General features: G+C 44.0%; 1 protein-coding gene across 1 annotated transcript; it reads left to right on the top strand.

Moving 5' to 3' along the window:
- Positions 1-21,679: 21,679 nt before the first annotated feature.
- On the top strand, positions 21,680-60,502 carry DUSP10 (dual specificity phosphatase 10). The gene is made up of 4 exons (XM_047705156.1): positions 21,680-21,803; positions 24,029-24,882; positions 56,216-56,587; positions 59,928-60,502. Exons 2-4 carry the CDS (start codon positions 24,072-24,074, stop codon positions 60,191-60,193), a joined length of 1,449 nt encoding a protein of 482 aa, XP_047561112.1. The 5' UTR covers positions 21,680-21,803; positions 24,029-24,071; the 3' UTR covers positions 60,194-60,502.
- Positions 60,503-72,089: the final 11,587 nt, after the last annotated feature.

Here is a 72,089-nt window from a genome sequence, read left to right as displayed (position 1 = left end):
AAAAGTGTCATTTCATCATGTATTGTCAAATGTATGTATCATTCCTCTCCTCATTCTGTTCTCTTTGAAAGAAAATCACTATTTGTGGCCCCCACTTAAGAAGAAGTAGGGAATTATGAGGCACCTGGGTGGCTCAGTCAATTAAACATCTGACTCTTAATCTCAGCTCAGGTCTTGATTTCAGGGTCATGAGTTAAAGCCCCACACTGGGCTCCACGCTGGGTGTGGACTTATTTTAAAAAAGCGGGGGGGGGGGGGCGCCTGGGTGGCTCAGTGGGTTAAAGCCTCTGCCTTTGCCTCAGGTCATGACCTCAGGGTTCTGGGATAGAGCCCTGCATCTTTGTTCAGCAGGGAGCCTGCTTCCCCATCTCTTTCTCTCTCTGCCTACCTCTCTGTCTACTTGTGATCTCTGTCTGTCAAATAACTAAATAAAATCTTTAAAAAAATAAATAAGATAAAAAATAAATAAATAAATAAATAAATAAATAAATAAATAAATAGAGAGAGAGAAGAAGCAGGGAGTTACCCTCCACCTTGAGGGCAGAGCATCTACATAAATTATTTTGAAATCTTTAGCATGAAAAATGTATCTCTTCTCTCTCACTGATGTATTTATTCAATCATCTATTCATATCATTATAAATATGTGGTATTTATTTCAGACTTTGGATTATAATCCAATACTATTTTATTTATTTTGTTGCTGAAATTGTTTCCACTTGAACCATCAGAAGCTCTTTCAATTGGCTCCTGTGCCTCTTTGAAATACCCCTGTCATTATGATTATAATTATAATTAAATATTTTGTTACTTTCTGACACTACAGGATGCTCCAGGATCTTCTTTTATACTTCCTCCCCCAGTCCTAGAAGGAGCTCTGGCTCCTTCGTTTGGAGAATGGTATCAGAAACCAAGAGGTAAGCATCAGGCATGTTCATTGCTACTATCCTACAGGTGCTCTAGGCTCTCAGCTGACAAAACAAGGAAACGGATGTACACACTAGCCTATATATATATATGGATATTTCTGCATGTAATCATCTGTGTCTGTATTAAGTCAAACATCGGTTTATACTGAAGACATGCACACTAGCTTATATATATATATATGTATATATATATATATATATATACACATATGTATGAATATTTCTGTATTTAACCATCTATATCTATATTAAGCAGAACATAGGCTTGTACTGATGTCTCCAATGCTAGACTGTTGTCTCATGGATCATCATTCTAGCCTCTTCTCCGTGCTCATCTTTGACCTCCCACATCGACAGTGAGGAAGATGGCACCCACTGTCTACCATTTTTTCCTTACCTAACCAATTCCAGGTAGACATGTACAGCAGTGTAAGAATTGTTAACCCTTTCCCCTATGGGACACAACTTTGTCAACTAGAGTCTAGTGCCGATGTGGGGCTTGATTTGGTCATGATTCCCACAGACTCCAGTAATTTCCAAAGTTACTTAGGTCAGCACCTTTTTGCTCTGTCCCTTTCAGAACGTTTGTTTCACATATTTTTTTAATGCAGTTAGTTTATTTCGTCATGTCCTGCATTCCATCCTAAGATCTCCTGACCTCCTAAATGTTTTTTTAAAAGTGTGTGTGCATTGAAGTTCACTCTGTGCTGTAAAATGCATAATGTCATGGGTCCCTGATTCCGGGAACTTTGTTTTTTCCTCATGGTGGTTCAGAGACATTTCTTTCAGATGTGTTACTCATTCTCAGCAACATCAAATACGTTTTTAGGATCATTATCAAAATTGGGAAAATTCTACTGAAGTTTCATAAATGAGCTGTAAGATTTGGAAGAACTTTCCACAGACTTCCATCTGGTGCCATGCATTTCAAGCCTGGCTTCTTCACACCCACATATTTGTGATGCCATAGCCCTGCCTATTGTGTCACAACAGCAAGAGAGCTCACATACCGGGCAGTGGAAGTATTCCTGGAGATCAGTCTTGCTTTGGAACAGCTAGTAGTGTCTTAACTACGTGGAAGTATTTGCAACCACAGAAAACACCTTTGTGGTTTTAAATAATTGTAGCTTTGATATATCACTTTTGCAAATTAAAAAAAAAAAAATACGAGACCATATGGACATAATCCTACGACCCCATAGGAAATGAGGGATCCCAAAGATTTATTGGCTTCGTGGCAAATCTACTTCTGAGTCAGACAGACCAGTCAGTCATTCAACAAATACTGACCGGGTACCTGATATGTAAAGAGCTGTGTGTTCAATAGTAAATGAGACAGCGTTCTGCCCTCATGCCCTCACATCCTCACAAAAACCCCATGCCGGTAGCAAGATACAGTACAGATTGTCAACAAGTAAACAAGTAACTTCAAAATCTTATTTGCCATGAAGACCATGAACAGGGTGCTCTGACATGGAACAAGAGGAGTACCCAGTTTAGAGAATCTTCTAGTGAGGTGATGTTTCAGTTCAGATGTGAAGGAAGCAAGGCAGTCAGAGATGTAAAGGGCTGGAGAAGAGACTTCAGGAGGAGAAATGGCAAGATGAAATATGTTAAGGCTGGAAAGAGGTCAGGCTCCTCTGGGAACTAACAGGGCTGGAATTTAATGATAGAAGACAAAGGGATATAATTGAGACTGTGCAGTGAGATGGGACAGAACTTGCAGCACCTTGCCACAGACCAAGAAGGAATGTTTTCTTCAAAAGGCAGAGACAGGGGTGCCTGGGTGGCTCAGTGGTTTAAAGCCTCTGCCTTTGGCTCAGGTCATGATCCCAGGGTCCTGGGATCGAGCCCTGCTCTGCTCAGGAGGGAGCCTGCTTCCTCCTCTCTCTCTACCTCCCTCTCTGCCTACTTGTGATCTCCGTCTGTTGAATTAAAAAAAAAAATCTTAAAAAAAAAAAAGGCAGAGACAGCACTGACGTTGTTTTAACAAGGGGGTGATTGATTGAGATTTTATTTATTTATTTATTTTGTATTTTTAGAGATGGGGAGAGAGAGAATCTTAAGCAGGCTCCACGCCCGCACAAAGACTGAAGCGGGGCTTGATCCCATGACCCAGAGATAACGACACTTAGTTGACTCAGGCACCCAGGCACCCTGAGACTCTCTTCTTTCCAAGAAGCATTCAGGAAGGGGGAAATCTGGGGAGAGGAGGAAAGAAAGGACTCAGGGAGATCGGTTATCTGGGTTGAGGGCTGGTTTCACCATTCGCAGACCCTGGGTAAGTTTCAACCTCTCTGAGACTCGGTGTCCCAACCTGTGAAATGGAAACACATGGTTCTAGTGCCTCTGAGGATTATTATGACGAGTGAATGAAGCCACGTGAGGACAGCATTTATGTGACGCCACGGCTGGCATGTGTAAATGCTCAAAAATTGTCAGCTATTATTACCCTTGGTATCATTACCGTTGGGGGCAAAGCACAGCATAGTGCGCGGAGAGAGGGAGTTGACAGCACAAGGACTGAGAGATAAGGGGCCAGAGCCAAAGCTCCGTTGAAGGAATGCAGCCTCCGTGGGGCAAGGGCTGGAGGTGGAGGGCTGGACCCACATTCTGAGCAGCGCTGGTGATCCTGGCATGTGCCCTGGAGACAGTACCTCAAGCTCGCGATCGGAATGATGCAGAGAACTGGGTTTATAGCAGCAGGGCAGATGGCCCAGGGGCTGAGTGGGGGGTGTGGCAAGAAACTGGGTCTCTCGGCCTGCCCTCTGTCTGCTCAGGGAGTCCCCTGATAAGATGCACTCCACGTGGGACACCAAAGAGTGACCAGAACTTGGAGACTTGAGAGAGCCAGTTTCAGCCTTCACTCTTGTCCCGTTTTCTCTTGCCAAGCCAGGCACACCATCAAGATGACAAATGAACTGGAGGCTAACACCCAAAATGAACTGAAGTTGAGGAAAATAAACATTTAACTTTTATTTATTTCTATTGCTGTTGTGTTCACAGCAAGGGTAGCAAGGGAAGAAAGGAACCACTTGAACCTCTTCAATAATCATTCCCAAGTCAGGGGTTTGCAGCCCCATCTTAGGCAGAAGATGGTAAGAGACCCTGGGAAGCTTAACCTGCTGTCAGGTGTCCCTTCTGGGAGGGACGATGCCAGACACTGAGATACACCAAGGAGCAAGGCGGTAGAATAGTTAGCGTCACAGAGTTTCCAGCCCAGTGGTGACAAATTCTAAAATTACAAAACATGAGAAAGGCTGTATGTTCTCATAGTCTGAGGCACATAGCCCTGTTTGGGCGATGAGGAGGGCTGGTCAGGAAAATTGCTTAAGACATACAGACTTCCCCAAAGTTCACTTTCCTGAGAAGCTTAGAGGACACTCTCCTTGTCTGCTCTAAACGGTCACGCTCTACCCCTCCAAACCTGGCCAAACTCTCTGTACTCCCTTGGCCTCCATCTTGTCCATTTCAACTCCATCCCAAACCTATCCCTAGAGCTGGTTTCCTTCTCGTATAGAGTATCTGACCCTCCTTAAACTTTTCCAATTTGCATCACCATCTTCTGGAAATAACAATTTATTTTGTTCCCTCTCGAACAATTGAAAAATGTATTGAGCATTTATAATATACACCAGGCATTGAACAATGTTTCACATTTACTTTTCACTTCTACCTTATGAGATATGTTCTGGTATTTTCCTGCTTTGACCAATAAGAAAACTGAGTTGTCAGGAAATTGTAACTTGCCCCAGTTTACACAGGAAGTAGAAGTTGCCAGACTTGATGTGGAGTCGGTTGATTCCCAAGGCCACGTTCTTAACTATTATGCCAAACTGTCTCCACAAGTGATTGTGATATGCCCTGAAACTCTGGATGACCTTCCCATGGGGAGAAGGTTTTTTTTACTTTACAGAGGCCACAAGACACCAAGCTGTGCCCTCCCATAGTGGGCAGCTCTGTTCCCCCCCACCGAAGGGGTGCCTTGACTCCTTAGTGGTGGGTGGGGACATTCTCTCCGAGATGAGAGATGGGCCTTTTCAGGGTGACTTATAGCAGAAAGAAGAACAACACTCAAAGAAGACCTAGAAGATGGTCCCAGGAGCCAGGACCCATGCCTTGGACCCACTGAGCTGTGGGCTGCTTGCTCAAGACAGGAGATGAGAAGCAAAGCCAGCTTGTCTGAGGAGCTGGGAGAGTAGGGCTTTGGTGGTATATTTGCCTCCTCCCAGCAGGAGGAACATCTGTGGAGGGGGGATATCATGGGGAGGTGAGCCAGGACTAGAAATCCCCTTTCTGAAAATTAATTTCTTTATTCAGTCATCAGACCCATGTGGTGACCCTCCTGTGTTCCAGGCTGAGTCTAAGTCCTGGGCATCGGGAACTGGACAAAACAGACAAATGTCCCTGCCCTGGAGAGGTTTCGTTTGGGGGCCTCTGGTGGCAAAGTGAATGAATCAGTGACCAAAATGTGCCTGATCACGCTGGTGATAATGGGACCCCACCCCTGAAGAACAGCACGGTCATCGTTGTCGAACCAATGGCTCGGGCGGCAAATATTCACTGTAAGAAGCTGCTTTGCTTCAGAGCCAAAGTTCATTCTGGAGACCCTTCAAAGAGGCAGCAGAGAGAGATCCCCGAGTATGGACAAAATAGGGTCTAAATAATCAAAAGTGTACTTATGCCCAACTTTTCCGAGATTCACCTCAAAGAGAGAGCAGGATGTTCCAGGGAGCAGGTGCGAATAAGGTGGCCTAATTTCTGTGACTCGTGCTCTAATACCTAGTGGAGTTGCTGGTTCCATGAGTCGTTTGATAGTAAGGCTATTCCAAACACTGCAATTAATGAACATCCAGTCAAGACAACCAGAAATGATGTTATTTAATATTAATTTTGTACTTCACCTCTTTGGCGACCTTGAATAAGTTATCTCACTTTTGTAAATTCCACGTTCCTTTTCTGAAAAAAAAAAAAAAAGGAGGGGGTGTGCTAAATAATTCCTAAGTTTCCTTCCCACCCTTACAGAGTATTTCTGTAACGTTTCATGAAAGAAGTCATTCCAGGGAAGGGGTATGAGTGGAATGCTGCTCAAATGCGTGCCAGATGCAGAAGGCAAGCAGCACATCGGCCAGAGGGTCCTCTCTTAGAGCCTGGATCTGCAGATCCTCCTGTATTGGGAGCCCTGGACAAGCCATCGTGTAGACTGTAGGCATCACTCACTCAGGAGGTGTTTTGTTTTTCCTCTCCTTGGTTGATTGCCATGCTATTCTGACCATTTCTATCAATGCCTGAGGGGTTCTCAAAGCAGCTGCACACATCTGGGCCCTTGGAGAAGGAGATACTCTGCGTGAGCGAGGTCCCAGAACACCAAAGCTTATTTCTGCAGGGGTCAACGCCCTTCTCCAGCATCTAACCTCTTTCCCTCTGGGCTGGGAAGAGGAACACCTGCTACGGTTCTGTGTGGAGCTGCTGAATCTCGTGCACGGGGCTGGGGCTGGTCCCCAGATAAATGGGCACATTTTTTATTTTTTTTAATCTTTAAGACTCTTGTGTTTTTGTTTACTTGCCTGCTTATTCGGTTTTGTTCTTTCCTCCACGATCCACTCTCTCATCCCCCTCGCTTTTTGGTTCTGTTTTGCATCTGTTTGTTTTTATTTAACATGTAACTGCTTAGTTGAGGTCCCTGAAGGCCGACTGTGCTTCCTGAATGTGTGACCTGAGGTTTGTGACAGCGTGTTTCTCAGAATGAGGCTTTTTCTTTATTTATTTCATAAGACTTTATTGATTTGAGAGAGAGAGAGAGAGACTGCACACAGAGGGAGAGGGAGAAGCAGACTCCCCGCTGAGCAGGAAGCCTGGCACGGGACTTGATCCCAGGACCCCAAGACCATGACCAGAGCTGAAGGCAGACGTTTAACCCACTGAGCCATTCACGTGCCCCAGAATGAGGCTTTTTAAACTTTCTATCAGGATGCTTTACAAAGCTGATCTTCTTGTGATTATTGAATATAAAAATCTGTATTTAGAAATCAAGAGATAATTCATGAAATAAACAATTGTCTGCTTTCATGAATCTGTTTCAAGTACGGAGGCCATGGGTGCTGGGGGTAAGAATAGGAGGGAAAATGCAGATGTCGTCGAGCCAGAAGGAGCTGTTGCTGTGAAATGTGAAAGGCCGCCTCCTTCCTAGGACTTTACGCTTTCTTATCTGCAAAAGGAGAATAGGAGCATGCACCTCTGAGCTGTTGTGAAGTTCAAAATGTGATAAAGTGTCTGAAATCACGTTGTAAAGGACAACACGTAATAAAATCGTAACCGTTATTAGGAGACAGCCTTTCACTGTAAGTTACCCATGGGCATATCTCATCCTGTAAACTGTAAGCTATTTTAGGACAGAAAGTTTGCCTTATATCCAAGGGTGACATTCAAAATATTTAACAACTGGTAGGGCATCAGCCAACTAGATACTGACCAAAAAGAGCCAGGATGCCTAGGCTAATGTTTGGACCAGCCCTTCTCGCGTGCAGGGCAATCCCACAAAGGGTCTGGTATGGTGCCTTGACATAAGGGATGCTCAGTGAATGGATTTAATGTATTATTTGCTTTGTGAAACCTCTGTCTCCGTATCCACATGACTTCTTAGGCGCGTGTGATCTATCCCTGCCCTACTTGACTCACCAACAGAATTTTTTTTTTTTTCCAAGTTCAGTCCCAGGTACTAATCCCTGAACACCTGAAGCCTCTTTTCTTTTACCTGAGTTACAGATTCATTAACCCAGACTTTTTAGAAATGTTATTATTAGAACTTTAATCACCCATGTCCTCCTTTTAAGGTCTTTCTAAAATTACTTTCTGGCAATAATAATTATGTCAATCAGGGGCCAGCCAAATATAGCTGTGGCCCTTGAGCCAAATCAAGACGGGAGTTTCCAGCTATAATCTATTATTTGGTTCCAAATGGTTGTGCTAGTTTCCCCCACCCCTTTTCTGTCCTACCTATCTTTCTTTTGGCATCAAGTGATAACACCACGCGTAGCAAGGGGAGTCCTAAAGGCCAGGGTAGACTGTCAGACCGGGGTCTTTCTTTCCATCTATTGCTGTGTTGGAATCTGGGGCCAGATTCTGCAAGTCTTATGTTACAGGAATATGAAGGAAAGTACGAGATTTTAAGTAACAGGGCCTAAGTGAAGGGCGGAAGCCAAAATGGTAGTGGTGGTGGTGGGGGTTGGGAGGATAGTGGCATTTGTGTTGGAGGAGAGTGAAACCAGGAAGCCTAGAAATGAAAAGTTGCTGACAACATGCACAGGGGTAGGAGTTTCAATGTGACAGATGGTCTTGGCTGAAGCTGCTTTTGATAGGATGTAGGAGACCTTCTGTTGACGTAACCAGATTTAGTGAGAGAAGCCACAGTCAGTGAAGATTTTCAGGAATGGCCTGAGTCCAGCCCCACCTCTATTGTAGGAGTTCTGTGACTGCATCTACAGGCTTCGTTAGTTCAGTCTGGGCTCTGAGACCACCTTGAACGTAGTCGGGCAGCAGTTCATGACCCCATGTCCGTCACCTCTGCTCAGGACGTGGTCAGCTAAGTTGTCCCTTTCTGTCTTGACATCATGCATCAAGAGAGAACGAGGATAGAAAGAAGGGTGGACTTGAGAGCTACATGTGTGTGTGTGGGGGGGGTATCCGCAGGGCTGATGAATGACTGGTTAAGGTTGGAGAGAGGAGTGTGAGATAAAATACCCTCCCTGATATTTCGGGCTTGGAGACCTGGTCGGAAGGTGACACTAACTCACTGAGGAAGACAGCGGAGGAGCTGGAGCAAGGGAGCTAAGGCACTGAATTCAGTCTTGTAAGAGGTGTCAGTGGGGTTATTCGGGCTGAATTGTCAGTAGGAGACTGTACAGACCAGTGTTACCCAAAAGTACCTTCTCTGTGCACTGTGATGAGAAAAGGAGCCCAACCAGAAGGTAAATTAATGCTCTGCTCCTTTCAGACAGAGGAAAACATTCAGTTGAACCAAACAGTGTATTTAGCAATGTTGTTTATTGACATTCAGGCACAAAACTCTTTCTCTGAATTTAGACCAGCAACAAACTGTGTGGTCCGGCACTGGTCACAGACCAGACTTCCAGAAGCCTGGGTCTGACTGTAAATTCGGGAGAGTCTGAGCTGGAAGTCCAGGCAGAACATCAGCGTATGCTGCCTTCTTCACTCTCCCAGTGTGTCCTCCCCTCCTCTCACCATACTGAATGTTTATCATATTCCCTTCTCATCTCAGAAACCAAGGCGCCCCCTTACTTTCTAAGGCTGCCGATCGCCCCCGTTTTGCCGACCCATTCACCCATCCTCCTTTCTGGGCTTCGGGGTCACAGCTGCTCTCTTTCTCTCTTGTATCGTCTATACCTCATTTCAACCAGCAGCTCAGGTCAGCTTCTACTGTGCTCACCTCTCCTGTTCTAAAACAAAACAGAAAGCCCCACCCCCACCCCCCATGCTGGTGCTTTGTCCATGGAACTCCTGGCTCCCTCCTTTTCTTAATCACCAAACCTCCTGAAACTGGAATCCTTGACATAGTGTCCACTTCCCCCCCTTCCCTCCCTGCCTCTCTGCAACCTGTTTCCCACTGTCTTCTTTCTTCCAAGTGCCCCTTCTCTTCTCCAGCTGCCCTTCCGCAAACTCTTCTCTGTCCACAGGCGCCTAGCAGATAGGACCAGTGTCTTCTTTTCCAGAGGGATTACCAAAAGTGTGTTCCTGGGTAAACTGCATCAACTCTGGCTTCTAGCATCTGCTGCAAATGAGGAGGTTTGTGCTAGGGCTCTCGCAAGGAGTCTGTTCCGGTGTAGTTTGATTCCAGAAATGTTTATTGAATGTTTCTTATGTTCCAAGAATTGATTGAGGACATGTCAAGAAGTTTGAGTTGAGTTCCCCTACCAGCTGCAATGGGACAGCAGCCTAACCAGTTACCGCAAATGCTTTGTGCGACGAGGCAGTGTGCTAGCCGGGGCTCTCCAGAGACACAGAACCGATGGGACATATTTAGATATATTGAAGAGGAGATTTATTATAGGAATTGGCTCACAGCGTTAAGGAGGCTGAGCAGCTGGGGACCCAGGAAAGCTCGTGATATAATATAATTCAGTCCAAGTTCAAAAGCCCAAAAACCCACCTCGTGGTGGGGTGGGGGTGTGGGGGGTGGTCATTGGTGTAAGTCCTGGAGACTGAGGCCAGAGAACCAGAAGCTCTGACATCCACGAGGTGGGGAAGAGAGAACTTAGCTCTTTTTGACCTTTTGATTCCATTTGGATCCTCAATGGACTGGATGATGGGTATTATCCTGAAGTCATGGACTATCTTCTTTTCTATCTGCTGGTTCCAATGTTAATTTTTTCCGGAAACATCAGTACAAACCACACCCAGAAATAATGTTTATCAGCTATCTGGGTGCCCCACGTCTCAGTCAAGTTGATACATAAACTTACCCACTACAGGGCAGCATATAAATAAGCCAACAAATAAATATGACCCGGGCTGCTCATTTTTATTTAACCAGAGCAGGCAGCTGGTCACTGAGCACCTACTCTGTGTCGGGCGCGATGCTAGCGGCACAGATGTCATCGCTGTTTCTAATCCTCACAAACCCCTGGAAGCGGGTGCTTTTATCCCCATTCCAAAAACCAAACCGAGGCTCAGAAGGGATAAGGAAAGTTCACAATGAAAACAAGAGACGCTGGCATTGTATTTTGTGGTCTATTTATTCATATACTTTCTGGCTTAATGCCTGTTTTCTCGTCTAAACTTTAAGCTCTGCAGGACAGAGAAGGTGTTACTTTTGTTCACCACGAATCCCTAGCACCTAAAAGGCCCAGAGTCGCTTATTGGATTAACTAATTAATAAGGTGATCAAATTAAACTCCAGGGTCTCTTGATTTTAAAGCCTGTGCTCTTTTTGCTAAGAGATTTGGTTCCTTATAAAGTGCCTGTGTATGTCACAGACTTTGGGGGGGGAACATGAGAGCCCCAATAGTGATTTTTCGAGGGTGTTTCTGTGTCATCTGGGGCTAGGTCTTGCCAGAGAGTACACACCCTGATTGATAGGACCTAAGATAGTCAAGCAGTCAGATGAGCCATCTTCAAAAGGGGTGGGGAGAGGGATGCCAGGACACGTACCACAACATCAGATCTGAGAGCCACGAGATGGATCAAGAGACGGATTTGGGGGAGCCTCGGTGGCTCAGTCGGTTGAATGTCCAACTCTTGATTTTGGCTCAAGTTGTGTACTTGGGGCCCTGCGATCAGACTCCACACTGAGGTTGGACACTGCTTGGGATTCTCTCTCTCCCTCGGGAACCCGCACCCCCACCCCGGACAAACACTCTCTCAAAAAATAAAAAGAGATGAATTCAGTGCCTGTTGAAAAGGAACCAAAAGAGTAGGGAATTCACTGCCTTACAAAAATGTCTAGGGCCAGCTCTGTTGATCTGGAACAGAACTCTCCAACAGACATTTAATACAAGCCACAAATGAAAACAATCTATGTAACTGAAAAATTTCTAGTAATTTTATTTAAAAAAAAGTCACTGCAAGTGAAGAAAGTGAAGGTAATTATATTTTATTGAACCTCATATTCTTTTAAAGATTTTTATTTATTTATTTGAGAGAGAGAGCACACGCTAGAGCAAGAGAGAGCATGACCTGGGGGAGAGGCAGAGGGAGAGGGAGAAGCAGACTCCCCGCTGAGCAGAAATCCCTATGTGGGGCTCTATCCCAGGATCCTGCGATCATGACCCAAGTCCAAGGCACACGCTTAACCAGCTGAGCCACCCAGGTGTCCCTAAGCCCATATTTCTGAAATGTTATTTCAACATGTAATCAAGATGAAATTATTAATGAGATATTTTGTTCTTCTGACTGACTCTTTAAAACCTGGTATGTATTTTACACTTATAGTGTTAATGTAGACTAACCCCAAACCAAATGCTCAAAGAGCCATACATGGCTGGTGGCTACTGAATTGGATGGTCTGGGTCCAGATGTGTGATCTGTAGACCAGCTCCTTCAAAACCATGGGGAAGTGCATTAGGAAATGTGGAATCTTGGATCCCACCCCTGACCTACTGAATCAGAGCCAGCATTTTTATAAGAAACCCTGTTGATCTGTGTGAACCTAGAGGTGGAGAAGCTCTGGTCTAGAGAACAGGCTTCCGGTCTGCTAGAAACTGGGGAGGATGAAGCAGAGCTATAGATTTGCAGTCAAGCTCCTCACACATTCCTGAGAAAGAACCAGGGAATCTGTGCAGCTGCAGAAACAGAGGACACTTTCGTCTCCGATGTGGTCTTGTGAACTGTGACCTCCTCATTTTGAGAAGTACACGCAAGGCTCCTATGCTGAGATCTTTTAATGATCCAACTGCATGTCGATTACCTTGGAAAAGCAAAAGTAAACAAGAATTAAGTAACTGCAACATTAGTTCTGTGTTTCAAAATGTCTCTCAATAGGTGATAGAAAATTGGGAAACAATTTATACTTACTATGGAAACTCCCGACAAGCTCCAGTTTCAAGATGTTTAGGAAAATATTAAATATGCATTTGGGGGAAAACAAACATGTTCATATCTTTCTTCCTTCAGGCTAAATGAACACAAATAAGGATCTCAGGGACATAACTTATTTTTATCTTTCCAATCTCTCGATTGCTTTAGAATCCAAAGCCAGAAGCCTCACTGGGATTTTCTGAGCTTTTCTAATAAATTGTAGGGGGTGGGGCAGGGTAGGGTTGGACGTTTGTTTTCCTTCTGTATCAGTTATCCTACCTTAGATTAAATTTTTTTTTTTAAAGTTTTCCTATCTTAGATTTATTGAGTGTATCCTTATCACCCTTTCACTAGCTTTAAACTCTTGGACATTAAGACACTCAGATGAAGAGTCACTCAGTTGAGTGTGTCTTTAGTAATTCAGGACAGGAAAGGAGATGTGTCAACATGTGATACTGTGTGCATCTCCCAGGCTTTCCTCTGCTTTGTCCATAAAAGGAAAGAAAGGTGTATATTGGTCAGGGTTGTCCAGAGAAACAGAATCAAAGGGTGTATGTATACATACATAGAGAGATTTATTATAAGGAATTGACTCATTTGATTGAGAAGGCTGGCAAGTCCAAAATCTGCAAGATGGGCTGGCAGACTAGAGACCTAGGAAGAGCCCCTGTTTCAGTTTAAGTGCAAAGGCCAGCTGCTGGCAGGATTCTCTCTTCCCTGGGGGAGATCCATCTTTGTTTTCTTGATGCTTACAACTGATTAGATGAGGTCCACCCACCCACATTATGGAGAATAATCTGCTTCACTCACAGTCCATCAGTTTAAGTGTCAGTCTTATCCAAAAGACAATCCTCACAGAAATATCCAGAATAATGTTTGACCAGCTATCTTGGCACCGTAGCGCAGTTGAGTTGACACATGAAATTAATCATCACGGGTGAAGATCACAGTAGCTTAAACACACAGAGGGAAAAGCTCTGCACCTTCAGAGGAGAGAGGCACAATCTGCTCCTCATACTGTGGGATCAGAGAAACTTGCCCTGGGTTCCAATACAGTGGCTCTGGGCATGCACTTGAACATACCACAATGTTCCCTGGTTCAGCTTTCCCAGAGGGCGGGGACTAGATGCTTTCATCCTCGAGGCCCAATAGCTAGGCACAAGAGCAGACCATTGCTGCCTGAGTCAGAGCTGCCTCCCAGAGTCTAGATGCATCAAGACCAATAGCCCTATGGCTTCCTTCCCATACCAGGTGCAGGGGCCCAGTATCTGCTGGGGACCGCCAGGCTCAGCGTCCGGGCCACCACGAGTTTCGGCAGCCAAGCATTCAAAGCCGCTTGCTGTGGCCAGATTCTGTTCCCATCTGCCTTGCTTATGAAAACAAAAATGTCTGGAATCAGCAACATTTCCTCTACTTGTCCACTCTTTGCTCACTCTCTGCCCAAGTATACACTTTCCAACTCTGCAGTCAAAAGTACAAGCAAAAAAATTATAAACAGAACAAAAATTCCCAGCTATTTCTGTCTCCCTTTTGCCTTCTCTCCTTCCTTCTTTTGGTCCTTTCTTCTTCCTTCCCCAACTAATTTTGATGATTGGAAGGCAGAAAGTGGGGAAGCAAAAGTTTGAGCTTCTGGAAAGTAGTCCCAAGTACTAGATGGGCTGGAAGGAGCCATTGGTGGGATATGCTGGATGATCTTGATAAGCAAAATATCTAAGTGTCCAACTTCTTATCCACATTCTGGAGAATTCATGTACTACACATACACAAGGATTGGGATGATGCATGGAAAAGGGACTCCAAATCCGCTGTGAAGAATATAGAGAAAACACTTCATTGGATTGGTTGTTGTTATGAATCCAATTTAAATTTAGTGTAGTAATTTACCCAATAGTATCTGTTTTGCTAGTTCCTAGGAATTGGAATTGCAAAAGGCAGCATTGGAGGTGGCTAAGAATTCTCTGTGAATTATACATCTTAATGTGTCCCCCATGCACACCTGTCCCAGGATCCATGCTTTGGCAGATGAATGATGCTCAGCTCCAGCTCTGTGTGGCCACCTTCTGATCCGATCTATTTATCTTCTTTGAATTCTGAATTTCTTGTGAACTGGAAGTTTATGGCATCAATAACATTTTCTTCTTCTCTCAGATTCCTACTTGAACTACAATCTAGTCAACTTCAACAGGGATTTTACTCTTGTGAATAACTTGCATTGACAGGACCTGACCTGACCTGCATTCATTTGAGCATCTATGACGTGCCTGTGTGTTCCCGTGGGCTCAGTACTCAGCCCACAGTGGACACTTCAATTCACCCAGAAATGGACTCCTCCGCCACATTTGTACATTCTTAGTGCTTGCAAGCCGAGAATGTAATTCTAAAGTGGTTGCTTTATCCACTGCATAAATCGGGGGCAACAATGAACACCCTATGCTGCGTGCCTAGGGGATGTGGGCCACCTTCACCGAACACTGGAAACAGGACTTCTCGGGTCATTGCTCCCTGTCTAGTCCAGAACTGGAACAGCATGTTTTTAAGAGCCCATTACCCACTCCCAGTAGGATGAAGAACTTACAGGCTTCCAGGCACGGGTCTGGGTGAAATGCCTCTTTCTGAAAAAAGCTATTCATCAGCATTAGTCACATGCTGGAAAATAAACACTGGCCGAGTTGCCTGGCTGGGAGAGGAGCACATGGAAACAGATGTCTCTGAACGCTCCATAAGGGAAGATGTTGAAAGAGAAAAGGAGCATGCCTGCCTTTTGCTAAAACTCAGCGAACAAGAAGAGCGAAATTTTCCTGAGCACGGAAGACTATCACAGTGCAGAGTGCTGACAGATGCAAACTTGAGTAGGATACGGATCATGATGAGATGGATGGTAATGAGAAAGCTGTTGATATTTGTGTAGAAGCCAGGAGAAACAGAAATTGAGGTTAAGTTATGCAGGGGGAGAATCTGGTGGGCAAACAGAGGCACAAGCAATGGGGCTCCGTGGAGACGGATCTTTGGTTGATATCTGCATAAGTAATTTATAAGAAGGCTGGACTTAGGGACATCGGAGGTGCCTTAACTTCTTCCTATGGCGGAAGGCCCAGATCAGTAGCTTCAAAGGCATCAGACGAGCCAGGTGTGCATCTAGGGAAAAACAGTGCAAGGGTATGCGTGAGAAAAATGCTCCGTTCATTCATCCGCTCGTTTCTTCATTCTCTGGGAACTTCCTGAGCTCACGCTCCACTCCGTGTCAGCTCTGGTGCCTGTCTCGGGGATGGGACGGTGAACTAGTCCAGGTCTGGGTAACAGAGCTGTCCTAGACTTTCCCTTGCTGCCTGTAGCAGCGACCGAAAGCACTGACCGAGTTTAGAGCGCTATTCAGGAAGATTCTGGAAACAAAGTGGAGGTTTTGATGCCGTCCAGAATGTGGAGGATCCAGCAGTGAGAAAGACCATGCGAGGACAGAAGGGACTCCAAGCGGTTCAGGAGAAAGCAGAGGGAAAAACAGTGCATTCTCACAAAGAGGCAATTAAAAAAATACGCTGGCAGTCGGGAGATGGAGGGGGATATGAGAGAAGTTTATAAAATCACATAGAGAGTGAATTAAATCACACGTAATGGTTAAAAGCAGATGTTCTGGCGCTGGATCGTCTGGGTTCCAGTGCTGCCTCTGCTGCTTTGTAGCTGTGTGACCCGGGGCAGATTCTTCGCCCGTCTGTATTTCTGTGTCCTCATCTTTCAATGAGGGCTAATAAAAGTAGTACCTACTTATAGCCCCGATGTGAATGTGAAGCTTTAAGAGAGTTAATGCTTGCCAGTCACGTGCAGCAGCGCTGGAGCACTGGGCACAGAGTGGAATGAGACTCCATACCCATTATTATTATTTTTCCAAATGCCAGATCTTTAAAGCCAGTTCAATCCCTGTTTAATTTGTAAAGATCAGTAAGGCACAGTATGACACACTGGGCCATGTGAAGGAGCTCGTTCTATCTGGGAGCTATACAGCCGTAAGCCACTAAAAGATGCTCAGGATCTTAGAGTAATTCCTTTGCATTAGACCTGACCCAGGTGGGAGGGGCTTTGGAATTGCTTAGAGGGTGTGTTTACCTCTGCTTGTCTAGGCATCCCAGGAGGTCCCTTCATAGTACTCAGTCACAGCCTCCTGGGGTTGAGCGGCTGTGGGTCTGACGGCATTTTCTAATGAGAAAATGATTGCTCAGCCTGGCAGAGGGGAGAATGTGAAGTCTTTGATGTAGCAACACATAATAATAATAGGCCATCCATCCCAGAGCAATGCATTGCTGGAAACCAACCGCCAGTGAGTTCTTTGTTTGGTATTTTCATAAAGAAAAGAAGTTTGTGTCAATGATCCACACATGCGGGCTTGGCCAGAATTCTTTTTTGACAAACAGCAGGAGGCATTTCTGAGGTCACAAATGGAAGGATGAGTGGAAGGAGAGGAATAGCTAAGTGCTTGGAGAGGGACCAGTTTGCCTTAGTTGAAACAGGGAGTTTATTAATTCCCCAAGAGGTCAGTCACTTCCTCTACTGTAGAGGCCATGCTGGACCTTCAGATGAAGTTGAGGTCAAGTCCTAAGGTCAAGGATGGCTTCGGTCAAGTCATCTCCATTCCCTGGGCCTCCAGTTGCCTTACAGGTAAAATGATGGGCCAGGATTAAAACAAAACACCACACCACACCAAAATACCAAGCAGAGTCCTTTCTTCGGTGAACTCTTACTTCAGAGTCTCAGGAATAGAAGAATACATCTCAAGTGTGGGTTGGGGATTGGTAGCATGGTCTCAGAGCTCCTCCAGCTCACCCCCCGAGCTCTGACTTTACCCAACCCCTGGCTTTGGTGTCTCCACTCCCTGTGGCTCATCCTAGCACAGCTTGAAAACCACAGGCCTAGGTAAGCTCTAAGTCCATTTCGACTCTAACATTCTGTGGTTCTGGTGCATTTGGCACCAAAGTGACCTCAAATCAAAGGCAGGATTATAGGCTCTAGAACAGCACTGCACATAAAAAGGTGTAAAGTGTTTAAGTCTTTCCCAATTTCCTAATAGTCATATTCTAAGAAGTAAAAAGAAACAGGTAAAATTAATTTCATTAACATATTTTATTGAGGGGCACCTGAGGGGCTCAGTCAGTTAAATGTCTGTCTTCTGTTTAGGTCATGATCTTAGGGTCCTCAGCAGGGAGTCTGCTCTTCCTTCTGCCCTTCTCCACACCTTGCCCCTGGTCATGTTCTCTCTCTTGCTCTCAAATAAAAAAATAAAATCTTTAAAAAAATGTTTTATATTAACCTGATATAGCCAAACAGTTCAACATGTAGTTGACATAAAAATAATTGAGATATTTTACATTTTTTTTTACATGGAGTTTTCAAAATCCCACATGGATGTTAAACTCACAACACATTTAAGTTCATATTTGCCACATTGCAAGTGTCCAGTAGTCACTTGTGGCAAATGGCTACCGTTCTGGAAAATGCAGATCCAGAACCTTCCATGGCTCAGAGCCTTTTCCAGAGTCACAGGTGCAACTTACTCATGACTTTAGCGAGAAAGATCTGCAGGCGTCCTTGTGTCCAAACTCACGGAGAATGAGACCAGCAGAGAGCCCGCCTTCTGTTTCCATCACCCCACAAACACAGTATCTTTCAGTGGATTCTTCTCACCAGCCTTTCTCTGGCCCTGCAACATGTTTCAGGATGTTTCCCAAGGTTGGCCTCAATGACCTCAGCTCCTTGGACACCTTGTCTTTCTATCCCTCAGCTCTTTCCCCACTTCTTGGTAATTTACTAACACCTTTACCCTGTGCTGTATTATTTCCAAGTTTTCTTTAAGTTTTTCTCTGCCTTAATTTTAGTACCTCCAGGAATCCACCTTGACCTTGAGGATTATTTTGAAAACCCAGCTCTCACATCCACCCCTACCTTCTGCCATCATCAAACACACACTTATTCATTTGAGAGAACATCAAGGAAGTCATTTAATTAATACATTCTTTTTTCAAATTATCCATATTATATCTATATGTTGGCTTAAGTTATCTTCATCTTTTGGCTTTAACACATAGTGCTTTCCACCAAAACAGTATTTTCCTCATGTTGTTTGTTGGAACAAATATGTGGTTCAGCATAATCATATTAGAACACTCAAATGCAGTGAAGATGCTTTGCTGTTTCTTTGGGACTAAAATTGAACATTAAGGCTTTGCTGGCAATTTGTATACAGATCAGGTTCATAGCCATTGGCTGGCTGGTATTACAAATTTAAATCTAAGGGCAATACTTCAGATAGTGTTTTCACATTTATGACTGAAAACAAAATAAAAAACAAAATCACCTCTTTTTGTGCAAAAGAAGCTCAAAAGTATAATGACTGTGAAAATAGCCATCTGTAATCTGTTTTCTACCATTCTATAATTTGAACATAAGCTATACCTTTAGAGATGCTTAATTAAAATATAATTACATGTTTGCATATGTTAATGATCTGGTAATTCTTCCATGTTTCAAGTTTGATAAATGGTGAGGGATTTTGCCATTTTTCCTAATTTTTCAGCTTGGATGGCTTCGACTCTTAGTCAACTAAATTATAATAATCCACTAGTTTGAAACTATAATAAAATAATTATCTCATTAAATGAGTTAAATTTGTTTTTGAAGTGACATTCCCCTTCTGGGTCTCTGGGAAAAGCTGTTTAAACTCTTCTACAATTGTATAAATCCCTACTTCGTTGGGCTTAGATAGTGAGGCATTAGCAATGAATTCATAATCTACAGATCACAAGTGCTTTTAAACAGAGGCACGGAGTCTCTGGAATCAAAGACAATGCTTTTTTTTTACTGAATGCCTTTTATTGGCAGAGTCATCAGAGTGTCCCCTCCCGTGCAAACCCTCTCCCCCAGCACTCCCACCAGGACTTTTCCCTTTTCCCTCTGGGCTGGGATGTTACCATTTTGCAGATAAATAAATGAACACAGTGAGTCTGGATGAACACACACTACAGAGGAGAGTCAGAATCAGGACTTATACCCAGAACTTTCTGACCCTAATTTAATGAACATTTTTTTTTAATAATTGTCTATGGTTAGGGAAAGGCAAGCGATTACAGCTCCAAATGGATCCAGGTAGACCCTCTGGGAACTTCCTTTCTGATTTCTATGAAATTACCCAGAACCAATTCCTTGGCCAGGACCTGCTGATCCCCAAGGTGTAAGGACCAAAAGGTGTGCTCTAAGTACTCATTAGTTATCATTAAGGGGGTGAACGTTTATGTGTTTTGGTGTATGAATGCAAAAAGGGCTACACAAAACCCTTTTCTTTTAAAGATGATTGTATGCATTTACTGCACGTGGAAACATGGGTGTGAAAGCTGAACTGCGTATACGTATACACATACATAAAAATTATACAGATATTCCCCCCCCCCCCCATCTCCCAAGGAATCTAAGAGGATTCATTTCTCTTTAGCAGTTCCTTGAGTGTGTAGTGGGCCATCCTTTGGCAACTTCTGATTTCAGATCTGCACTTAAATGAATTGTATGAATATGTCGCTGCCACTTACTTAATAGGCCTGGAGCCTTAAGTATGTCTCCAAACACCTTCAATCTAGTAAGAGAGAAAACTCATAGCCAAATATTCTAGTGCTCCTAATGTAATGTATTCCATTGTCATTATTAAACTCCTTCGCTTCTGTCTCTCTGAGACAGGAAAGGGAAAAGGAAAAGCTCTATTTCTTTACGGTTCTCTGATGCTGGCTTTCCGCAGTTCATCTTGTCATCTCCACTCCTTTGCGTACCCCATCACGACTTTCCTGGCAGTTTCCCTGATATTTTTGGGCCCAAGCTCAAGCCAGCCTGCCTTGCCCCCCACTCTTTGCCTCTGGATGGGTGCCTCTGCTGGCCACCCCGCGGGCGGCAAAAAAAAAAAAAAAAAAAAAAAAAAAAAAAAAAAAAAGTTTGGAAAACCCAGGGGTCGGCGTCGCCTCCTCGACGCTCCGCGGGCTACACTGGATCTGGCTATTTACACTCAGCTCCAGCTCCTTTTCCGCCCGCGGCGGTGTTCTAGAAACGCCGGGCTGGCTGTCCTCGGCTCGCCTGGGGCCTTTCGGGGTGGCGGGGCGGCTGGCTAGGGCGCGGGGAAAGCGGGCGGAAAGCGGGGTGTGGCGAGCGCATGGCGAGCACCGCGGCGCCGGGCCTAGTGGGCTCGCTCCCCGAGGATTCTGGAGCCGCCCCTGAGCAGCCCTCCACAGCGCCGCCTCGGTGCTCCCGGCCGAGCCCCGGGAAGCGGGCGGGGGACAGCGGGGGACAGCGGGGCCGTGACTGGGGCGCAGATGCAAGCGAGCCGGAGGGCGCCGCGCCACGGCCGCGTCGGGTAGCAGTAGGACAGCCGGAGGGGCAGCGACATCTGCGGGCGGGCGGCCGACGGTTCCCCGAGGCGCGGAGCCGAGCGGGGCGGCCCGAAAACACGGGGTGCAGCTTGGCTGGACGGGCCTCGCTTTCCGGGTCCCGCCGGCCGACTCCCCAGCTGCGCCCGGGTCCCGGTCCCCAGCGCGTGGCGGGTGCTCGCGGGCCGGTGCAGAAGCGACGCCCCTGGCTGCGCGCTCACGTCGGTCCTACTGCAGGAGGCTCGGCGACGTCTGAATCTCGGGTTAGGGTTTGTCAAAATACCTCGAGCGACTCGGAGAACCCGGTTTCCCCACTGGGGACGGCGATCGTTCTTGTTTCTTGCCTTTAGAAAGTTACTTCGACACTTTGATCTTCCGTCCCAAGTAAGAAGGAAAAAGAAAGCGCGATCTGCCCCCGGGCTAGGGGGACTCAGAGGGGTCCGGGCAAAGGGACAGAGCCAGTTTTAAGCCAGAGCGGCGAGCTTGGCCCATTGACACTTCAGCCCCAGAAAGGGTTAACTGCATCCAGCCCGTTCGGTTTACATGTAAATAGAGAGCAGCTGCTCCGCGCGGGCCCCGGGCTGGCCCTTTTAAGTTTTTGATTGGTTGCCAATGACATCACCGCCCGTGTTATAACGCTGTGGACCCGAAGCGGCGTCCGATAAACCCTCCTTAAAGAGACGAGGCCACGCCCCTGACTCCTCCCCCTAGGCTGTCCATTGGCCGCGGGCCGCTGTGAGGTAGCGGTCAGCTTTCTCCGGATTTCTATTGGCCCAACGTGCCGTCGGTCGGCAGCCGGCCCGCCCCCTCGGGATCTTACATTTACAGTGTAGCAAAAGAGAAAGTAACTATGTTGCTGCTGGAGATCAATGAAGCCAAGTGAATGGGGGCTGAATGGGCGAATCCTTAGCTGAAGCGGAGCGCCAGATGGTGGAGGGCTACACTTATTTATAAAGTAAGTGGAAGTCACAGCAGTTACTCCTGAGAGCCCGGGAGTGTAAGGCGGTGAGAGTGTGAGTGCGAGTGAGTGTGTGTGTGTGTGTGTGTGTGTGTGTGTGATGCGATGCTCACGGGGGAGCCACAGCAGGTGAGGTTATAGGGTTCCGGCTGATGGCTCACGCTACCCAGTGCGTTTACTCTCCCTGCAGTCTACTTGGATTTGGGGAGAAGGAAAAAAATGAGGTTTGTTGGGATGCTTTGCGGCAGTTTTAAATGCCAGGGGCTTGTTAGTGCGCTGTGCTGCGAAGGGGGATAAGCGCCCAGAAGTGGGGAAGTAGCATTCTCTAACGACTTAATTTTCTTTCCAGCCCCTGCCTAGAGGTGGAAGGACGACTAGCAAGGGAGAGGGGATAGCATAGTGTTTCTCTGGGAGGTTTCCTGGGCCAGTCTGGATGCTTTCACGGGCAACATATACGCCCGACCCTCTGCTGCAGGGATGCAGATCTCTTTATACACTCGGGGAGACTCTGTGTGTGTGTGTGTGTGTGAGAGAGAGAGAGAGAGAGAGAGCGAGCCAGCCGCGCACTCCGTGTGGAGGTGGGGGGTCCCAGCCTGTGTCTCCGCGAACAAGCTTATGCGTCCCTCGCAGAGGAAATGGGCTGTTGATCCTGGGACTTACCCTACCTGATAACACAATAGCAAAGACTTTCACCGCTTGGTCCAGCTGGGAAACAGTTATAGCTTCTGGAATAGTACTTGCTCTTCAAAAAAATACTACGCAAGGGAGGGAGGGAGGAGGGGCGGGGAGGGAAGGGGGTGGGAGGACAGGAGGGAGGAACGGGGGTGAATCCTTCTCTCCCATCCAAACGTGGGTGAGAGAAACGTGAGTCGGTGGGGATCTGTGGACGTGTCGGGTGCGTGTCTCTGAGTGTATGAGTGTGCGCGCGTGTGTGGATTCTGCCTGTGATACTTTAGCTCTCTGTCAGAGAATGGTGACGGTCGTGTGTAGACGGATGATAGATGACATTTTCCCAGACATCTCTTAAAGTTCGTTTAGGTGAGGACTCTTGCATGGGGTTTGGTTTCTTTTCTCTGAGTATGTGTAATAGAAGAAGAGCCTGTAGGGTCGGGTTGTAGAGTGCCCCTGTGCCTATGGGAAGGACGGAACTGTATTCCTTTGCAGGCGTCCTCTCAGGTGACAGGAGGTGGACCCAGTGGGCAACACCTCACGGCCCCCTTTAACAGGGGAAGTCCTTTCTATGGAACTCATCCTCTTCAAGGGGCAGGGGTCTTTCTGTGGGGGATTGAAATGTTATACACAGTGGCTCCCTCCCTCCCGTTGAGAGAAGCTCTGGGATGCATACATAGTCTGTGCCACTAGGGAACTGGGAGTGGGCCGTCAAACTGGTCCTTTTCTTAAAGGCAGAAGTGTGGGCGGCAGAGTGGGGGATTGAGGTGGGCAGCAGAGGAGCAAAGGGTGATGGATCTGCCAGGGTTGGGGGGTTACCAGACCTGGCTTCTTGACCTGAGTCTTTGTTTTAGGACAGTTCATTTGTAACAAAAGGGGAAATGCAGATTAATTTATAAGAGACTAACAGGAAACATGGGAGGTTTTAATATGACTGTGTTGTGCTTTTCAAAGGGACGCAAGAATAGTTCCTAGTTAAAGAGATTCACTTGGGGGATACTTTCATTCTGATTCGCAGAAAGTTGCCATCCACCCCTGATGTATATTTAGCTGCTGTATATTTCGGTGAGCCGTGCCAGCGCTCATGGTCATTCCCTCGCCTTTGCAGTGGGTGAAGGACTTAAACGGAAAGTATGCAAGGGGGGACAAATGGGTCTTTCTCATATGGTTGCACTATGCTTCTGCCCAGGAGATGAGGCCCGGAATAGATGCCTCTTAAGAGCCTTCCCTTCTGTCTTCGGCTTTTCTGATTCTCTGTGCTTGTACTTTCTCCGAGGCTGAACTTCGATGTAGGTCCATGAGAGGTTGTTCGTCAACATTTGTGTAGACCGTACGTGGAACCTAAGACTTAGTCACCAAATAGGTGGGGGCCCTCAGGTTGACATCGTCTTCAAATCTCTAAAAATGAGTTTTGGGCTTGGAGAGTGGCATGATAAAGGGCCCTTAGGACAACTTCACTCAGAGGGATGCACAGGCCTTTCCTAGGGTTTGGATCAGACTGCCTTTTGTGTCACGTGACTTTATTCTTTCTTTCCCCCTCCCCTTCTTTACAGACTGTCTTGAGTTCTTCTTCAATTGCCAGTTTTCAGCCTCCTCATGCCTCCGTCTCCTTTAGACGACAGGGTAGTAGTGGCACTGTCTAGGCCCGTCCGACCTCAGGATCTCAACCTTTGTTTAGACTCTAGCTACCTTGGCTCTGCCGCCCCAAGCAGTAACAGCCACCCTCCTGTCATTGCCACCACCGTCGTATCCCTCAAGGCTGCGAATCTGACGTATATGCCCTCATCCAGCGGCTCTGCCCGCTCCCTGAATTGTGGATGCAGCAGTGCCAGCTGCTGCACTGTGGCAACCTACGACAAGGACAATCAGGCCCAAACCCAAGCCATCGCTGCCGGCGCCGCCACCACCGCCATCGGAACCTCTACCACCTGCCCTGCCAACCAGATGGTCAACAACAATGAAAATGCAGGCTCTCTAAGTCCATCAGGTGGGGTGGGCAGCCCCGTGTCAGGGACCCCCAAGCAGCTAGCCAGCATCAAAATAATCTACCCCAATGACTTGGCGAAGAAGATGACCAAATGCAGCAAGAGTCACCTGCCGAGCCAGGGCCCTGTCATCATTGACTGCAGGCCCTTCATGGAGTACAACAAGAGTCACATCCAAGGAGCTGTCCACATTAACTGTGCCGATAAGATCAGCCGGCGGAGACTGCAGCAGGGCAAGATCACGGTCTTAGACTTGATTTCCTGTAGGGAAGGCAAGGACTCTTTCAAGAGGATCTTTTCCAAAGAAATTATAGTTTATGATGAGAATACCAATGAGCCGAGCCGAGTGATGCCCTCCCAGCCACTTCACATAGTCCTCGAGTCCCTGAAGAGAGAAGGCAAAGAACCTCTGGTGTTGAAAGGTAATGCCCCTGTCCCCCTCCCAAGCACAGTCCTGGTTAGTCTGGGTTCACTTTGGGTTTGTCTTAGAAGTGCCAGGATTCTCCTTACTGTGGCTACGTGAGACCAAAATAGACTTCCTTCTTCTTGTCTTCCCTTCTTTGCCCTTAACTATTTTGCTGTAGTGAGAAAAACCAGTCACATGGAACCAGAAGCCGGAAGACCCAGGTTCTAGCCTCCACGCAGCTTCTCAGTTGTACTGTGCGAGCATTTCACCTCTCTGAGACTGTTCTCTCACCTTTTAGTGGGGCTGTGTACCACCAGATGGTATCTCAAGTCATAGCTGGTCTGGTAGCTCTATTCCAGTCAATAACCATTTGGAAAGTTACTGTCTCTCAGATTTAACCAAAGTTGATGGACCACAGGAAGCAGAAGCTATGGTGAACTCTCAGTAAACCTTCAGGTACCAGTGCTTTTTATAGGAAATCTTCTTTCTCACCTCTAACTAGCTTGGCTTTTCTATGGTTTATAAAGTGACCTTCAAGAAGGGCAGAGGTCTTTCCTGTAAGCACCCTCTAGCCCCCCAGCACCAAAGCGTAAGTGTACCAATGACATCCATTCTTCTGCCAAAGCTCCAAGGGGACAGAGACATTTTTATGAAATATTCCTCAACCCTTTGTTCTTTCTGGCCTCATCTGACAACCATTGGCATCATGGCTCCTTCCAAGATGGGGTGGTCAGTCACTTGGCCCCTTACACTGAATGCAGAATAACTCTGATGTCAGTGTTGCTGAGCCTGGGCAGGAAGAAATAATTACCCACTGTTTTCTGAGCTTCTTTCACACAGTGTTGCCTAACATAGCAGGGGAGCCTTCATCTTGTGTCTATCTGACTCGCTGCTCTTTGCCCTCAGATGTTGTAATTTGGGGCACTACACACCACTCTTTCTTTTTGGTGTCTTCTGTCCTTTGAGGGTGCTGAGAGATGGTCATCTTCTCTCTTTTCTTCTCTTGTGTTTTGAGCTAAGGTACACAGTTTCTGGGCCACATCACTACCAAGTCTCCTGAAGTGTGTTGACCAGAGGTACTGCTCTGTTCTTTTGAACACCTTGCATATTTAAATGCAATAGGCCATTGGGATGAGTAAGTGAGTTATTTTATCTTTGTGTGACAGCTCTGCCACTCTCCTTCTTGTCTTCTCAATCATGCACTCTGCCTTTTGTTAAGTAGCATTCTTGGAAATATGGTTCTGAATTACTTTGACAAATCCCCCACCCCCCGCAACCCCCATCCCATCCCCTCCAGCTCTTCTTGAGCTTGCTGTCATTGGGCTCAACTGCCACAAAGGCATAACTTTTCTTAGGGTTGGTAGGCTCTGGTAGGAAGGAGAACATGATGGAGGTCATATCCAGAGAATTTCAGCAGGGCCCAGGCATTTTTGTTGTGGTCGATGAATTTTCTTAGGGTTACAGACACATTCAGATTTCCTCTGTGTAGCTCTGTATTTTATTGTTTTCTATTCTTGTTCGGTTGACTTTGAGTTATTCCCAGTTGGCCTACGCAGCTAGTGTTCTCTCACCGTGATCTTGGCTTGTTTTGTCTTTTTTGGATGAGAAAATACAGTCCACAAATTTCTCATTTGTAATAGTTTATCTTGGGGAACAAAGAGAGGGGTAGCTAGTGGTCTTGTGGGTCATCTCTTTGCTCATGTAGTGTCGATGATAGGAAAAAGCAGACCTTTTGTGTCTATGTGATTTGAGGACAGACATCGAACAATACAAATTAAGGTGACTCTGGACTTGAACATGCGGATGATTAGGCGGAATTGGAGATCTTACCCTCTTGTTTGCAGTGGACATTATTGTGTTTAGGGGTGGCCTGTCAATTGCTTGGAAGTGAACCTCCCCGGTGCTACCAAAGAAAGTGGGGTTCTTTCCCCGTCGATGTAGCTGAGAGTCCGGGCAGCCTGGGCTTGCTCCTCAGTGTCAGTGAAGTTAAGATTGCCTCAGTGGGGCGGGGCTGGACATGCTGCTGATCTCACCACTGGGCACCCCAGGCAGCCGCGGTGAGGGCTCGTCATTTTCCGGTTGGTGAGACACAGCGGCGGTCGACCTGGAAGACGCGCTGGTGGTAGAGGTTGGATTATTTGTAGTTTTGGGTGCTTTTCCTTCAAATATCTGGGAATTTGACTGAAAATAGTTTAGGAGCAAAAGGGTTGTTAATTTAATTTATTTATTATTGTCATCATTATTATGTTGGTCTCTTTGGGGGGAATGGCTTAAAATTGGGACCAAGATGGGAAAGAAAGGAGAGTGATCATAATTACGATACCCATAGCTACCCTTTCATCTGGGTATACCAAAGGTTAATACCATAGCACCGTGGAGGTGAAGAATGGGGTGGGCATCTCTCAGAAAACATGGCCAGCAACCTCTCCCAAGTACTTGAGTGGGTCAAGCAGACCATTCTGGTCTGGCTTCTCTGCTGAGGTTTATTTTACTAATCCCCTCCCTAGGTGATGCAAGATTTTATTTTAGTGAAGTGGTAGCGGTACCATTTTGGAATGAGTGATTTTTTTTTTGCAGGGAAACTATGGTGGTGAAGGTAGTTAGAATGAAAGGTAGAAACTTTGAAGGCCTCATTAATTTATTTTGAGAGATTTCAGTACAATCTTGGGTAATTTATGGCTGGCCCAAATGATTCTCTGGTTTATGTTTGTAAACTTGTAAACAGTGGTTGCTACCCTCCCCTGTCCAAGTTTTCTATCCTCCTGTTTCAATGCCATGTTCTCCATTTTTGGTACTGCCTGTCAAGTAGAGCGGCTGCTCAGTTACCATTTTAGTAATGCTGTGTCAGGTTGGGAAGAAACTGATCAGAGGCGCAGAAGCCCCTGGGATTAAGTTACTGTTCTAATTTACAGTCCCCTCCCTGTTGTGACCTGTGTCTAATCCATGTTTTATTCTCATCTTCTGAAGAATAAATGACATCAGACCAGTGCTTCTACTTCTTCTGGTGAGAATGATCCAAATGCATAAATATTTAGGGATTTGCAAAATCTTTGAGAGAATTACAGTCTGTTTTACCCCAAGGTGATTTTCAGTATGATTTTTAACCAAACTGAATAAGAAGGCTAGATGGTTTTGGACCTCCCAGAAGGAGAGCCACCATCTTTGTTTTGATGTTTATAAGGTACCCTTCCTTTTCAGAAAAGCTGGATTCAGGAAAATGATTGTTTACCTGTGTTGAAAAGGATAATCTACTGCCACCTGCCTCCTCCTTAAAGACCTCTGTGCCTTTAAAACTTTTATTATAAGAATTTTCAAATATGCAGAAAAATAAGAAAGGGGATAAAGAGCACTGTATACCTACCACGCAGATTAAACTGTTGTTCATAATTGCCCTATTGACTTTCTCTTCCTTTTTCGGTTGTTGAAATATTTTATAGTACAGGCAACATATTAATATAGCCAGATATGTTTCAGGTTTAAAGTTACTGCTCTAGAATTAATAAGGCTGCAGCTATTGTATAGTACAGTGCAGACAACATTTTTCACTCCTGAATACTTCAGTGTCTTACGCCCACTTTTTCAAACTTAAATTTCCACCTTGACTAGCTAGCTCTCAGGTCTGTGGAGAAGCCTCTCTCCCTTGGAGTGGGAGGGCTCTGGGTGCCTCCTCGGGGGGCTGTAGCTCTCACTTCCACGTGGATATGTCAGGCCCATGCCTGTACTTGCTCTGTGCTGTCAGGAAACAAAGACTGACCGACAGACCCAGTCCCCCCACGGACCTGGTGCTGCACCAGCGGTGTTCAGTGGGGAGCAGGGGAGGAGAGACAATGTCTTCAGGAGGCTGATCCGTAGGGAAGATACGATAACACAGGGAGTTCAATTTGTAGACTATAAAACCTTCCATCATAATTCCCGAGGGATGAACCATGCAGAGTACACGTTCTTCCATAATCATGAACGATTCTGAAGTAACACTTACAGGCGGTACTGAGTTTGATGACCAAGTGTGAAAGGCTATGCTCAGTAATCAGAGACCCCAGAAAAATAGTCTTTTTCTGCGTTGTTTGTCCTAGGGGAACAACAGTCTTTCTCTTGTCTCTCTGGATGTCGGGAGGAACTTTTTAAAAGATACGTGAAATAAAGACATACCTCCTGTAGGCACAGACTTAGTGTTGTTATTCTGAGCCCCTGCTTAACATCCAAACATGCCAGACATTCGCCTTGTCACAAATGGAGGGGAAATTCAGGCAGGATTTTGGATCCAGTCTGTCTGATTCTAGCCTTGGTCCCTTCTTACTAGCCATGAACCCCTGGGCAAATTGCTTCATCCCTTACTTCCTTAATTTCCTCCTTTATAAAAGAGAATGTAACAGCAGCTATGTTACAGTGTTAGTCTAGGAGTTGAAAGGAGTCATGTGTACAGAGGGCCCAGACCAGTTTTCATACATGGTGAGTGCTCCCTCACTGAAGCTTCATACTGTTATTACCATTGGTTGAACAGAAATGATGGCATCAGTATAAAGACAATCTGGGCTCCCCTTCCAAAGGAGTATAAGTGACAAGCTAGGTATAACGGAGAGTGTGTGTGTGTGTGTTGCTATGGCCTAAAAATAACTTGTTGACTGTTCCCTGATTTAAGTAGCATACGGTTAGAGTGCCAAGTAATTATAAAAACATGTTGAGCCAAGACGCCAGAGTTATTTGGGCATATCCTAGAATTATTTATTTGTAGGGGAAATTTGTAAAAGTGTGATGATAATAAGTCTGTCCAACTAGTGTCCCATAAGTCAATAATGAAAGTGGAAAACTATTAAGCTTCACTTTTTCTGGCCTCTCATCAGGCTGATTTATTTTTGGAATAAGGATTGTAGTCTGACTATAAAAGGCTAGGTAGAAGGAGGGGGAAGTGTGCTTCATTTTCAAAAGTTCTCAAAGCTTTGAGTTGTGATGATAATGGCGTGTGAAGGGAAAAGGAGGGAACCGTGAGAAGGCCTGCTCGTTTCTGTAAGTGAGACGTGGTCCTTCTCTCTGAACTGGTTCACAGTGGCCTGTACTCTGAGCTTTTGGATATACTATCCTGCCTCCTAATTAGAATGTAAGTGGAAAGATGTAAGTGAGCTTTCTCCCTCATCCCTGTCCTTGCTCTATCACTGTGTGCTCAGCAAAGTGGGGTTTAGCCCATTTACTCTTGAGTTCAAATCTAGGCTTTTCTATTGACCAACTGTAGGTGTCCTTAGGGAGCTCAGGTCACCTCCCAAAGCCCCACTTCTTTCTCCACTGTAAAAGAGGGATAATTCCCACATCACAGGATGGACTGAGACAACGGAAATCAGGTACCTAGGCACATAAATAGCTCTCAGTAAAGCCGGCACTGGGCCCTGTTCCACTACCCTTGTGCCCTTTCAGATCCTCTTATGTTAGACGTTGGTCAGAGGAGAAGATGGCAAGTTGTTCCAAGCATAGTACTATGGGAGCATGTTAATATCAACCACTTGTCCTTGCCAATTCAGATCAGTTAAGTTAACCATCTGGCTTGTCAAGGGCAAGTTCAATAAACTTCTTTCCTGGCGGTAGTAGATAATGATTTTAGATTAGAAAAAGGAGGGTAAGGGCAGGGAGGGTTGACAAAATTACGGGAGCAGAGAAACTCTCTGTACAGCCTGTGGCTCACATACCCTCAGAAGCTAAGGATGGGCCTTTGACCAGAAGCCAAGCCAGCCCTGCCTCCTAAGACTCGGTGTTGGCCGCAGCCAGGCTCCCTGCCCCAGCCTGGGGGAGCAGTTTGGGCATAAAAATGGGTCAGTTTGCAGAACCTAGGCAATTGACTTCAAGTAGATAGACAAGGATACACTGTGCACTAGGGATGGAAATTCTGATCCCAGAGGAGGTCCTCTCACATTCTTTGAACTCAAGCATCCCAGTTTTTAGAATAAGAAGGAACTTGAGAGGCCCCCTAGTCCCAAAGTTGTCCCTGCAGGCTGCCCACTGGAATCCTCTGGGGTGATTTAAAACCTACAATCCCAGTTCCCACCTTTGGACAGTCTGATTAAATTGGTCTGGGGGTACAGCCTGTGCATCAAGAATTTTAAGAGCTTCCCCGGTGATTCTGACATGCAGCAAAGTTTGAATGCCATTGATCTAGTCCTGTTTTTTCATTATGCAGTTACTGAAATGGCCCTAGAGAGATTTAACTTGCCCAAGATCACATGCATGATTAATTTTAGAGCCTGGGTCCTTAGTGCTAAAATAGGTCTTGCCAGGTTGATTTTGTGTGTGTGTGTGTGTGTGTGTGTGTAATTATCTAATGATAACTGTATCTAATGTGAACATACAAATATGAAATAATATACTTAATAATTTTTAGTATTGATACCCTTTTTTGCTGAATTTTGAGATTTCAGTCCAGAATTATAGGGACCCAAGTCTAAGCTCTTTTGAAAGCAGCAACTCATGGTCCTGATATTTGCCTGGGTCCTGGAAATACAGGACAAATATTAACATAGATTTAAACTTGTCTTCTGGGGAACTTAGTGGTTTAATAACGAGCTGGAACACACATATCAAAGTGCACCCTTGTACCAAAGAATCTCAGGGTTCTAGGGACTTTTTGATATGTTGGTCTCCACGGAGGTACAGCCTGTGCGTGGAGGAGGCTCATTCATTTGTTCAGCAAATACTACTAAATGCCTTCTGCATGCTGGGCACTTGTTTTCAGGCTGGGGACCCTGCCCCCAGAACCCTTTCAATCTTAATGCTTCGGTGAGAGAATACCCAGATCAGGCCAGTATTTCAGATCTTTCTACCTTGAAGATCATGTACCTGTTTGTATTCTTCATCCTCTTGTCCTACACAACCTTATTCAGGGAGGAGTTCATCTTCAGGGCTGTCATTCTCCTGGGAAGTACATGTTTGTGAGACATTTGGCATTCCTTTCTTTGTCCCTTGCAAGATAAAGTCTGTTTTTTTTTCTAAGCACATCTTCATAGGCCAATAGAATTTATTCCCAAAGACTTGATCCAAAGAGAAATGATTTTTTTTGTTGTTGTTAAATTGTAGGTTTTTAATGGAAAAGGGAATACATATTCTCTCTCTGCTTTAGAAGCTCGGGGATGACAGGCCTTCTTCGTGCATTAGAGTGGAACTTTGTAATTTGGACCTCACTAATTTTGGACATGTTACTAATAGAAACATGGCTGGTGTTTATTTTTTCCTGAATGCTATCTATGAAAAGAGGGCATGCTAAGCAAACAAGCATTGTAAATGATATTTCAAAGACAAGGTTTTAGCCTGCTCAGGAAAAAGGGAAAAAAAAAAAAAAGTTTGCAAGTACAATTAAAAACCACTCTAGGAGACAGGGCTGGGATAAAAACACAAGTCTGTCATCTCAAAGCCTGCATTATTTCCCCTGAACCATGCGGGTCCCTCTTGGGCAAAGTTTTACTGGCTGCATTTCCACATACTCTATACTCTACTACACTCATATTGTATAACCCTTACTAATTCGGAAAAATTGGAGGGAAGAGAAAATGATGAGTGTGAATCAAAACATGAATTTTACCATACATTTAGAAATACACATTTTATGTTGACATTGACATGTATTTTCTAATTATGAAATCTGACTCTGAGATGTTTCCATCCATCAGCCAAGAGGAAGATAGTAGCATCCTTTTTCTTCCTAGCTTGTGTCTGTTTCATCTGTTATTACTTAAAGGTGTGGGGATATATATATACATATATATATATGTATATATATATACATATTACACACACACACACACACACACACACACACACACACACACACACACATCTCCACTCCTCTACCCCAGCAAGACCCCTTTTTCATGTGTAATGGGAAGGAAAGGGAACCTGGAGCTTCTGCTCTTGGGTCAGGAAATGAGCCCTGTAGCCCAGTACTTTCATAGAAGATAAAGGACGTTACTCAGGCCCTGCTTCTGGCAAAGTGGAAGATCACTAACAGGGAGCAAAGGGTTTGTGGATTCCTCAAATTATCTGTATTGCCTTTAAGGTTTTACTTTCAGTGAAGACCTCATCGTCTTTTTTTTGCCTTCTAAGACTCGAGTTTCATGGAAAACAAAACAAGGTCAAACTTTCTCAAGGCTCCACCAGAGGGTTTCAGTTTCTTTGTCTCGCCTTCCAGATGGGACCCCTGTTGGGCATCTGTTGCCCAGTTTCTCAACGAGAGACATAGATAAAAATGCCTCACCCAGGGGTTGTCCCTGGCTGGTGTCCCCTTGGCGGCGCATAAGCCTCTCAGGTTGTACCAGGAGCTCAGTTGATCTTAGCCGGTGTCTGCAGGTGACGAGGCAGTCACTGCTTTTGGCAGGGTGTCACTCTCCAGTTTCCTTTATAGTTCTTCTGTGGAAGGACTCATCCCACATAGTTTGAATCACAGCCCCAAGGTCCACAATCCCCGGGCTAAACGTTGCCAGCTATTGCTGCTGGCAAGTGGCAAGGAGACCAGGTGGGGGAGGGGGTAAGGGGAGAGGCAGTGGAGTAGTGGGAACAGAACAGAGTGACGATGGCAGAAGCCCCTCGGGGTGGCAGGGCCTTTTAGGTCCTGGACCTGGTCCTGGGTTCTAATGTTCAAGACAGTGAGTTACTGTCATTAGCTACTGGAGCGTCTGCTTCCCTTTTAAAATAGTTAAGTCTAGACACAGACTTCTAAGGGGGGCTTCCATGAAGGGCTAGGGGGCATTTTCTTGGGTCTTATATTTCTAGTCTTACGAAAATAGCACATTTTTATGATAAGACTTTATAAGAAGGGTTTTATGGTTCTCATGAAGTGATATTTTCATCTGACAGCAGAACACCATTTAATCACACATAACTACTCTGGGTCTGGCCAACCTGTCATCCCTGAAATTAAAAAAAAATATATTTTCCAGATAGTTTGGGAAGTTGGGCATCAGACTGTCATAATCTGTGTCTTATTTTGTTCTCAGTGCAGCTTTGTGAAAGCGGTTGTAGATCTCTGGTTTCACGGATGCAGAATTTGAGGAACAAATTCAATATTTTCTTCCATGTTATTAACCAGTGAGTTGGTGAATGAGAATGGAACCCCAGTTCTTAGGATGTTGAGGCCCAAGTTCCTTCCAAGCTGGCTGCCTGCTTATTCATAAATAAGTGAGCTCTAGATCTCGTTTCTTACGGTTGTTGTAAGTGTGCTTTATCTCTGAAGTGTCTTAAGTTATATTATTTCCCCCATCCCCTCTGTTTTCTTGTTTACCCTCCACTGGGAATGCCACTGCTTAGAAAATTGGCCCACTCTGTGTCTTCCCTGTGACCTCGCTCTGAATTATATCTCAGCTTTTGGCAACTTCAAACTTCGGTGATGGCAGAGGCTTTTAAGGAGTAACAGATTGAATAAAGAAACTTTGAAGACTGCAGTAATTATCTCTAACATTTACGAAATGTTTATTATATATACCAGACTCGGTGCTTGAAGCTTTATATCTTATGATAACGCTCTGGCTTATACAAGAGTGACTGAGACTCCAAGAGGTTCAGGCCCTTGTCCAAGGTCATTCAGCCATTGGAGCCTGGGCCCAGCACAGTTATGCTTCTGCTGGGTACATTTTTAATATAAGAGAAACTTTGGATAAATTCTCCTAGTAGCCTGTGGATATGGGGATGATGTTCCTTCTGCACATATTAATGTATTTACTTTCTAGAGGGGGAATTAGATGAGCCAGAAGAAAGATAGGTACAAAGTTAGACTAAGAAAGTATGATGGAATATGTGATATGATGTATGGTGTGAGATGATATGTGATGACCTCCCGCAGACTCCGATACTCAAAGATGTGTGATTGCTTTGTAGTCATCATCCATTCTGTTCGTGTGATAATAATGTTAACTATAGATCCCCCCCCCACCCAAATTGTGTGAGGAAGGAATTTCTAATAGGGTTATCATTATCCTTTGAGAGAGTTGAGAGAGTCAATTCTCTGGGATAAGTGAACAGAGATCTTAAACTATTTACTTTTTATTATTTTTCTCTTCTGCTTTCTTTTCCTTTCTTATCTTTCTTCTTCCCTTCTATAGCCTAAGCCTGCATGTACAGCTCAGATCATCAGGGCACATGGCAGGGATGGACCCTAGAAAAAGCCTAACTGACACCCTTGAAGGCTAGCAGAATAGACCCCTGGGAACCTGGGCCAGAAGCAGCAGAATTATTGAGTATGTGTTCCAACAGTCCCATTTTACAGATGTGGACACTGATGACTTACCCAAAAGCATCGAAGTAGCGGGTAGCAGAACTAGCACAGGATTCACGTTTCCTTACTCTTGGTTCAAGAATTTGTTTTAACCCCAGTGGGAGTGTAATCCTTCGGTTTGTATCTGAATTGTTATCAAATAAGAGACTCTTAGGGGTCCACATGTTTGGCCAGATCGCTCCACGTTTTTATTCCCTTTTTCTCTGTAGTGAGCTTAGTATGTGATTTCTCAATGAAGCGGTCTGCGGATTTGTGTTTGTCATCACTCTTCTTCAGAATTTAAATCTCTCCCAGCACACCAAGTATAGCAGGGAGGTTAACCACACATTCTAGAGCCAGACTGCTGAGTTTGAATTCTGGGTTTGCTGCTTATTAGAAGCATGAACTTGAGCGCACTAAATTTGGTGTACCTCGTTTTTCTTATCCATGAAATGGGGAGGACTTTCCTCATGGAATTAATTGAGGATTAAATGAGATAACACCTGCACAAATGCTTTGAACAATGCCAGACACATAACTACTAGCATTTATTAAAAATGTCCCATAATTATAATCTGAAAGAGCCACAAGAATAATTCATCGTTGTCTATTTATATCCAGGGGATACATGAGTGATCTAATTCAGAAAAATGAATTGACACTGCCCCTGGTACAATATAAATAGAAACAACTCCTTGATGCTTGGTAGATTTGGGTTTAAAGGTTTGGAAAAACCCAGTGGGGTGGATAGCTAAGTACATCCGTACTTTTTTCTGAATCAGTGCCATACTGGAAAATTATAGACTATTTCTCTGTGTGGAAATCTTATAAAATTAAGTCTCAGCAAAGACTCAATTACATACCCATTGTTGGAATATCAAGAAAATTTTAGAAAGGAGAAAACAGATGATATACTCATCCCCCTGCCTGGCCTGGTTTCATTTTTACATATTCTTTTCATTCTTTACCCATATATGTGCATAATTTACAGAGTTTCTCATATGGAAACTGAAATTCATTTTCACTTTACATTGCATGTAGTTTTGCTTCCCTCATCACCAGCAGATTTTCTTTAAATGTTATGACATGTCTTATTTTGTGGGTTCCTCACATTTTACTTAACGAATCTTCCTATCAATGACATTAAGATTATTTCCAAGTTTTTGATTTTATAAGAGAAGCCTCTTGAGGGAGTCCCTTCTGGAATCTTCCTCACCACGCTCCCCACCCCCACCCCTACCCCCACCTTGAGGAATAGAGGGTAGGGCCAGCTACCTTGGCTTTATATTGTGCATTCCTGCCTTTCTCTCCAGAATACAAGAACCAACTACCCAGGAAAGTTACTAATTTTTAGGGAAGTCTTTGTCCTCAAGCGTAGGTCTCCACAGGCATCTCAGCTGTGTGTGCAGCACACATCCCTGAATAAAGCATGTGTTGGTAAGTCTTGGGCTTCTGCTTTGGTGGGCAGAGTGAGGAAGTGTGGAGATACCACTCAGCACTATTAAGAAACAGAAGCCATTGTGGAAGTGGATGGTCTAGCAGGGTCAACACCCCCTCGTTTTGTACATATGAGTCACCCCCAGTTTCATGCTGCTGATAAGATACTCCAGAAGGGACATCATTACAACAACAGCAGAAAGAGTTGGACTTTGTGAGATGCTGACTAATATGTGTTTCTGGGTTCCCCCCTTCCCTCCTTAAACCCTGGGGTTTTAGGGCAGTGTTGAAGTCTTCTGAGTGTTTAAGCAAATGCAGTCAAAGGAATACATCAGATCGGAGACAATTCCCATTAGTTCTTTTTGCCAAATTGAGGTAAAATGCCCTTTAAATAGGAGCTAATTCTCCGACAGATAATTAGCTTGTCTTCCTTGATAAGGTATGTGAATTGGATTGCATTTATTATAATTAATCTTGCATATTATGTAAAAATGCATTCGTCTGCCCTTATTAGGTGGATCTCTTTATTCTTACCTTGAGGGTGGCTGGCACTCCCCCCACCCCAACTCCAGTGAGAATTGAATGAATTAGATGAATGTCAGGGTGTTGGGCAGCTCTCCCTTGCAAAAGTTGGGACCCACAGCCGAATGTGGGGCACCACCATTAAAAGAGACAGCACTTCCATATTAATATCTGCAAAGTTTCAAAAAAAAAAAAAAAAAGAACCTTTGAGAATGTTCTGGGACCTGAGAATCAGATCCTACAAAGCTGCCTAAATAATTACCTTGAAATTTGTCCCCTACTAGTGATATTTTTCTGAATTTATAGTGCAGAATTTTTCCAGGGAGTGCAGGGTGGGTGACTGGTTTGGTATACTAGCTGGTGGCTGGGCAGTGACTCTGGGAGGTGGAGGGGGCGGTGAGGAGGGGCTCCTCAGTAAGTCAAGGAGCCTAAACTCCTCCCTCTGGTTTTCTCCCACCCTCTCCCCTCCCCCTCTCCCCCAGCCATTCACAGCTACTTACTTGCTGCTCTTTGGGGCATCTTTTCCCATTGAAAGCTATTGCCTGCTGTCCCTTGATTTTGCCAGTTTGAAATCTATGTCAGGGAGATGTGGGAGCATGGGAATAAAAAAGCATGCTGTGGATTAACTATCCAAGAGCCTCTCTACTCCAAGTTGAAGTGGTTCTTTTCCTGAGAAGAGGGGGGCTATTTTACATTCTGTGGAGCTGACTGACATAGCGCGGTGTGGGTTTTAGTCATTTGCCACTGCCTCTGTGCACATACATATTTCAGTTCACATTTTTAAACAGGGATGGTACAGCACTGAGCTCCAACCCATTTAGTGGAAGTAACAGCCCTCTATCTAAGCTCTCCAGTGATCTCTATCTATGCTATCCAGTGTGGTAGCCAAGACTCACAGGGGGCCCCTGAGCCTTTGAAATGGGGCTAGTCTGAATGGAAACATGTCACATTTGTAAAATACATGCTAGATTTTAAAGACTTTGTGTAAAAGAAGAAGGTAATATATTTCATTGATAATTGTTTTAACATGGGCGTGCCTGGGTGGCTCACTTGGTAAGTGTCTGACTCTTAATTTTGGCTCAGGGTCATGATCTCAGGGTTGTGAGATTGAGTCCTATGTTGGGCTCTGTGCCCACGGAGCCTGCTTAAAGTTGTCTCTCTCCCTCTCCCTCTGCCCCTCTCCTACCTCTCTCTCTTCATCTCTCTCTAAAAAAAAAAAAAAAAGAAATGTTTTAACATTGATTGCATGTTGAAATGATACTATTGGGGGCATGTTGAGGTAAGTAAAATATATTATTAATGTTAATTTTATCAGTTGCTTTTTACTTTTATAAATACAGCTACTAGAAAAAAATTTTGTTACATGGTGCTGATCTATATATAGTAATAACAGTAGTATTATCCGGATCTACTTTTTAGATGAGGACACTGAAGCTGAGAGAAGTTTGGTAAATTGCCCAAAGTCACACAGCAGAAAGCCAAATTCAGAGCCATCTGACTGGAGCTCGCACCCTTCCCCACTGCTGAACTGTATGATAGAGAATTTGTCCAGCTTTTGTCCTTGGTTCCTGGGTCATAACCTCTAATCACACCCAAGCTTATGCTAATGAGATAGCTTAGGCTAATAAGATAGTTTAGGCTAATGAGATGTTTCAGAATAAGGGTGGGCCATCAGGAAGACAAACAATGTGATTAGAGGATGGGGGCTTCGCTATTATCCAGACCTCCTCCTGGAAAGAAGGGCTGGATATTGAGTTCAGTCACATGACCAAATGGTTCACTCAACCATGCCTATGTGATGAAACCCCAGTAAAAACCCTGAACATGAGAGCTCAGCTCAGCTTCCTGATTAATGAATACGTTGATGTGCTGGGAGGGTGATGGGGGTCCTTGGGGCATGGAAACTCTGTGTTTAGGACCTTCCCAGACCTCCCTCTCTTGGTCTCCTCATTTGCCTGGTTCTGATTTGTATCCTTTGTAATAAAACTCCAAGAGTAAGTACGACATTTTCCTGAATTTAAGAGTCATTGTAGTGAATTATCCTAACTGAGGGAGTGTGGGAATCCCAGGATTTTAGCCCGCTGGTCAGAAGCGTGGATGGCCTGGGACTCCTGAACTTGGCGTTGGCATCTAAAGTGAGGACAGTTTGTTGGGGACTGTGGCCTTTGCTTGTGGAGTCTGTGCTGACTCCGTGTTGTTAGGGTCAGGATTGTACTACAGCCTTACAGGAGAACGCACCTTTCATCTGGATATATATTTTAGGGGTGCGGTGATTGGGAAAATGAAGGACTTGATTATTTCCCTAACCCCATATCATGAGCGACAATGGCTAGTTCCATTCTAGACGTGTAAAATGACTCAGCCTTTGAGTCATTAACCACCAGTCAGTGCTTTTGACCACTAGGCTCAGCCTGGAGATGGGGAAGTCTCTGACGCCACCACAGCCAGTAGCTCCTGGCCTGCAACCCTTAGGGTTTGCTCCATGTCTTCATACCGCAGACAGCACTACGTGATGGTGGTGGCATACAGAGATGACATGCCAGCACCTCATTCATGCCAGAGATTCTTAAATATTGATTTGGGATGGAGTTCCTTATAGGAAACTGTGGGTAAGGAGTATTTTTGTAGGTTATTTTTTATATAGTTTTCATTGCTAGAACCATACTTTTTTATTGTTAAGATTTTATTTATTTATTTGAGATTGAGAGAGAGAGAGATTGAGAGCACACAAGCAGGGTGAGGGGCAGAGGGAGGAGCAGACTCCCTGCGGAGCAGGGAGCCCAGTGTGGGGCTCTATCCCGGGACTCAGGATCATGACCTGAGCTGAAGGCAGACACTTATCTGACTGAGCCACCCAGGCGCCTCTAGAACCATACTTTTGTGGTTCCATCACATCTCAAAAACACTGTGCTCAAATCAATTGTTGTCTTTTCTTTGGAGGCTTTCGTTTGCATTTTTAAACCATGATCCTGTGTGCTTTATTGATTTATTTTTGTTTGGTTTCTCCTTCCTTGCTTAAAATAGACACTGTCTCTTGCCTGTGGTTCTACTAACTATTGCCCTTCTGTTCCCACTCAGGCCTGGCCCTTGTCCTGCAAGGCCTCTTAAGTCACCAACTCCTAGAAAGTGGAGTCCTGCAAGGGCATCTTGGGGCGGCGCTCGAAGGCACGTTTCTAAGAAAAGACAAACTTAAACTCCATGGTGATTACAAGGGAAAATTCCTTTACCAGTGAAAGCTAGGAATAAAACCAAAAGGGTTCTACTGGTATAAAAGAGGTCTTTTGAAATACCCAAGATGACTTGATTTCTCTCCAACTTGGGCCAGCCCTGGGTGCTCGTCATTCTGTCCCTATGGGAGGCTCGCTCTTCAGAGCTGGTCACTTTCAAGGTAGGGGACTGTAAACCCTTGAGCAGCTCTCCCTGCCACTGTCAGTGACTGTGGAATGTCAATCAGTCCCAGTTTCTAAGAGGGAAGTTGGATCATCGGAAACAACTAAAGGGGTACAGAGGCATTCTGTTCTCACCCCGAACCCTGAGCCTCTCCCCTTCCAGAGGACCAGAGTTCCCGAGGCCTCTTGTCTGCCTATGAGCAGACTGTAATGTTACAGAAACGTTGCTACAGAGACATGAACAGTGGAACAGAGTAACATGTAACGATGTTACAGAGACATGAGCAGACATAATGTTACTCCTGTGAGAGAGCTAGGGTTGTCACAGCTCTTTTTTAGGGAAGAGGAAGCTGGTGTTTGAAGAAACAGTTCTGAAGATGTGATCATGCTTTAAAGTGACCTTAAGATTAAGTAACTTGCCCAAAGGAGCAGGGCTAATGAGAAGGGTGAGAGGAACCCAGAATGCCTGATTTTTAGATCCCGCATTGTGTCCCTTCAACGGGAGGCAGAAGAAACAGTCTCCGGTGTGGTGAAGACCTTGTCCCCGAATCGTCTGTCTGTTCCTGCTCACCGTGCCCAGAGGGGACGTCAGTGAGCTCAGAGAGGCTGAACCAGAGCTCGTTGGGATTTGTACACTCAGTCCCGGGCCCCCCAGCTCATACTGAGGGCTTCATAAATGTGTGTAGAACTGAAGTGCCACCCCCTCAACGGTCCCTGAGATCCCTCAGGCTGGGCGTGACCTCCAGGGCCTTTTTTTTCCTCCCTCATGGCTGCTTTTCATCCATCTCCCCTTCTCAACACTCATCTAGAATGTCCAAGGGGGAGGTCTGGCGAGGGAAGAAAGCATTGGAAGCCACTGGGTGCACATTGTCTCCAGCTGCAGCCCTCCCAAGTCATAGCTACTTGTCACATGCAGGTCCGGGTCCTCCCGCAGGCTGCCACTTCTCCGGGAGCCTTGCTGGCCCTCCTTCCCAGCCGCAGAGTGCCAGGATCTCTGTGTCCTTGTACTGACTTCACCTGTCCGGCCCTGCACCTGCCTTCCATGAGTCACAGTTGGACTTTTTTTTTTTTAATAAAAAAAAATTATTAAAAAAATTTTTTTTAAGATTTTATTTATTTGACAGACACAGATCACAAGCAGGCAGAGAGGCAGGCAGAGAGAGAGGGGGAAGCAGGCTCCCCGCCGAGCAGAGAGCCCGATGCGGAGCTTGATCCCAGGACCTTGGTATCATGACCTGAGCCAAAGACAGCGGCTTAACCCACTGAGCAACCCAGGCGTCCCCATTTAAAAATTTTTTAAATAGATTTTATTTATTTATTTGAGAGAGAGAGAGAGAGCACGAGCAGGGGGAAGGGCAGAGGGAGAGGAAGAAGCAGATGCCCCACCCACCACCCCACCCCCCCGGAGCAGGGAGCCCAACGTGGAGCTCGATCCCAGGACCCTGGGATCATGACTTGAGCTAAAGGCACATGCTTAACTGACTGTGCCACCCAGGTGCCCCCTTGGTAGGTTCTTTAAAGATTTCTGCCAGTCCTTTGTTTAGCTTCCTCCAATGTACCTTCATCCTTCCTTCTGTCTCATTAGATTTATCCTCAGAGAATATATGAATATATACATATATATGTATGTATGTATATATATATATATATATATATATATATATATATATATAATTTTTTTTAATCTCTCAAGTCCCTAATATTATGCTGAACCACGCATAATAGGTGTTTGTCAACTAACTGGCCTTTCCCCATCTCATTCCAAAGGTCACATAATCTAGAAATATTTCATGAGCCCCTGTACAAATCGGGTATTACTCTGGTGCCGGACAGTAAATACCTTTAATATTTCTGTTAATAACTACCAGCATTAGCTCACTCAGTTCTTGCAATAACTCTTGTTGCCCATTGGCACTATTATTTGTCCCATTTTACAAATGAGGAAACTAGAGTACAAGAGGGTTAAGCGGCCTGGCCAAGATCCCACTGCTAGAACGTCCTGGAGAAAGCTCAGGCCTCAGCATGGTCAATTGCTGGGCTCCATTTCCCCAAAGACAAACAGCATATGGACATTCTTGGGTGGGTTTGGGAGGGTGTGGGGGGGTGGAGCTCACCAGTTGAATAATCACAATACACAAGTGAAGAAATGACAAGTAATTTCCGATTGTGGTAACTGCCCTAAAGACAATAAACTCTGAGACTTGACGATACAAAACGAAGGAGTGACCAGAGGGGGTTTGCTATAGACTGGGTGTCGGGCAGACTTTCGGGAAGAGACTGCGTCTGATCCTAGGTCTGAACCACACACGTGACGAACGAGGGGGAGACGGTTCCAGGAAGAGAGAGCAGCAAGTGCGTGGGCGCCTGGAGCAGGAGGCTGACCACCCAGGCCTCAGCACTGAAAGACAGCTTCTCCCTCGTTCTTGCATCCAGAGCCGGTTTAGCGAAGCTGTGTTAAGTTACTGAGTGCTAGCATTGGGAGCGCAGAATCCCAATTTGGAGAAACTCCTGATTTCATAGAAGTGGCAGCAGAGGTCCCAGGCTAGAACCCAGGATCCCTTGATCTTGTGTTTCAAGTGCTGGCCCGTTGGGACTTCTGTCACCCCGAGCAATGTGGGGCATTGGCGTGGCCTTCAAGGGGATGTGGCCGGGCGGTGTGACAGTGCCAGATGTGGGGAGCATCTCCAGCCAGCTCTTCACCGCACATGTCCCAGGTTGAACTGACCACGACTTGGTTGGCCCTCCACTTAGCCTCAACTCAAGTCCATGACCATGGTATATCGTCCCAGCCCCCTCCTCAGAGATGCACTGGTCTCTTAGTGAGTTTCCCCTTAATTTCAGGAGGTGGTCCACAAAGTGGACCTAGACCTGCTAGCTTTTGATCTGGTGTGACCTCCTGTCTCTCACTGTACCCTGAGGCCTCCCCCTGCTTTGGGCCTGCCCTTCTGAGCTCAGCGCTCCCTCCGGGGTCTGACTGTGGGCCACGGGCAGGCTGCGTGCCATCTGCTATGGCGGGAGCTCACCCCTGCTCTCTCTGGCCGTTGATCGTTAAGTGCTCAGGCTTGCTTCGTTATTCTTGCCAAATATAGAATTCAGCTTGGTGACTTGAAGAACTTGTTGTTATGCTTTTCGTGAACTGAAAACATGGGTTCTGTGAAACAATCGGATTTTGATGTTGATGCTTGATCTTTTCCCCTTCCACTTCCTGAATTCCCTAAGCTACAGCCTTTGACCTCCAGGGCATATTTAAAAAATAGTGTCATAAACGCTGTTTGTTTGGACACGGGGCTTTCATTCAAAGCAGGTGAAGGAAGATGCACCCAGGATTGCTGTCCCGGGGCTTCGTGTGTGTCCCTTTGCCTTGCTTCCTGCCTTTCCTCCCCTTCTCTTGTCATGGATGTTTCTAGATGACCTTTTGTGAATGTAATTTCCAATGAGAATGTTTCACAGTAGAAATATGCTCTCCCTTGAGGCTTTGCTCCTGATATTTCTAGAGATTTATTTAATTGGACTCTACTTAAATCCCATTGGAAAACATACTTTTGCTGTGAAGTTGTGATGTGTTTAATTTGGGGTCTAAGACAAATGTCGGTCCTCGGGGGAGCTGGATTGTTAGCAGCCATGCTCCTTTTTGTACACTGGGGTTGTTTAATGAATAGCTTCACTGGGCTTTCCTCTGTTTGTTTGTTTAGCAATGCTTCATTATTTAAACTTCTGCACTGAAAAGCAAAGAATGTTTTCCCTCTCTTCAGAGAATTAAATAATAGTGGAGAGTATCTGGTTGAGCTCTTGGGAAAAATATGGCTTTGTGTTTTATAACACTCTCCTCCTGTTAACATTCTTCCCTCTGCAGCCTTCCAGTATGATCTCATGGATTTTTTCCCCCTCCCTTAATCCGCCTTGATGGATTAACCGGTATTGAGGTTTTTAGCTAACAGAGAAGGTGGAGCCCTACCGTGGTAGAGAGTAGCTTCCTAAATACACAGAAATTGTCCAACAAAAATGTTCTTCAGCCCACAGAGGTGTTGCGAGGACAGCATGGGTCAATGCTGAACCACAAGGAGTGTATAACGAATGATGTAGGTGTCTTTGGGAATGGAGTAGGCTCTTCCACTTGCAGCCGGCTCATGGAGCTAAGATTCTGGAGGGTTCCATGGACTTGCTTCTGATGGCCATGCTGGTCCTATAGGCAGCATCCTCATCCTGACTTGGAACGTCTCTGGCTTGATTTTAAGATATGGTACTGACATGGTTTGGTTCCCAGGGGCCAGATTCTCAGGTATTCCATAAGCTTGGGTGTGGCTCTTGGAAAGTAGGAATTATAATTTGTATTTTTAACAAGTCAGCTATGGTGCTGATGAAAAGTGGTACGGTATTAATCTGCAAAATACCATAGACTGGGTCACTTAAACAGCAGAAGTTTATTTTCTCCCAGTTCTGGAGGCTGGAAGTCTGAGATCTGGGGGCTGGAATGGTCAGGTTCTGGAGAATGTCCTCTTCCCAGTTTGTAGGTGGTCACCTTCTTGCTGTGTCCCTGATGGTGGACAGACAGTTACCAAGCTCTCTGTCTCTTCTTATGAGGACCCCACCCCATGTCCTCATCTAAACCTAATGATCTCTCAAAGGCCCCCATCTCCCAATACCACCACATTTTGGAGCTGGGGGCGGTGTCAGGCTTCAATATGCAAATTTGGCATGGAGTTGGGGACACAGTTCAGTCCCTATAGGAACAAAAGATGTTATTTGGGGAAAGAAAGGGTGTGATTTATGCCCAGGTTTTGGAGTAGAGTTAAATCACACCATCTGGTAAATTAATTTCCCCCCCTTCTCTCTTGATCCCCTTTTCTTTTCAAACACATAATAATCCCCTATTATGGACTTCTGAACATTCAAGAGCTTCCTGCTTGCTGAACTTAGAATAAAATCCTCCTCACTGCTTAATGTCCCTAAGAGGCCCTCTGCAGAGGTTTTTTTTTTAACTCTGCTGGTCACTCCCTCCCCCTGCCTGCTCATTAGGCTTCAAACATGGGACTGACTCCCTGAGTCACCATGGGCATAGGAGTATCCTGCCCTTGCAAAGAGTGTGGTTCTCTCTGCCCTCTACCCCTTTCCCAAACCAGCCAGTCCCTTCTCATCCCCAGGGAGGCTCTCCCTGAAACCCATCTAATTAGTTCCCTCTTCCAGCTCCCAGGAACTGGAAGGCACCTCCTGTCCCTTATCATAATTAATCATTACCTTTCTCTTTGTGTGTTTATATGTTTATCATCCATCTCCTCCCATTGGACCCTGACCTGTGGGGAGGGAGAGGGGTGGAGAGAGGAAGGGGACATCTTCAGCATGTCATTCAAATCCCAAAAAGTTTGGGAGGGCTCATTCTTAGATGGGAGGGATTATAAAGGGGAAACATCTATAGATATCCCTGGTGTGTCTAAGAGAACCCAGAGACTCTAGCAGAGTGTTTCTGGTGCGCCTTTGTCCCTGGGAGCTGGTTGGTCTATGCTGAGACTCTGGGACAGTTTAGACGTGGAAGGCTGGAGGAATGAAAGGGAAATCCAAACTTGCAGTTTTCCAGGGACCTGGGGCTGGAACTTCCTCCGGTTCCGGTCCTCCCTTCTTTTCTCTCCACACACCATTCACTCAAAAGCCATTCACTCGATTGAGTCCCAAAGCCCTGTCGTGAAGAGAAAACAGTTACATCTCTCTTTCACTGGCATTTTTGGTAGTGGGGCAGGGGAGCTTGTTCTAGAGTCAGGTAGACTCCGCGAGAATGAGATTCCACAAGAAGGTCTTCGGATGGAGTGGGAGGCTGCAAGGGGCAACTGGACCCACCAGGGATGGCCGCTCTGCCCATTCCAGGCCAGGCCATAGGGCGAGGGGGGGGGATTGTCCCAGCCTCTCAGACAGAGGAGCAGACTCCCCGGAGTCAATGATGCTCACCCCTGCCTTCCAGGTGGTTCTTCTTGAAATCTTTCTGACAGAATGTGGAGAGTGGGTATCAAGATGGGGTTTTCTGCATTAACAGGGCCTCACTATGGGGCCTGGGGAGGAGAAGGGGCCTGATCTCTTTTCCCATCCCTACCCTGCACTCTTTAAAAATGGGTTTCAGGGGGCGCCTGGGTGGCTCAGTGGGTTAAGCCGCTGCCTTCGGCTCGGGTCATGATCTCAGAGTCCTGGGATCGAGCCCCGCATTGGGCTCTCTGCTCAGCGGGGAGCCTGCTTCCTCCTCTCTCTCTGTCTGCCTCTCTGCCTGCTTGTGATCTCTCTGTCAAATAAATAAATAAAATCTTTAAAAAAAAATGGGTTTCAGAAATCATCTGCGGATTCATTGGCAGGCCAAGCATCATACCTGTTCCAGGTAGAATATCCCCTCTTGTTTTCTTCCCTTATTCTCCGTAGGGTTTCTGAGAGAGACAAGGGGAGGCAGGGAGAGGGAGGAGGGCAGAGGGAGCAAATTGAAGGGGGGCCAAGTGAGTCCTGCAAGAACCTGAGGGGGTTCCTGGGTCTGTGGGAACTCTGAAATCTTACAGTTCAAATCCCACTCACAGAAAAGTCATCTGCTCATTAAAATAACATGAAGCTGTTTGATTGTTGTCTTTGTGGAAAATTACATGACTGTCATCAGCTGTTGCTTCTGGCAGTGCTTTCTGTTCTAATGTAAATACATGAGGTCACAGATTTAAAGAAACAGGCTGTGTTTACATCCTGGTGAAGAATCCTCTCCAGCCATCCAGCTTGTGCTCCCCCGACACGCAGGAATTACACTTGGGGAATCCTGAACCCTGGTTACCCATGAAAGCCTCAAAGTTGGGATGGTGTTGGGGGGCCCATTAGAAGTGCACCTCCCTTCATGGGAGAAAGTGTTTTTTTTTTTTTTTTTTAAGATTTTTATTTTATTTATTTGACAGAGATCACAAGTAGGCAGAGAGGCAGGCAGAGAGAGAGGGGGAAGCAGGCTTCCTGATGAGCAGAGAGCCCAATTCCGGGCTCAATCCCAGGACCCTAAGATCATGACCTGAGCCTAAGGCAGAGGCTTTAACCCACTGAGCCACCCAGGTGCCCCGAGAAAGTGCTTTTTTAGTGCACTGGAGCTCCTGCCCAAGGCTGAAGAGGGAATCTGGGCACTGTTCTGACCTGTTCAGCAGTGAGGGCGATTGGATGCCCAGGAAGGCAACTTCTGAGCTGGGAGGTATGTGGGGTGGTGGGGACAGAGACAGCATCTTTGGAATTTGGACAGAAACGTGCCAGCATCAGCATTCCTTGGAAAGGCTACAATCAGAGCTTCATTTTCAACTTTTTAAAATCATGGTTCCTAAAATCATGGATCTTTCTGATTCTGTTTACTTTTTTGAAATAACTATTTATGCATGTATTTATAAAAAAAAAATATTTCCACTGAGGATACTACAAAGATTTGATCGATCAAAGAAGGAAGCAGTGTCTTTTAAAACATAAGAAAGAAGGGCTCTCAAACAAGTTAATGATCGAAAATAGTTATAAAAGCACATAGAGACAAAATTGAAGCTGAGAGCTCATTGCAAATTGTACAAAGACTGGGAACGGGCAAAGGCTGATTTTAGTTCTTGATACAGATTAAGGTCGTGTAGTAGCTTCTTTTCCAATGCTGGATTTTATTAATCTACCAGATTGTGCTGAGAGCAAGGGTTGTAATCTCAAGAATATAAAAATGAGTGAGTTACTTGAGTTACGATGACTAGACAATAAACAAGCAATGTTTATTTGGGGTGATTGTCAGTGGTCTAATTTATGATTTTTGTCCAGTAGAAAATCCTTTGAAAGGACTTTATTATTTAAACTCAAAATTTGAGAAAATTCTAGTATAAACTTTTCAGGAAATTTCTTTAAAACATAACTAAATACCTCTTGGTTAGATTAAGTAATATCAAGGATAAGAACAAGAGTGACCTATATAGTCTGTTATAGGAGACAGTTTTGTGAAGGGCGTGCTATGTATATTTTTTTAAAGAATTTATTTATTTGAGAGAGAAAGTGTGCAAGACAGCACAATACCGGCGGAGAGTCAGAGGGAGAAGCAGACTCCCTGCTGAGCAAGGACCTCCCCCTTAATGTGGGGCTCCAACCCAGGACTCTGGGATCATGACAGACGCTTAACCGACAGAGCCCCCCAGCACCCCTGTGAGGGACATTCTTGAAATACTTTCTACCTATGATTTGTCACTAGGTAAAGTGCACATCAGAGAGAACTTTTTACTTTATCTTTTCATGTTTGTAAATTATTTCCAAAAAGGGATTGATCATCTATCTCAGTAGCTCTTCCCTACAGTTATTGGTATCAAATATATCAAGAAACTGCCTGTCTTCCTGTGACATTTGGCAAAACCCTGTGTACTGAGGGATTTAAATAAGACTATTCCTGCTCTCCAAGAACCGAAGTTCTATTAAAACGATTAATTTAGATATACATAGGAAGAAAAAAAAAAGAGTAAACATTAAAAGTGCAGTTTTAGTTGTGAAGTGATGTTGCATGTGAGCCTATTACAGATGCTTGAACTGAGATTTTATACGGTGACCCCAAGCAAAATTTTGAATGTCTCAACTAATTGAGGAATTATAGGAATGGAAAAGTTATACATGCACACAATTTTTCTATATCTCTATTTCTAAAATTTCTAGAAATATATGTGTGTGTATGTATATATATGTGTGTATGTATGTACATGTATATGTGTGTGTGTGTGTATGTATTTCCATAGAATTTGCCAGGCATGCATTTATGTGTATTGATGACCCTATATATCCTCCCTCTATTGACATCTTAGAACACAAATAACTGAATATAAGGAAGTTTCCAGGGGAGATCACCAACCACCAGACTTAGCCCCCATTCTGCAAGCCATTTCCTCTTGCATTAGTGGAATGTAAGCTGGGACCAAATTGACCATTCCAAGAGCAGGGCTGTAGGCAGGGTGCCCTGTGGGCTCTGCTTTGACAGCCTTTCCCTTGCTTGGGACTGGTGCTGGCAGATGTTCTTTTCTTCATGTCTCTCTGTCTCCGAAACAACTGTGTCTTCTTTCGTGGCCCCACCTCTATCTAGCTCAGCCCCCAACTCTGACCCTCCAGAGTACAGTTGTCCTCTGGCACCTGACCCCCAGAGTGCTCCTTGTCTTGGTGGCCCCAAGGACAATTCTTATGCAAATAGCTACGGGTTTGAAAATCTTCTTAAAGATAGGAGGATGGGGGGGCACCTGGGTGGCTCAGTGGGTTAAAGCCTCTGCCTTCGGCTCAGGTCATGGTCCCAGTGTCCTGGGATCGAGCCCCACATCGGGCTCTGTGCTCTGCAGGGAGCCTGCTTCCCCCTCTCTCTCTATCTGTCTGCCTCTCTGCCTACTTGTGATCTCTGTCTGTCAAATAAATAAATAAAATCTTAAAAAAAAAAAAAAAAGGAGGATGGGTGTTTCACTAGTGGTTTCCATGAATCATTATAGGAGACCTGAGTAGTAAGTAGTATTCCCGTTTTATACTTAAGGAAAAATAAGAAACACCCAGTAACTATTGTTCAGAAAGCCACACAGCTGGCATGGGGTCAAGCCACTATTCTGAATCAAGGCAAGGATTTCCCCCTGCTGCCTTATATGTCAGAGACCACCTTATAGAGTTGGCTTTTAAAATATATCTGTAGATAACTTGTATCTCCTATCAAAGAGACCAGAGAATTAAAAAACAAAAAAGCAACAACAATAAAACAAAACAAAACAAAACAAAACCCACAAGGCGACACAGATATATCTTCCTGGAACACTTAACAATATTTGTCCAAATCATCAATATGTGTTCCGTTGGATTCAAGATCCTGATGTTGTTAAGAAGGCTAAGCTTAATGATACCTCTTTGTTTATATCTTTTCTCACGTTGGACATTTCACGTGTAAGAAATGAAACGGTGTGATTGTAGGGATCACAGGGAGACTCATCCCTGACTCAGGCCTCACTAACCGAACTGCAGGACCCAGCCTCCCAAGTCTCCCTCTTTCTTAGGTAACAGAAGTGTTTCTTGATCCCTTTGTTTCTTCCTATACCTACTGACAGCGCTCTCACTGGACGCAGTCTCTCTCTTTAATATAGACGCCCCACACATTGCCTGGGGACAGGGTCATAGGACAGTATAGGGGACACCAGCAGCCGTTGAACTTGAAATCATCCCTACTATAAAATACAGTCTGTGGACTATGAAGACAATTCCATGTAAAGCAGGAACAGTATCCTGTATGGCTTTAGCTGCTATCCCAAATACTTCTCCCGTGAAGGTGGGTGGTTTTCTGCCTTGAAAAGCATGACATCACGATGGCCCTGTCTTTGAGCGTTTCAGCACAGGAAGCCTGGCGTCCCCTCCAATTGATCCAGGCTTTGTTTCTTCCACAAGGGTCCTTGTGTATAAGAATCTCGGGAGTCTTCTTTGATGCATTGCAGTTGCCTGAAGGACCCACAAAATAGGATCCTTTAGGGCCCGTTTTACACCAATAGCTCTCCCCTTGGTAGTAATAATATCTAACTCAGGTATCGTTTTATCCATGTTAAGAGACCTAGGAGATGGATACCAGGGTTAACTACATATTGTGGACGTGGAAACAGAGGGGCAGGGATATTAAATAACTTGCCCGAGGTAACACAGCTGTGCAGGATTTTGAAACCAAGCGGTGTGCCTCCACAGTCTATGTTCTTAACCACTGTCATCAAAGTACCATTTTACTTTAAAAGACTGCTCACCCAGGCTTTAGTCCGTAGAGCATCCAGCTCTTGATTTGGATCAGGTCATGATCTCAGAGTTGTGAGATCAAGTCCGGCGTCAGGCTCTGCACTCAGCAGAGAGGGTCTCTCTCTTACTCTCTCTCTGCTCCTCCCCACTGCTTGCATTCTCTCTCTCTCTGAAATAAATAAATAAATCTTTTTAAAAAAAAAAACTAATAAATAAAGTCTAGTCTCCCCCTAAGAGAAAACAGACAACAAAAAGGGGTGATCGGTGTGCTCGCCGCAAGCTGGTAGAAGTTGCATTTTCATCCCTCTCCATCTCTCTTTGGGTGTTTATTCCACTTGCTGGCCTTCAGTGAGAGTTGTCCTGACATCTCTGGAGAGTGCTCACTTTCCGGCTTCACAGGAAACCTGAAAGTGTGTGTGCGAAAGTGTTGTCCATCTTCAGAATATGCAAATCTCTTGTTTATAGCTCCTGCATTTTGGACGTGGTTCCTTCCGTTGCCACCCGGAGCACCACTTCTGAATCATATCACAGAAGGCTCTGCTGCTTCTAGAACTGCACGATGGCCAAAACAGCAGCAGGAGCGGAAACCAAGCTACAAAGGGCTTTGCCACTAAAACCAGAGTCCCTTGCTTCTGTGGGTCTGTGGCAGTGCTGTTGGAAGAAACCAGGACTTGTATTTCTACATATTTTTCTTTAGGGGTAGAATCTTCTTTGTTGTTCCCATTCAGAATCAAAGTGCTGACCATGCTCATTTTGGCAGAGAACCTAGTTTTGAGATAAGGTTGGAAATGTTTGCCCCCAGCAGTGTTGCTCGTGCCTTGAAACTATTTGCGCTGTGACTACAGGTAATTGTGTGCGCAAGAAGGTGGCTCAGCCCGGTGGGGACTAGGGCGTGGGGAGAAGGGAGGGGCCAAGAACACTTTTATTTAAAACATACTCTGTCTCTCTGGAAAAAACAAGCAAACAAAACCCCCAAAACCAAACCAAACCAAACCAAAAAAACAACCACACAGAAATTCAAAAAATACGCAGTTTTTATTGGGAAAGCGAGGACAAAGGAAATCAAATCTATTTGTTTAGGAAGAATAGGGAGCTGTGGCTTTCTTTATGATAAAAGTATATTATTTAAATGTTAAAACCACTCAGATCCATTAGGCCTTAGCTCTTTTTTTTTTTTTAAGATTTTATTTATTTATTTGACAGAGAGAGAGAGAGAGATCACAAGTAGGCAGAGAGGCAGGCAGAGAAAGAGGGGGAAGCAGGCTCCCCGCCAAGCAGAGAGCCTGATGTGGGGCTCGATCCCCGGACCCCGAGATCATGACCTGAGCCAAAGGCAGAGGCTTAACCCACTGAGTCACCCAGGAGCCCCGGCCTTAGCTCTTTTGAAATAAAATGTTAAAAGTAAAAACTCCGGAACATTTGCTTACTGATCATTGAGTCTTTTTATTAAGGAAAAGAAAAAAAATTTTTTAGATCTTTAAAATAGTGGTTTCCCAAAGTAATGAAAACAAAAAAGGCTTACCATGGATAGATGTTGTTTCAAAATACTTTATTTTTACTAACCAGTCTAATCCTCAAAACAGTAATGTGAGGTAGGTATGATTATTATCCCTGTTTTATATCTGGGGAAACTGAGGAACCAGGAGGTAAGAAATTTGCTCAGGATCTGGTAGCTTGTGTCATCAGGGCTGGGACTGAGATCCACACTGGCCTGAGAACCACTGCCAAGCACTTAGGGTTCTCATGGACTGCAGTGTGGACAGATCAAAGGGAGATGAGGACACGGACAGTGATGATAGCAGAGTAAGAAGACATTATTTATCAAATGTCTGGTCATAGATCACCATGTTTTCGTAGGCTGCCCCTACCACAGCTCCATGGGTAGGTGACATTATGCCCACTTTACAGATCAGTAAACTGAAGCTTAGTGAGGGACAGTGATTTGCATCATGACTCACAGCTCTCATGGGACAGAATCAACATTGTAGCCTGGATCTGTCCGCCTCTAACATGTGCTCTTAATCACCAGCTACTTTGTCTCTACCTCACTTGTTAGTTATCCTGTTAGAATGTTCTTATGTAGTAATAAGGAACAGGACATAATCAGTCTCCTCATTAAGTGATCAGGCTGTTCAGCCCCTAGTGGGATAGGGTGGGGGGAAGGTGGTTGGAGGAGAAAACCATATTAGCCTTAGTCTTTCCTGCCCTCCTTCCCCAGCTTCCAAGTCTAATCTCCAAGAGAAGAAAACCATCCTCTCTGCAGACATTTCTCTAAAAAAAACACCATTGTGAGATCTGACTGGTTGGTTTGGCTTGGAGCACCCCCCTTGCCCTGGGAGAGTTGCGTGACTGCTGTGTGTGGATATGCACGACCCTTAGTGAGAACTGGTGCCTGCGTTGGTCAGCAGACCAACAAGTGAACAGGAGACTGTTTCTTCATGCCCCTCAAGGAGGATTTTCTTGTCCAACTCCTGTGTTTGACTCATAACATTTCCTTTTCTATCCTCTCCATCTCCAAATAGTGATGAGCAGAGTTCCTACATGGCTTAAACATACCATATACATGTAGTTTTGCACATGGGCACCCCTGGGATTCGAAACATTCTGTGTCTGTCTGTCTCAAATTCCCTTCTCCCCTCCCCCATGGGTTTTTTCCCCCCATTAGGCAAATGGAAGGCCCATGCCACCTGTTAGCATTACATCATTGGCTCCCCAGAACACAGTTGCACCAAAGGCCTTAAACAAAGTAGTTCTTCTTGTATTGTTTGTACTCAAAGAGCTGATATCATGCCAACTGATGTCATTGTATGTCTTTGTGTAACTGCTATGGCAACTGGGCAGGTGGGGAGCCTCCAGCTGATGTCATGGGGAAAGGAGGTGTAGAGACAGAATTTTAAAAAGCTGTATGCTGCTTTTTTCTGTGTGTGGGTTTTTTTGGCATGCATTTTTTTTTTAAACTAGCTGCTTTTAAGACAAATTACAGCTTGAGTACCCTAAATAAGAATAGACAAAAGCCCCCCCTCCCCGCACCCCTTAGAGACTTCTTTTGAATTTATTTTGTTGGTCTTTCCTCTCATATGAAAAAGTGTAACCACTGCCCTTTTCTTAAGGAGAAAAAAAAAAAAAGTGAATTAGGTTCCCATCACAGAATCAGTGTGAATTGTTTACTTGGATTTTATGGAGGCAAAGCTGAGCGGATTTTTAAATAACTCTTCATAGTCTCTTTCATGGGGTTTGTAATGGTGATGGTGGGTAATTTCAATTTTTTTTTAGGAAGTAGTCACTACTGAAGTCTTTCTTGTTTTCCATTTCTTCTCTTTACTTTAAAAATAATCTCTTAGGGCACAGACAAACTTTTTAATCATGATTTCATAGCAGAGTAAACTAGTAATATGTAAAGGCAGAGTTTAATTCTAGAAATCCATTAAAATGAATTTGTAGCTCCTGTTTTTCTTTTCAAAAAGCAAAGATAGGTTTTGGCACTTACCGATGAATGAATGAACTGAGTGACCATAATATTACCCTTTTTGAATGATCTTTGTGCCACCACTGGACCTTAATGAAAATAGGACTTGCCGGGTTGTCACGCCTAGCTGGCTGTGTTCTGGGCAAGCACAGCCTTGAGACTTGGTCTAGGTTATAGTCTGGAGCTCCTGCTGTAGATACCAAAGATGAGACTTGAAATGGGGAAGGCCTAAGTTACGTTCAGAAACCACTGGACAGATAAACTTCCTGTCTATTTCAACACAACCGTATCCTGTACCAACTCTGTGTTTCTGGCCTTATCTCCTAAAACTATCAGAGGGCATAAATGTTGTGTTCTGGAGGCTTTCAGGTTTTAGGAGGTCTCTAACTTCCCCCTCCTTTCAAAGGGAAAGCCAGGGTATGTAGTTGTTTGATGAGAATTAGAGCCCATTTGGTGGGAATAATATCAACTCAGATTTCCTGGATCTTATATGTACATTGTGTCATTTGACCCTCCTGATAATCCTTTGGGGTTCTGCATGTGTATGATACATCTAACAAATGTTAAAGGAAAAAGTTAAAGAAACTGTGATCCATAAATTTCCTACCTTAAACAAGTGCTCTTTTTTGCATGGTCTTTTAGTTTCTGATCACGAGTATGGTGAATGTTTTTGAATTGGCTTTGTTTCATTTAACATTATATAGAAACATTTTCTTTGTTTCCATATTCCTTTCACAACTTTTAATGGCTACATAACATTCCATTGAATGAAAATGATAACTTTTCATTTTTTAAGATTTGTTTTTGTCCTTGGCCTTTTCTGTAAAACAGATAATGCTATATAAACCTCTTTGTACATCTAGCTGGATATTTTGGTTAGATCACTTTCTTAAGCTCTATTCCTCAAAGTGCTGCTGGACTTATTCATGGGGGGTGGTTTGCACACTTTGCCTGTATTCATTAAGTCCAGACTCCCAGTCACACTAAAAGGTAGATGCTATTACCCCCATTTTATAGATGGGGAACCACAAGCACAGAGAGAGAAATTAACTTGCCTAAGTCACAGAGCCAAGAAGTTGTGTTCCTGGGACTATAGCCAAGGTAATCTGGGTCTTCCAAGGTCCCTGTCCATAGCCACTCTTCCGTATTGGGAGCTGACTTGTCTTTCTGGGTGAGGTCAGTTTATGGAAGAGTGCGAGGCGTGCCTACGCTGCCCACGGAGGTTGGCCATGCTTTCCCTGGCTCCCAAAGTACAAGGTTCTATGTAGGCCGCTGAGCATATGGCACCTTGAGGCAGGTCAAATCTGCTCCTGATAAAATTGCCTGGTGCTGCAAATGAACTCTTTCCAGGGGAACATGCCACGGTTTGTGTAAAGAGCCACATTGCGACAGTACCACATGCAGTGAGATCCTCTGAAGCTTGTCCTGGATCTCCAAATGGCCTTGCATTTTTGTTCTGATCTTATTTTTTTAGAAACGTGCCTCTGCAAGAATGCACTTACTGTCTCTGGGGACAGCGGCATTTTCTGCAACTCTGAAGTTCTAGGGATGGTCACGGTCACTTTCTGTGTGTTTGCTCCAGGTGGACTTAGCAGTTTTAAGCAGAACCATGAAAACCTCTGTGACAACTCCCTCCAGCTCCAAGAGTGCCGGGAGGTGGGGGGCGGTGCGTCTGCAGCCCCGAGCAAGCTACCTCAGTCCATCCCCACCACCCCTGACATCGAGAATGCGGAGCTGACGCCCATCTTGCCCTTCCTGTTCCTCGGCAATGAGCAGGACGCTCAGGACCTGGACACCATGCAGCGGCTGAACATCGGCTACGTCATCAACGTCACCACTCACCTGCCCCTCTACCACTACGAGAAAGGGCTGTTCAACTACAAGAGGCTGCCGGCTACTGACAGCAACAAGCAGAACCTGAGGCAGTACTTTGAAGAAGCTTTTGAGTTCATCGGTAACTATCTCCCAAGGGGACTCCTCGTCTTCCACCTTCTTTGCCCCTCCAGTTTTGCTTTGATATCAAGCCCAAGGTTTATGCCTGTGTTGCCAAAAAGCTGCTCTGAGGTGTTTTCAGGCTTTGCCACCTGGTGTGGCCAAAGTGTTCTTCTTAGTCACGGCCCGTTGAACAAATGCATGGGAGCCCCTGGGATGGGTATAAAGAAACAGTGATTCCGTTTGGTTGGGGAAATCCCAACCAACATCCCTCTCCTTCTCAATGAAAAGATTGTAGGGATGCGCACGGATATGTTCTGTCCCAGAATTGCAAAAGAAGTAATGGAGAGGAAAGCCCTGGGAGGCCAGAGCTGGTGCTGTGGCTATCTGGTCGACCATGTCTGCCCTCGCCTTGCAAGAGGTAAAATACAGTGAAGACGATACCACTTCCAAACTTGCCCATTTTTCCCTTACCTGGGGCTGAATTCATCTGCACTTGGGATAGCTTCTTTATGCGAGGTTGAGGCAAAGGTGGCGTTTGCTGAAAGCCTGCTTCTGAAGAATGTTTTGCAGTAGAACAGTGCTGTCGTGAACATCTTTTACATGTCACATCAGCACAGGGGAGACAGGAGTGGAGGGCTGAGTTGTTGTTCCTTTCTACTTGCTTTGTCTCCCTTCTGAAACACTGGGTAGCAGAAGGGTATGAATGAGCATTAGCGAGATAGTACTAGATTTCATAAGACTTACCCCAAAGTCGGAAAGACCAGGTTGTGTAGCCTGAGTAGTTCCCGAGGGTGGAATTCTAATAACAGTAGACTTCAGTCTCCAGAAGGAAGTAACCACCAGCCTAACCCTAATCCTAACTTTAATTTTTGCGGCTTCTATAGCCTTGAACTGTTTTAAGGCTCAAATTATCATTTGGGGGGGACACCTGGGCACCTAGCAGATGCTCCACAGTTTTTTTTCAAGTGACTCCAACCTTCATTATCACAAAAAGGTGATCCACTACTTTTCTTAAATATTGTAGCAGGTTGTTACTGGCCTCTGTCCCAGGAAGAATGCACTCATGTTTGGTGCTCCTTTATCAGGAAAAAAAACAAAAAACAAAAATAAAACCTTGGGTCTGGTGGATTTGCTGTAGAGTTGGCAGTTCTGGTCTCGTCACCCAGCTGTTTTCCTGGCTAATTGTGCCTTCCATGCAGGACCATGGACTCTTCAGTCTGGAAGCATAGTCTGGGTGGTCACTGAACTCAGAAAAATAAAGTGACTTCTCCAAGATTGTAAGAATTGTAGTGTCGGAGAAGGGAGCAGAACGCAAGGCTCTTGACTACAAGGCAGGGGCCTTTCTACAATTCGCTGGGGCAGTGTTCCCAATGCTCTGTTAGTTCTTGAATGGCAACTAACTAATTTGTGGCTGCAAAGACACCTCAGATTCTTTATTAATTATATTTGAATCAAACTTTGAGCCCCGAGGAAGAACTGTTTGTCACCAAGTAGATGAGGAGCTTTCTGGTTGATATATGATGTTATGGCTGCAATTTTATCTGACTTAATTCCAGCTGGGGGAAGTTAAGAGATTGTTTTCCATTTAATGAGTAGCATCAGACATGCTTGTCCCAACAGGATTTCAAGCAAGGCCCCTGCATTCCTCATATGCTATTCAGACTTATCTGATTTTTTTTAAAAGGAAAACAAAACAAGTAACAAAGAGCATTTAACCTGAAGAACAATTTGGCATCACAGCCTGTATAGGCACAATGTTATTTTTGTTGTTATATCATTAGATAAACTGAAATCGTATGGTGTAGCTTTAGGGAAAGCAGCAGTTTTTGCAACCATGATGACATTTACTGAGAGTCTAATACAAACTAAGCAGAGTGTATGTTTAGGATTTAACTATGCCTATTTATTTATTCCTGAATTGGATGATATTATTCCCACATTCCCTGAGTCTTGTTAATGAGTATTCCTCCCATGATGTAGACGGGGGGGGGGGGGGGGGGGGTGTTGAAGCTCTGGGCAGTCAGGTGACTCACACTGGGTTACTCATCTAGCCTGTAGTGGAACCAGTGGTCAAACCTAGCACTTTGCAGCGCATAGTGGAGGTCAATGAATAACGTGTGCTCAAGGGAAGAAATTGCAAAAGGGAAATACTTTCTTCAGATACTTTTATCTATGAGAAGTAAGCTTAATTCACAGATTTTTAAGATGGAATTTTGCATGATGTTTGTTTTCTCAGTCTGTGGCTAGGTAGCCAATAGAACTAGTTTAACTTAGGGGCACCTGGCTGGCTCAGTTGGAAGAGCATGCAGCTCTTGATCTCTGGGTCATGAGTTCGAGCCCTGCATTGGGTGTAGAGATTACTTAAGTAAATAAATAAGCTAAAAAAAAAGTGGTTTAAGTTAGATCACTCCTCCTCACTCCCCTCCCGTGCTTTCGTCTACTTGATATTCCTTCAGGGATGCTTTCTTTGGGACGCCTTTTGGTCTAGAAGTGTGATTAAGAATCCATTTAGGCAGTGCCCATAAGCTATTCCCCTGAGCTTCTAATGTATCTGAAAACTTACAAAGTATTGCTACTTTCAGTTGCTCTGATTTCTGGGCCATCATTAGAATTCCTCCATCTTTGTTATCACCGCCATGTTGGAAGAGCACTTGGGGATGCGGGGCGGGGGGTGTTGGACAGTTCAGTGCAGGTGATGTCTTGTGCCCAAGTGCTGCAAGTCTTGAACTACATTTGCAGCAATAGCTTTTCTGGTAAGAAGCTGAACATAGCGGCTTTCTAGTTGGGTTTTATTTCTCAAATCACAGAGTTTATTAAGACTGAAATCCTTATCTATTTAATACCAGTTCCTGTACAGAACAATTCTATTATATAAAGAAAGAAATGTTTTTTTTTTTTTTCTTCCTCTATCACAGCTGGGAGAGACATTGTTAACAACACTAGTTTTGATAAACCATACAACCTAGTGATTGGAATTAACATCCTTTATCAAAAGGGTCTACTTAATCCGTGGCTTGCTTCACAGGCAAGTTAACTGTGTTGTAACTCTGGCTGCCCTAAGTGGCCACCACCTGGGCAGTGAACTGTTTCTGGGAATGATTCCTTCCCCTCATTTTCTCTTTAAATGGAGAAATGTAAATTCTTATTCATGCTAATATTGCTTTTAGCCACTTCTAGAGGTTGCAACATAATCCATACAATTAACTAGTAAATTATACCTTGTTTTAAAGCCATTTGAATTTATTTATTCTTTACTCTTTACAAAAGAGAACGTTGTTCAGTCTGGATGAAAGCTAATCTCTCTTTTTCCGTATCTTTCTTCCTTCCTGCACCTCTCGGCTTTCTCTCTCCTTTCCCAGAGGAAGCTCACCAGTGTGGGAAAGGGCTTCTCATCCATTGCCAAGCCGGGGTGTCCCGTTCTGCCACCATCGTCATTGCATACTTGATGAAGCACACTCGGATGACCATGACTGACGCCTATAAATTTGTCAAAGGCAAACGACCAATTATTTCCCCAAACCTTAACTTCATGGGGCAGTTACTGGAGTTTGAGGAAGACCTGAACAATGGTGTGACACCGCGGATCCTTACACCAAAGCTGATGGGCGTGGAAACGGTCGTCTGACACACGTCTGGATGGAAAGCATTACTTGTCTCCGTTAAGAGACAAAGAGAAAGAAGGATGGATTCTTTTTTTTCCTTTTTCTTTCTTTCTTCTTCTTCTTTTTTTCTTTTCTTTTCTTTTTTTTTTTTAGATGGGGGTCAAGTTTGTGAATGGAAACAAAACTTGTTTAATAACTTTTTACTTTTCACAAGTGTGAGAAGAAATTATCTTTTGATGCCGTTGACATTTCCTTCCCTCGAACTGATAAAGCAGGGAGGCTAGAGCTAGAGTAATTTTTTAAAGCCAACAATAAAAATATAATAAAACTCATTTCTTCCCCCCTTTTCCTTTTAAGCTATTTGTAGAGTTTATGATTAAATAGTCTGTGCAGGTTCATAGACCGAAGATACTACAACTTAAACAAATTAAAAAGAGCCAAAAGTAAGAGACAAAAAAGACATTGAATCACAAAGGCCCGAGAGCTGCCTGGGCCATCCACACAGGAAAAAAAACCCAACCAAACCAAGCCCTGTAGTACTCACTGGTGCAAAGAGAAAATCAGGGCAGCTTAAGTGGTCTAAGAACCCTCCACATTCTTAAAGAGACAAAAGATACTGTTGATTTTGTGTGTTTCATACTCTGGATTATTTTCCCCCCTTCTTTGAGTTTAAGAGGTTTTTTTTTTTTTTTTTTTTTTTGAAATAGCGAGGAACTGACCATTTTACCATATGCCTTCACTGGCTTCTTGTGCAATAATATGGTGTTTTGAGTGTGCAAACAAGTTAGAGCTGGCAGTCGATAATAGACAAATAGTGCAAATTTGCCAGCTTGGAGATAGAAAGGAATTCAATAAAAATCAATTACTTTCCTTCCCACCTTTTTCCCTTATTATTTTTTTTTATTTGATTCTGGTTACAGTGCCATAAACCTTGTTACATATGTATATCAGAATGTAAAAAAAAAAAAAAAAAGACAAAAATTTATTTAAAAATATTTTTCGCAAAAAAAAAACTTGATGTGTTTCTGTTGATTGTGTAAAAATTTATTTTCATTATATAAATGAAACTCATTTTGGGACGTGTCTTTTTTTCCTCCTCTTTAACTCAACTCAGGTTCAAGCATCTCTTACCTCTGGTAACTTGTACATGTAACATACTTGGAAACACACACGTTTTTATAAGGAGAAAGTGAGAAGAGGAAGGGAAAATATTTTTTGTTCTCAGCGTGACGCAGAGAGAATTAGCAAGGAAACCAAAGGGCTCAGGTAATCAATCTGCCTGGTTATCATCCCCCCATTCTCAAAGATCTCTACCCTCTTCTGCAAATGCAATTTTCCGCATAGGGAAAACCTCAGGTGAAGTCACTTAGAGAGATGAGGAGGATTCTACCCCAGCCTTTGAGTTCTGGTGACAGGTCACTGCCTGATTGATGGGTTAGAATTCCGTGACCTTTCCAGTGGCTGTCTGAGAAATATTTGTGACCATATGCCATTTAGGGTTTTGATAGTCCCTCCCCTGCCCTCTTGCCACTCCCCTTGTCACTTGTTCACTTGACATCTTTCAGTGACATTAACCACAGAGAGTGCAAGGCACCAAATTGAGCTCAGCATCATGAATACAACTTTCTTATCACACTTGGTTAATACATAGATGGTGTTCCATGGGGTCCCAATGCAGAGAAAAGAGGGCATGGGGCTAGGGGAAGAGTATGATCTTAAGGTTTTCTACGTTTTATTAAAATACATGTCTAGAGGGACTTGGCCAAGGAGAAGATTCACAGCAAACCGAAATTTGCCTGGGGTGAGTAACAGAATTAAAGAGTTTGGGCATGTCCAGTTCTAGATGACTACATTTGACCTATTTTTGTGATCATTGCTTAGAACTGCCATAACATAGTATTTTTTGACATTTATTTTTTAAATAGCTTTTCTACTGGAAGTGAAAAAGAAAAGTGAAGACTGAACTTAATAGAAATTAACTGAGAGCTGTTTGAATTATTTTTACAACAAAGAGTTAATCAGGTGAAAAGTAAATTTCTCTTATGGTGTTTTCTATTCTTCAGACTAATAATTCCCTTGGTGCTACAGCATATTTAAGAAGTCAAGTTGTTATGTGATTAGTGATTTAAAATACATGGTGATATACTAGGCATTTCTTTTCATTTATTCTAAATCCAAATGTTAAATTTCTGATAGAGTGTAAGGTTGGTTTTTTTTTTCCTTTCCTTTTTTTTCTTTCCTTTTTTTTTTTTTTTTAACAAAACAAGGAGAGGAATCAGTACAATTTCTGTTCTTTAGCTGCATAGAAATGATTTATGCTTTTTGAACTTGATGATTTTGAGAGTAAGACTGTCCTGGGGCAGATAGGAATCCTGCCAGCCTGCATACCAAGAATTCTGAGAGAGACTCCAGTCTTTTTTGCTAATCTGTTTTGAGTCACTTAGCCTCCATTTCTTCATGAGGAATTTGAACCACTTCATGAAAATAAAATGGATTAACCAAGCTATTGCTTTCTAAACCAGACTCCCCAGGTTTCTGGGCTTCGATAGGTGCCTCGGCTAACTGGGGAATAATTGAGTGTTGTCTTCCTGAGAAAGCAGTGTCTCTGACTGACTGAAGCACACATCATTCTCAGCATCTGGCAATGATGGTTTCGTGCTGAGTGAATTTAATGATTCAATAGAGTAAATCTGTTATGTACAGATTCAGCAGATAGAGCTGGCACTGTTACCTTAAGTTGAACAGAAAAGTAGTTTCTGTGTACATTTATTTCAACAGTTAACACTTTTCTAATCAGTGCATATTAACCAGGATACGGTGCTCGCCTTTATGCCAGCTGCTTTTGGATCAGGACAAGTGGGCAGAAGGTGGGGCAGAAAAGCTGACAAGTAGAGAAATGTACACGGGAAAATAGCAGCAATCACACATTGACAATACATGAGGAACGATGAGCTTCTGAAAAGGAAATAAAAGTATGGCGAAGAGAGAATTGGAGATTACCGTAAAACAAAAATGAAAAGCTATATTAGAATGAAGAACCGGGACCTGAGTCACACTTCAGAAGTTGATTAAGATAAAACACTGATAAATTCCTCTAACTAGATCTTCTGGATGGTGAACTATCTGGCGAACCACATGGAATAGAGATAAGCAATATGGCTTTCACCTTGCTTGTGAACAGGCTTTTGTAGATAAACCACAACATTTTATCTTTATGTTTTAGTCCCCAAACATAAAATAGCTGATCTCAGGAAATATGGGTTGATGTTTGGTTTCAAGCTCTAATCTGATACAGTCATTATATATGGATGTGAACAGAAAATGAGTATTGAGACCTGGACCCCAAAAGAATGGGCAGGAATAAAGCATTTGGAAAAAAAGACGTCCTGCCCCTATGGAGGTGGTAGGCTTCATGACAGTTGCTTCCCATGGTTCCTGATTTCCTTTTCTGTGAGAACCTTTGTACAATGTCAAGACACATGTATCAAGGTGTGTGTTGCATGGGAAGTGGAATCTGGAGAAAGATCTAGAACCCACATTTGCCTTTCAGCAATCTCAATGATGTGGGTGACTTTGAAGAAGGATCTGGTGCCCTTGTCCAGGGAGCTGAATGCGTACCTGGTACAGGACTTGCGAAACTGAAGGAGGAATAATGGAGTAATACAGGTGCTGCCCCAAGTCCAGGTGAGCCAGCAGATCAGTGAAACTGTGTGCTGAAGACCGTATTGCCTGGTGCCCTCTTCAGAGCAGAGTGGCTGCTGCTTCACTTCCTCCTTCCAAATCTCATGTAAATTTCTCTGAAAGCTAACCTTAACCCAGTGTAAAACCCAAAAGGGAAATGCAGTTTCTCATTTAGCTAAATTGATACTGTATGAAACCACCACACTCCATCCTTGCCATCTTGGCATCCACCTACACTTCTTTTAACCGTACATAACTTGCAGGCAAAGACACAGAAAAAATGATGTTTCTCTCTAATAAGATGCAGCTGTCACTTCTACACTTGTAACCCTGTCTCCAAAAAGGATACATAGCCCCACGTATTGTGACTTAACCCATCTTTGAGTGAAGTTCACTCCTCCTCTGGTTAAGATCCACTCTGCCTTTGATAACCTGTAATTTAAATACTGAGATATAAGGGTATTATAGATTGAATTATGTTTGCCCAAAAGATGTGTTTTTGAAATTTTAAAAAACCCCAGACCCCTCGTAAATGTGATCTTATTTGGAAATAAGGTCTTTGCAGATATAATCAAATTCTTAAAGCGGTCATATTGGATTAGGCTAAACCAAGTACTGCTGTCCTCATAAAAAGAGGGAAATTTGGACATACACAAAGGATCAAATGCCACATGATGAGGGTGGTAGAGATTGGAGAGATACATCTCAAATGCAGGAACACCAAAGGTTGCTGGATTATCCCTCAGAGCTTCCAAATGGAGCTAACTCTACTGATACCTTGATTTGGGACATCTAGGTTCCAGACTCTAAGAGAACAGATTTCTGTTGTTTTAAGCCACTCAGTTTGTGAGACTTTGTTACAGCAGCCCAATGAAACTAAAAGAAAAGATAACTACCTTTACCACATTTTATTTTAGATGGTAGCTGGAGGAGGAAAAAATTAATATATAATCAAATTTATTTTTATAAAAGTAAGAAATATTTGTAACTCTTACCACCCTACTTTCTACAGCTGATCATATGGTCATAGCTGATGTTTGTCACTGCCTTCTTTCATTACTCATTCCATAAACCCTTTGTCTTCAAGTACATCACCTGGTCATGGTTCCTTGCCTGTTGGGGTGACCTATCTCTTCACCTTTGAAGGATCTGAGCTTTTGGCAGTCCTGCCTACATTGGGTTGTTTTCCATTTACTTTTGTTGCAGGATGTAAGAGTGTAAAATGTGCCTTTCATCCAGATATACTTCTCACTCCTATTGTCTAGTAGTGATCCAATTTCTCCCTGATGGTCATAATTACCCCTGCCAGCTCAGTATCCCCATGTCTGTTTGTTGGTTCTTTAGCATGAGAAGCCTGAGGTGGCCAGTACACCATTATCAACTTTCAGTTTAATGGAGCTATTGCTGGATCTTCTAGAAGAAACAGCTGTCCCTTGGGAATTAGGCCTTCTAGACCAGCAGAACCCAAAGTTGCAGGGTAGGCCGAACAAATTTTGCAAGTGGATCATGAGAGGTAATGGTGAGAGAAGCTTTTTCTATTTCTATTCCTTGATTTTGGAACCCCCAATCCTGGATAAGGGAGAAACAGCAACATATATTGGTTGATAATTTAGAGAATTCCCTGCACCTTGCAGGGACATTACCCCTATTCCAAAGAGTGTCTTTACTCACATAACACAGTAACTGAATTGTCAAAAGGACCATTCCACTGCTCCAGAGTGATGGATAACTTGGTAAGACTAGCGAATTCCATCAGTATGAACTTGTTGCTACACTTCATTTGCTGCAAAATAAGTTCCTTGGCCAGAAGTGAAGTTTTATGAAATACCACGATGGTGAATAAGACATAACAATTCTATAAGTCCACAGACACTGATTTCAGTAAAAGCATTGCAGGCCAGGAAGGCGAATCCATATGAAGAGTAAGTTTCTATGGAGTGAGAACAAAAGATTTCCTCTTCCATGACAGAAGTGGTCCAATGTAAGTAACTCACCATCAGAGGCTGGCTGATTCCCTAGAAAGGATGCTATTTCAGGGGCTCAGTGTGGGCTCTGCTTTGAGTGGGTTGGATACTTAGTAGTCGCTAGAGCCGGATCAGCCATGGTGAGTAGAAATTTGTGTTGCTGAGCCCACACATACTCTCCATCTCTGCCACCATGACTACCTTGCTCATGATCCCGTTGGTCAAAGATAGTGACTACAGAAAGGGACCTGACAGAGGTCCACAGAATGTGTCTTCTTGACCATTATCAAGATCCTTCTGTGTTGAGCTTGAGCTTCGCTGAGTATTTGCATGGGACATTCTGTGTCCATTGAGAGAGTCCCATCCATTTACTTCTTCCCCAGACTTTCTTATCAGCAATGTTCCAGTCATGTTTCTTCCAACTCCCTGATCATCCATCTAAACCATTAGCCACTGCCCATGAAGCAATGTAGATTCTTACCTCTGGCTATCTTTCGTTTTAGATGCAATAATCAGTCAGGGGGTACTGCTAGAAGTTCTGTTCACTGAGGAAATTCTCCTTCATCACTATCCTGGGCCACCCCAGAGTGTGATTGTAGTGATATAGCCATTCACTTTGGATGATACCAGGATATCACACAAAACTTCCCATAAACAAAGTCAAATCTTTTCCTTTGGGTCATTGGTCAGAGAACATCCCATGAGGCCACGAGTGTGAGTTCCCAAGCATTAGAGACCATGGGTATCTGGATCACTGGCTCATTCAACTTCTTCTACCCAATCTCATAGATTCCACATCTACTTGATAGTGAAATATTGTTATTCATGCCCAACTTAGAGGTTTGGTGGGTTGACAACAGTTTTTCATGGTTAGTTCGGGTTGCATTATAACTTGATGGTCCGTGATTAAGCTTCCAGTTTCAAACTGCTATTCAAAAGAAGAACAGTTTTTCTGAAGAAACTGTCACGGTTTGTCTTCAAGATCCTAAATGTGTGCTCTGATTTACCTAGCAGGTGAATAGCACTATACAGGATCCCTGTCTAACACGCACAGTTCCAGCACTGTGGGATATACTGGATCTAGACAGAAGAGCAGCTTGCATGACAGCCTTGAACTACTGCAGAGACTTTTCTTGTTGTGCACCCCACTCACAATTAGTGATCTTTTATGGCACTTGTAAGTAGATTGGACTTGCATGCTCAAGGAGGTATATGTTTCCTCCAAAATCCAAAAAAATCTCATTAGACATCATGCTTTTTTCTTAGTGCTAGAAAGAGTCAAGTGCAGCAACTTCTCCTTCACATTGAAGCGATAACTTGGCACACTCCAAAACACTAGACCTCTAGAAATTTCACTTGGTGAATGCCTCTGAATTTTGTGGATTTCTTGTCCTCTGATATGTAAGCATCAGGATGCCTGGGTGGCTCTGTTGATTGAGCATCTGCCTTCAGCTTTGGTCATGATCCCAGCATCCTAGGATCAGCGTGGAGCCTGCTTATCCCTCTGCCTTCTGCTCCCCTGCTTGTACTCTAGCTCTCTCTCTCTCTCACTCTTTCTCTGGAAAAAAATAAGTAAATAAAGCTTTAAAAAAAATAGAATAGTTACCTCATCCTCATCACCAGGTATAGTCAGCATGATATCATTAACATACTGTACCTACATGATGTCTTATGGAAAGGATAGTCATGTATGGCCCTTGTGGACTAAATTATGACATATTATAATTATGGTTACTGTAGAATTACACTAAGTTTGAGCTTGGACAGTGAAAGCATATTACTGACCATGCCAGCTGAAAGCAAATTGCCTCTGATGGTCTTTACCAGGGGTTAGCAAATACTTTTATTTCATTTAAAATAAATATTTTAGGCTTTGCATGGCATATCATTTCTGCCATGACTATTCATAACTATTCTGTTGTAGCATAAAAGGGTCAGAGACAATAAATACATGAATGAATATATAACTGTGTTCTAACAAAATCTTATTTACAAAGAAACACTGTAGCCTGGATTTTTTTTTTTAAAGATTTTATTTATTTATTTGACAGAGAGAAATCACAAGTAGGCAGAGAGGCAGGCAGAGAGAGAGGAGGAAGCAGGCTCCCCGCTGAGCAGAGAGCCCGATGCGGGGCTCGAACCCAGGACCTGGGATCATGACCTGAGCCGAAGGCAGCGGCTTAACCCACTGAGCCACCCAGGCGCCCCTGTAGCCTGGATTTTACCCATGGGCTGTAATTTGCCAAATCTTGGTCTTCATTAACAAGTATAGGGAAGTAAGTATCTTTCAGGTCAATAATACTTTTGTGGTGCCAGGAGCTGTGTTGATTTCTCCCATCAATAAAAACATATGTGGAATAACAGCTTTAATTGGAGCCAACCCCTGATTGAGATCTTAAAAACCTGTTACCATTCTTCAAAATTCATCTCCTTCTGCATAGGGCAACTATGAGAAATAAATGGGAACAAAACAAGAATCACCATCTCTGCATCTTTTTTTTTTTTTTTTTTTTAAGTCCTTGTTGGCAGTCCTAATCTCCACAATCTCTTTGGGAGTGCAATATTGCTTTTTGTTTACTATTTTGGCATGTAGCTTATTGCTGTAAACAAAGTGCTGAAAAATTAGTGACTTAAAATAATAACAGTAATTTGTTTTATTCATTAAGGGGAAATTCAGTTGGGTTCAACAGAGACAGTTCATCTCTGATAAACTCACCAGGATAAGAAATGTCATCTGGGATGGAGAATCTACTCCCAAGATGTCTTGCTCAAGTACTTCTTATGTTTGCCTTGGATCTCAGGCATGGTTGTCCAGTGGATATCCTGGCTCCTCATCACAATGGCCTCTCCATGGGGATGTCGGGCTTCCTGAAAACATGGCAGCTCTTTTTCAAGAAGCCTGGTGAAAAGCTGCAAAACTTCAAGATCACCTAGATACAGAAGTCCCATTATCAAGTGAATCACTAATACGAGCTCAGATTCAAGGAGAGGGACATTATACTCCACGTCTCAGTGACAAGAATGGCAAAGAATTTGTGGCCATCTGTAGTCTATCACCGTTCCTTGCACAACAAAGCTGATATGTAGAAAAGTAAGGAAATAGTAATGTGGAAATGATGGTAAAGAAAGGAATAATGTTAGTTTTCTGCATAAACTACCTTAAATAGTGTTGTAGTTCAAGGATAACATGTGAACTCCACTCTTGACCCAAAGATTATCTTTTTCCATCCTTGAAACCCAAGCCCTAAGGAACGGAAATAAAGACACCAGAGGAGAGTTATATCGATGTTATGGTTTTATGTGTATCTTGTTCCAGTAGGAGTGTCAGTTTCTTAAGAACTAAATAACCCATTTTCTTATTTTATCCAGATAAGACTTCTACGACATAACAGATTTTTGGAGTGACTGCTTTGAAAGTATTTTATATTCCATAACTCACAGCTAATTCTTTGAACTGCCTTTTCCTCCCTTTGGCTTGATATACTATAAAGACAAATCTGAATGTTCCTCAAGGGGGAAAAAAAGTCAACATAGATGTTGTATCTATATATGCTATAGACAATGTCTAAAGTATTAGTGACCAGACTACTGGCCTGGTATCAGAACCTGGAATAATCCCTCACCCCTGGGAGAATGGATGCCCCACTTGGATGCACAGAGCATGAGTTTTTGGCCTTTGTGCCTTGGTTCTTGGATTCTTATTAGCCAACTGTGGGATCTGGGAAATAGTCTTTGCTTTATCTTTGTTTACTCAGAAGTAGACCATGAGGATGAATTCCAGAACAAGTAGTTGAGTAGGTGATCTCTGATAAAGCCAGTAGGGGAGAGGGGAACTGACATTGGGTAGGGAAAGAAGTCAATGAAGAGGTTACCATTGTGAACTGGAGCTTCCTTCCAGTGTAGAACATGAAACTCAGAATTATCCTCACAAAAGGTGAAGGAGCTGGGGAATTTAGATGAAGGTTAATTGGGTAGGGGAGGAAGCATCAGTTCCTGGCACTTCTAGTCTTTGAGGGCAAGCAGAGTGACCAGAGAAAGTCCTTAGGCAAAAAGTCACAGTTCCTGGCACTTAAAAGTCAGGCTGACCTGTCTTCCTGGAAATGGTTGCAACAGGGAATAGGGAGAGTGCTGACTGTATATATCTCTTATCGGCCCCACAGCTGTTGGAGTAGCTCAGTGGTTCCTTGGGGGTCCTTGACCTTTCAACCAGACACTGAGTCCCAATGAGAATAGATATTTAAAGAAGAATAGGATGTCTTCCCATATTCATTCAAAAATCCAGAATATCTACTTGTCTTCTGTCTCATTTCATTCATCAACTCTCTCTCTCTCTCTCTCTCTCTATATATATATATATATATACTACATAAATATGTATAGAGATATACCTCTATACATATGTATAAATCTGATTAGACCCTATATCCTGCATTCTTCTAATTCTTATCTAATTTCTTTCTCATCCTTTTTACTAAGAGTTAAACTTGCTAAATAACAGTCTACTTCCAAAGGGTATTTATTGGATCTATATTATTCTATTGATCATTGGCTCTGTACATATTCAGACTCAAGGCCCTGGACACTTGATTTTTCTCTTTCCTTCGCCTTTCATTCAGTTAGCCCATGAACTATTCAGCACCTGTTTCCAATGTTTATTTATTCATTAATATCTGTGCCCCTTTGTCATGGAGTGCATTATTGTGGGGGAGGTTGAAAAGAATTCTCTAAAAGCCAGCTGTCTTTGGTGACAGGATAAAGAGGAGGTGTTTATCATGAGGCTGGCTGAGCATCCCACAAATATATCGGACATATAGTCCCTTTAAGAAATGTTTAAGTGACAATTATTTCCTTCTGAATCATTTTATGAGTGGATAAATCTCAATTTCAAAGGGGAAGTGAACACTTAAGCCATTTTTTTCTTTATCACCACTGTTTTCATTAGAAGGTAAGTGTTTTCTCTCCAGGACAAATGTCAACTGAAATGTCCTAGAACATCAAACACATTTTTGTTCTTAAGGATTCCTTTCTTATAATAAAAAATATGTAGGCTTAGGAGTCATAAATCCTGTGTGACATTGACCAACTCACTCAACCCCTCTGAGTCTTAGTTTCCTACTTCACATAGTTGTGAGGATTAAATGACTAAGGGTGGGCAAAGCACCCAGCATAGTGATGAATACAAAGCTAGGAGACTGATAAATGTTACTTCTTGAAGATAAGAGGATTTGTTAGAAAATGATTTTCTTTTCCCAGATCTACTAAATCACTAGGGGATCCACTCAATAATATATTTTCGAAAATTTATTTTATTGAAGTATAATTGACATACAATGTTATATTAGTTTTAGGTGTATAACATAGTGATTGGATATTTTTTAAGATTGATTGATTGATTGATTGATTGATTTGAGGTGGGGAGGGGCAGAGGCAGAGGAGAGAGAGAATCCACAACCAGATCCCCTACTGAGCAAGGATCTTGTTCTGGGGCTTGATCTTAGGACCCTGAGACCATGACCTGAGCCTAAATCAAGAGTCAGGAACTTAATGGACTGAGCCACCCTGACACGGCATGATTGGATAATTCTGTACATTACTCAACACTCACTACAATAAGTGTAGTCACCTTACAATGTTATAATGCTATTGACTATATTCCCTATGCTGTACTTTTCATCTCTATGACTTATTTATTTTAGAACTGAAAGTTTGTACCCCTTAATCTCCTTTATTTATTTCCTTCATCTCCTCACTGCCCCCTCCCCTCTGGCAACCACCAGTTTGTTCTCTGTATTGAAGAGTCTATTTGTTTTTTGTGTGTGTGTGTTCATTTGTTTTTCTTGTTTGTTTGTTTTGTTTTGTTTTTAGATTCCGCATATAGTGAACTCATATGGTATAGAGAGTCCAGAAATAAACCCACACTATATGGCCAATGAACCTATCATGAAGGGGGCAAGATATACATTGGGCAATATTTTACATGACTTATGTTGTAACAAATTAAGGGAATCTAGAGAGGCAGAGGCAAAGACCAAAAGAAGAGAAGAGTACCCTACTATTGGTGTGTTACCTCTTGTTCCTTCTATCTCAGTTCCCAAGGGGTCCTCCCAGAGACATTTCCTTTCTCCTAATCTGGACATGAGCGGCTGGAATTCTCATGACAGTGATTTTCTCAAGCTAGGAAACACTGTGCCTTAACATATACCCATGTATTTGTTCACTCAACAAACACTTGCCTCATGTATAGCTTGCAGTGGCCGAAGGTATGACAAGGGCT

This window comes from Lutra lutra, chromosome 15 (assembly GCF_902655055.1).
Source record: "Lutra lutra chromosome 15, mLutLut1.2, whole genome shotgun sequence".
NCBI lineage: Eukaryota > Metazoa > Chordata > Mammalia > Carnivora > Mustelidae > Lutra > Lutra lutra.
This window is presented reverse-complemented; position numbering and strand designations above follow the sequence as displayed.

Excerpts from the sequence above, each read along its gene's own strand:
- DUSP10 (XM_047705156.1), top strand. The coding sequence starts at position 24,072 with ATGCCTCCGTCTCCTTTAGACGACAGGGTAGTAGTGGCACTGTCTAGG. Across the intron at positions 24,883-56,215 it reads AGAACCTCTGGTGTTGAAAG|GTGGACTTAGCAGTTTTAAG; the intron begins GTAATGCCCCTG and ends TGTTTGCTCCAG. Across the intron at positions 56,588-59,927 it reads AGAAGCTTTTGAGTTCATCG|AGGAAGCTCACCAGTGTGGG; the intron begins GTAACTATCTCC and ends CTCCTTTCCCAG.